Source organism: Thermobia domestica, chromosome 2 (assembly GCF_964235325.1).
Source record: "Thermobia domestica chromosome 2, izTheDome1.hap1.1, whole genome shotgun sequence".
Taxonomy (NCBI): Eukaryota; Metazoa; Arthropoda; class Insecta; order Zygentoma; family Lepismatidae; genus Thermobia; species Thermobia domestica.
Genome location: NC_137455.1, coordinates 330,749,393 through 330,800,708, shown reverse-complemented (window position 1 = coordinate 330,800,708; position 51,316 = coordinate 330,749,393). Strand labels below are relative to the sequence as shown.

At 34.9% G+C, this 51,316-nt stretch overlaps 1 protein-coding gene across 2 annotated transcripts; it reads right to left on the bottom strand.

Moving 5' to 3' along the window:
- Window positions 1-5,498: 5,498 nt before the first annotated feature.
- LOC145678696 (protein lifeguard 2-like) lies at window positions 5,499-29,060 on the bottom strand (the record flags this gene model as incomplete). 2 transcript variants are annotated; one of them, XM_081749106.1, is given in 5 exon segments in its annotated part: window positions 5,499-5,589; window positions 11,293-11,346; window positions 14,520-14,740; window positions 21,709-21,895; window positions 28,852-29,060. In XM_081749106.1, coding segments are annotated over 4 exon segments (546 nt in total), but the record flags the coding sequence as incomplete, so codon positions are not given.
- Between the last annotated feature and the right edge of the window lie 22,256 nt (window positions 29,061-51,316).

The window sequence follows — 51,316 nt, the reverse complement described above, 5'->3', positions numbered from 1 at the left end:
AGAATATTTATTATGACACAGACACTCTGCAAAAAATGTTTTTCATAGTCCGTCTTGTTCAAATACGACTGATCAATAGGGAAATTCAATTATGCTGTGCGACAGAAAATCAAATGATTACTGTTCACGTACATTACAAAAACGACCATAATTTAAGACTGAAAGAATCAAAATTAAACTTCAACATGGGTTTATCATTGCTATCGCTACTAACCTTAAAATAAGCAGTAGAAAGCGTTACGATTCTTTTTATACTTTGAAAGCTCGCACTGGAACCCTTAAAATGCTTGTGTTTACAAGAATGATAGTTTTTTTTTTTTTATTTTTTAGTTTAACGTCCTACAATTATGCACTGAGGCTAAGGATGGTAATGAATTACTGGAATGAAGAAAGTGGGAGGAAACAGAATGAGAAAACTAATGGACACAGAAAGTCCACCGCAAAGTCCACTTGGCGCGAACTGGAGTCGAACCAGGGACCACACAATCAGAGGCGAACGCTCTATCATTGAACTAATCGCGCCTCTTAAGTAATGGAATGTCAGTGTACATAATTATTACCGGTGTTAATTAATTCCTTACCTAAAGCATGATAATACTGTTAGCATAGTCAGCGAAAATTCGATGACTAATTGTTTTTAGAGTAATGTAAGCACCTTCTGAGTTTATTTATAAGACAGCTACTGAAACGCTCGATTGACAATCTCTTTCATCTTCATCTATGTACTTATTTTATGTATTTACTTATTTTGTCTGAATAGTAAAACGCTGTTTTTAAAAGTATTGGTGAGTTTGAGAAATGCCTTCGGGTCTCATCCTAAACGAAGTGGAAACTCCAACATACACCTCCTTGCGGGAGAAAGTGGATAACGTCTTACGCGGCCAACGTAGGTGGGAACCGACTGACTTCCAGGATTAGAAGTCAACCTCTACCAGGTGCCAATGGCCACCTCGGAGGGCAGATGAGCAGGTAGAGTTCAGAGCACCTTCTTGTCCTTAAGAGAGGAAACTGTCCTAAAAGGCAGAAGAACCACAACGTGATCAACGGCATGGAGATGTGGAAAGGAAATGAAAAAAATGAAATGAAATCTTTAAGTTTTACGTCCCACGATTATGCCGGTTAGGCTAAAGGAGACGGTGATGATGAGAGATGAGTGAAATGGTGGAATGAAGGAAGTGGGAGGAAACGGGAGAACCCCGAGAAAACCCACGAGCACGGTGTTTGTCCACCACAAAGTCCACACGGCGCGAGCTGGGATCGAACCAGGGACCCCAAGCACCGGAGGTGAACGCTCTACCACTGAGCCACCGCGCCCCCTGGAAAGGAAATGAGAATACTACCACGTTATTTTTTCCCTAGAAGGGACAAAGGAGAAATAAATACAATGATGGTTCTTCCTGAGATAAAACATCCCGGAGATAAAATAATTCCCTGTTCCGATCTCCGAGTAGGGACTACTCTGGGAAGAATAATCAAAGAAGAAAACAATAATACTTTCATTTCAGCATAGAAATCAAGAATTTACAAAGTTTACAACGTACAGGTAAACTTGAAATTTTAAAAGTGGAAATGGATAAATGTAAAGCAAACACAGAGTGTTTAAGTCAAGTGCAATGGTCAGAAAAAGTGAAACAGTATCGTGAAATTATACAATATTCTATTCGGGTGCGTTAAGGCTGAGATTGGTGTCGCAATGGCAATAAGGAACGAAATAGCAAAAAGCGCAACCAAAATGCAACGCTGCAGTGGCTGCCTGATGTTTGTAAAGTGCAAGTGGATATTGTGATAATACAAATGAAGGATAAGGGAAAAAAAGAAGGAATGTCACAAAACTATTTTCGAGAAAACGGCGTTTTAATATTGAAAACCGCGTATAAAAGAATAGGGTTAGTAAAATCTTTTGTCTTTTTTTACATGGATATTTTTACATCTACGCATGCATACATATAAAGTAAAATAGTACCAAGAGTCATCAACAGATAGGACAAAGTACCCGATAAAGCACACACATGGACATTCCTTGTTTTTTCCCCTTACCCTTCAAGTGTATACGCAACTTGTATGATGATCATGATGACAATGAAGTAGAAGTAATACATATGACGAGATTAGTAACATATTGCATCAGGAGGGGAGAGGTAAGGTCAATGCCATAGTAATGGCGTAGTGTGAGAAAAAGCTGCGAGTAAGGTGGTGAGACTATTTGGATTAGGTAGAAGAAACAAACGGCACCAGATGCTTCCGTAAGTAACATATGATGGAAACAAATACGTGCTTTAAGAAAAGGAAAAGCAAGCTGTACACGTGAAAAAGTCCAGAAGATATAGAAATGCTACCAAGTCGATTACATGGGGCGGACATTGATTCGGAGCACAATCTCCTAGTGGTGGAAGTGCAAATCTGGTTAAAGTCAATAAAGAAAAATCAGAGGAGAAATCGAAAACGTAACTCAAAGCAACTAAGAAGTATGGACAGTAATGTGAAAGAGATTGAAGAAAAATTATGTGCAGTAGGCGATATGGTAGGTAGTATAGAAAATAGCTGGGGAAAAGTTAAGCAGATTCTACTAGACACACTCCGCAACAATATCGCAAAAAAAATCACTGGACATCAAAGAATACAGAAGGCTGAATAATGAATTGCGAAGAGAGACTGACAAAGCCGAAGAGAATTACATGTAATAGATATATGAAGATATAATGGAACTTCAAAAGTGCAGCAGATATGATTTGATGTATCAGAAAGCACAAGAATTAGGATGGAAAGGTGACGAAAGTATATGCACATTCGGAATCGAAGATCAATAAGGTCATGTAATCACTGACTATCAAAGAATCCTTAGAATCTGGGAGTAATATAGAAAGAATCCATGACAAGAAGAACCACCCAAAAGATATTGCGATCGAAGCAGAGGAAGAGGTGGATGATGAAGAAAAAGGACCTAGTATATTGAAAAGTGAAGTAGTACAAGCCATCAAAGACATGCGGATGAAGAAGAGCACTAGAGACGATAACATACCAGCGGATATGCTCAAGGGATTAGGAGACAATACAATGAAAATACTGACTTCAATTATTAATAAGATCTACTGAGTGGAGAATGGCCAAAGGATTTTCTCGATGTTACCATAGTTGCATTACCTTAATAACAACAAAAAGGTAATGATCACAGAACCATTAACCTTACTTTCCACATCGGAAAGACTATAGTGCGCATATCGAACAGGTTGCTGGAACGTAAAATAAAAAATATATTGGAAGAAGATCAATTTGGATTCCGGAAAGGAAACAGCACCAGAGATGCTACTTGTTTGGTGAGAATTGTATCAGAACGAGTTCTTGACGCAAGGGAAGAGTTGTGTTTGTGCATTATCGTCTGGCAAAAAACTTTCGACCTGGTCAATTGGGCCAAACTTCTGAAAATACTTAAAGAAACTGGAATCAACTGGAGAGACCGACAACTCATTTGTAACCTGTATATGGAACAAAAAGTGAAGTTGCGCTTGAATCAAGGAGAAACCAATAATGTGGATATGGAAAGAGGAGTTAAACAAGGATGTAGTATGGTATGTCATCCCAATTATTCAACATTTACAGTAAATATTTAATGGGAGGAAGCATTAATGGGAGCTGGAGATTTCAAGATTAGAGTGCAAATTATTACAAGATCGGGTATGAGGATGACACGGTCGTTACAGCTAGAATAGAAGAGCTACAGGAGATGATGGACAAAATAGCTGATACTGAGAAACGATATGGAATGGAAATCAACGTTAAAAAATATTCCATCAAAGTCATGAGAATATCCCTTGGAAACACGTCCTTATGGGTAATAGTAGAACATCGAGAACTTGAAGAGATCGATAATTTCAAACATCTGGGAAGTATTTTGACGAGACACACTTATTGCACCAAAAAAGGATTAAGTCAAGAATTGCTGTAGCAAAGAAACATTCAACAAAAAAAGAAAGAGCACTCTTAACTAACAGGCTTAATATTAGACTACGGAAGAAATTGGTCAAGTCCTATATATGGAGTATTGAACAGTACGGTTCAGAGACTTGGACATTACGGAAGTTAGATAATATATATTTAGAGAGCTTCGAAATTTGGTGTTGGAGGAAGTTGAAGAAGATAAAATGGACGGAGAGAGTAGCAAACGAAGATGTTTTAAACGAGTAGGAAAGATGCTTTTAGCCAGTATCCTTCGTAGGAAGGCCAATTGAATTGGATACATCTTGCGACGAAACTATCTTCTTCGTACCTCCATATACGGAAAGATCGAAGGAAAGAGGCGCTCACACTACACATAGAATAGCTCATAAGATAGATTCCTAGATAGTTTCCTATCATGTTTGTTATGATTTGATTTGTTACCCACTGCAATTTCAATTCAACGACGCAGACAAGTACATTTCAATAATTTGAAATCCATTTCCCACCAGTTTTGTTATAACGAACTCTAAAAGAGAGACCAAATGAATACTGATTGGCAAAGAGGCACGCTTAAGAATTTTACTGATCACCTCACTTTTGATGGTGATTCTGCAGATTCCTTACCTACTTAGTTTCCCGATCTCTTAGGAAGCCCCACTCGGTGTTTTAAAATGAATATATGCTATACGGACAAACTGTACAAAAGCTTGAACTACAAGCTGAGCAAGTATCGTACATAGTCTTAAGTCTGTGTTTTGGGACATACTTAACCAGTTATGTACGAACATGTCGCCTTGGAATTAAAACCTTGTGGTATAGTTGAGACGTTTTCTACATAAAGTTCTAGAAACTCCCAGGTTTAGTCCCCTTCCACCATAAAGTAGTACTCAAGTTATGTCAACAAACAACCCTCCCACTGGCACAACCTATCCGTTAATGCGTCTCGATGCTGCCTTATGTCCGAAACTTCCCGAAGCAACTGAAACTTATTTCCTAAAAAAGTCACGTAATTTTCAAAAGACCATTTTTAACCGGATGGCAGCATGGCTCTCTTTTATTTTGTTAAATTTCAAATTTTAGAGCTAAGAACAGCCTTCCCTTTCCTTTACTAGTGTTGGAGTCTAGTGTTTAATTTTCAGCCCCTAAAACATGACAATACAGAAAATTGTCTGCCTCATCGCATACCATGCGATCTATTATAAGTATGCCCCTCACTGAGTTTGGTTTCATTCTGTGCCTTTTACAGTGCGACGAAACTGAAGAGTAACTTTATGGAGGATACGGTACAGAGTAAACCAAAGACTACATAAGACAATATCTCGAGCATAATATAACAGTGATCAATACATCGCTCTACATTATCTAATACAAATAAATAATAACAAAATTTTGCCTCTAATAGTAAGGTAACACGTTCTTGAAAGAAACTGAAGCAAAATATTGGAATCAGAACCTACAAACATGAATTACATGAGACATTCCTCTCTAATCAACAAATACTTGCATTTATAAATAGAAAGAAAATAATGTTCGTTAAAGAGCCAAAAATTGATGTTACTTACAAAAATGAAAAGCATAATAAGATTTGTTGGGTATTTTCTTCGTACAGAGGGACAGCAAACAAGTGTTATGTATGTCACCAAAAACAGCACACTGTACAAAGAGACCAAAATGTAATTAGAAACTTCACGTATGTCTTTCAACTGTATGCATTTCTTTATTACTGTAAAAACAAGAGGAAATTGTAACAAGAAATTACACATAAGTGTTACCAATGGCACATATATGTTTACTGCTTTTATTATTATTATTATTATTTATTGAACTTACTAGCAGGATTGGCTAGCTTAAACTAATTATTTTATTTTTCTCAAGAAAATACTCTCAGGGTTTAACATTACATTTAAAAATTTTCTTACATGGGTACCTGAAAAGTTGATAAGGATATAATTTTAAATTTTACGAGTAATTTACCAATTATTCTCCATTGTCTGTAGTGCAAACTGCGCAATACATACTTGAAATAGCCAGAAACTTATTCCGTTCGATTGTGTGTACGTGAGTTATATTTGGAACTGCAGTCGGGAGAAAATATCAAATGACTATAAGAACGACATGTCTAACACGGGATGTACTTGAACCTGAACCCATAAAGTGAGAGTGATGTATATATTTCCTGAAAGCTGGGTCAAGGTAAGATCAAAACTGGTTACCAAAATTGGGGAGGTCTCAAGCATCCCGCTTGAGGGCAGCGCGTTAGTCATTTTTATTAACACCTTTAAGCGTGTTTTGAAGTCCGGCTCAACCTCGAAAACTCTGAAACGGTGGGACAAATATGAAAACAGAAAAACATGTCTGTCATCATTTCAAAAGTATAACGTATCAAAGTAAAATAAATTGTCCCAGGGTCTCCCGCAGGGTCCCAGACGGGGTCCAACTCATTTTTTTTTTTAAATGGAAAGGGGGGTCAACTTGCATATCGTATGAAAGTTGGTGTTAAATAAAATAAGATAAATCAAGTCGCGACTCTCTACGATAAGTCTGTGCAAAATAGCGGTGGGTCAAAATATCAACACAATCTTCATTGCAAAGTCCATGGCCACTCGTATAGATCTGAAACGGTGGAATAGGTGTAGAAACAAAAACGCGGGTATGCCATTATTTCAATTCAAAAGTATAATGATTCAAAGTGAAAACACATGTTCCAGGGTCGCAAACGGGGTCCAAGATGGGGTCCAACTCAAAATGTTGAAATGGAAAGGGGTTCAAATTGAGTATCGTATGAAAGCTTATGTTAGGTGAAAGAAGAGAAAACAAGTCTTGACTCTTGATGAAAAAGTCTATTGCCACTCCTATTAATCTGAAGCGATGAGACAGGTGCAAAAACAAAACAAAACGACAAAATCTAGAATGTATCAAAGGAAATGACTCTTGCCACTTTGCAATGCTTAGTCGAGACTTATCCAGGCAATGCTTATCGATAGTCGAGACTTATCCAATGTCCAATTCTGTATCATTCAACACGAGCTTTCACATGATGTGGTTATTTACCCCTCTTGGCACTTGAAACTTTAAAGTTGGACCCCGTCTGGGATCCTGCAGTTGAAACTGGGATATTTCTTTTTTCCTTTGATACATTCTAGTTTTTGTTTTGTTTTGTTTTTACACCTGTCTCGCCGTTTTAGACTGATAGGAGTGGCAAAAGACATCATTAAGGGTCGAGACTTCTTTCCTCTTCTTTCACTTAACATAAGCTTCCATACGATACTCAATTTGAACCCCTTCCTATTTCAACATTTTGAGTTTGACCCCGTCTAGGACCCTGGATTTTTTTTTTTAACTGAATCATTATAGTTTTGAAATAATGACATATCGGTGTTTTTGTTTCTACACCTATTCCACCGTTTCAGATACACACGAGTGGCCATAGATTTTGCAATGATGATTGTGTTGATATTTTGAATCACCGCTATTTTGCACAGGCTTATCGTAAAAAGTCGCGACTTGATTTATCTTATTTTATTTAACACCAATTTTCATACGATATGCAAGTTGACTTCCCTTTCCATTTAAAAGTTTTGAGTTGGACCCCGTCTGGGACCCTGCGGGGGACCCTGGGACAATTTATTTTACTCTGATACGTTGTACTTTTGAAATGATGGCAGACATGTTTTTCTACTGTCATATCTGTCTCACCGTTTCAGATTTTTCGGGGTTACAGCGGACTTTTAAAACACGCTTAAATGTGCTAATAAAAATGAGTAACGTGCTGCCCTCAAGCGGAATGCTTGAGACCTCCCCAATTTTGGTAACCGGTTTTGATCTTACCTTGACCCAAGCTTTCAGGAAATATATACATCACCTCCACTTTATGGGTTCAGGTTCAAGTACATCCTGTGTAAGATGAACGTAGGCTACTCGACTTCGGTTTCTCGGCGTACGACAGGTGTTGCTTCTGCAAGGTTACGCGTCATTAACTGACAGAATCTGCCTTCACTTGGTTGTTGGAGACAAACCTAACAATTAGGAGCAGTTAACTATATGGGCTATTACGTAAATTTCGTATTCTGCAAGTGTTGTGAAACTGTGAATATTTCATAGAATACTAATTCAGGAAAATGTAATGCGCAATTATATAAAATATAGTATATGCTGCTCATCGTTATTTTGTAAATTTTTAGTTGCCAGTCTTTTGGTTTAATTCAGTATTAAATTCCTTTGAAATACTGTGTCAGGGTGTCTACTAAAATTCCAAAATGAAATTTCGTGACTTTTTCTTTCCCAAACCATAAAATTTAGTCACATTCTCAAGAGCCAATTTGGATGCGAATTAGGCCGAATTTTCATGCATGCGATAGAAGCGTGCTTTGCTTGCTATTTGGTAGCGTCTAAAGCCGACCATAGGCATTTTTGCTGGTGAGTTTCGATGCATTATAGAACAAAATTTTCCAGTCTATACTTATATTTGTACAGATAAAAAAAAATTCGTGACGCAAAAGCTAAATTTCGTGACTTTTTCTTGACTTTCAAGACCGTTTTTTCTGATTCCGTAACTTTTTTTTATGACTTTCGTGGCCGATAGACATCCTTACGTGGTCACAGACTATATTGCTAAAAATAACGAAATAACAGAGAAGAGAGTATACTAGTTACAGTATCACGTTAGCAGCGACACGTTCTGATTAATATAAAAAGGCTTTTTGAGCGGTAATAGATAAGTAAATACTTACAAAATCAATATTTAGTGTCAAGAATAGATGAAACGGGAAATACGTAGTTCCTTTTGTTGGATTTTTAGGTGTGTTTGAACTTATTCTTAATACTATGGGAATAATGTTTTTTCTCTCTCTCCCTTTCCTTCTTAAGATTTTGATTTACCATCAAAAATTAAAACGAGGAATTTTGAGTTTCGTCAGATCATTATGTATTATATGTCGTATTGTTTTATTATTAAAATGTATCCATATCCTGAAAACTAAAAAGATGCAATTAATGTCAAACGTGCCTTACTATTGTGCTGCCAAAATGTCTTGAGCCGTGGCAAAAATGCGAACTAAAGCTCACACCCTCACACACCCACGCGTTGAGCCAATAAGGGTTCAGCTGTTGCTAAGCGAGAGAAAGCGAGTGAAATTCCTTCAGCCGATAGCAGCGCTTGCAACGGAAGACTAGGGATCAAGTCAATGTGGCATTAGTATAGTTATGCATTATGTGGGCATTTCATATATACCCGCTACAATATGGATGGGGTGTATATGGTTCTATCGAAAAGGAAAGAAACCTTTGGGTAGTCGAAGAACGTGAATGGGTACATACAGAACAGGGAAAATGTGTAAGAACAATCCTGAATGAATTGGCTTTACACAGGATAGAACCTAATGGTATGGCTCTGTTTCTGCAGCAATGGATCTGTGTTTCTTAACCTAAGAGTTAAATAGTTACTTGACACTGAGGATTATGATAGTGAAAAAATTCTTTAAGACGTCAGACAGTCGTCACTTTTAGGCCAAAGGACATATGAGTAACGAAAGTAATTTATTATAAAATAATTGGTGGAATGAAGATGTGAGAGAACACTTAAGAACACCGAGAAAACCCATGGACACAATACTGTCCAATACAATTTCACTTGACTTCACGTGGGATCGAGCAAGGGACCTCTCGTACTAGAAGCGACTGCTATACTACTCAAAAACCATACCCTCACAGTCTCGAAGTTACTCGTGATTCAGTTTATGTGGAACATGTACTTTCTGTGCAAATGACCTTTGCTTCCTCAATACAAGAAAATTTGAGTTTGTATCTCATATACTAACTCTTGTTTCCATTTCATAACCCTTGGTACCTCACAGATGTTAATTCCAACCAAACAAATCACTTGATGTGACAATATAATTCAAAACAATAGTAACTGGAAATTAGAAATAATTCTCTTTTTTAATTTATGAAATAAGTATAACACACTACTAAATCATCCACAGCGTTTCTATAAATGGAACCTGCGCGACGCATTAACTGAAATTTTCAACGCAACGGATTTAATATCATAAATTTTCTGTATTTCTGAAACGCATTTTTAATATCTGAAATACGGTTGTCATCAAAAGGGGGGTTCACTAACACAATATCTTTCCTCGAAATTCAGAAATCGAGACAGTTCTTTTGAGAACATATTTCTATGAAATAAAAAATAATGTCTTTTATTTCATATTACAGTAAGCTGCGATCAAATGGGCTCACAAACTTCAAAGTTTTTATGTAAATGAATACTCATTTTTACTGGCGATTATACAAATGAACGAAATAATTACGCCAAAATACCAGACCGTTAGGCTCGAATTCCGATCCTATCCTTGCCTTACACTTTGACCAAGAAAGGATGATTGAAATCATAGTATAATTTTCTCAATTAACGAAAAAATTATTTAAAACCTAAATTTTAACAAAATAACCCGTAGTCTAAAGCAGAAAATATACTTTTTGTGTTTCCCCAATTCTGTTTATCTAGAACAAGAGCATTCCTAGGTATATAAGTAAGAGTTTTCTTCAATTCGTTGAATAAAAGCGGTACCAAATAGTGATGTCAACCGATTCGGCTTGAGCCCTGAGCCACCGACTCAGTTCCCAGTTCGGCTCAGGTGAGCCACCTCCAGCTCGGTTCGACTTTTCAGGTGAGTCACTGGCTCGAGACGGCTGGTTCGGCTCAGCTCAGGTGAGCCATCAGCTCGAACCGGCTCCATTGGGGTGAGCCATCGGCTCCGCTCGGTTCGGCCCAGCTGAGCTGAGAGCTCGAGCCGGCTCGGCAGGGTGAGCTGTTGATTCTTCTCACTTCTCGGCTCGGTTCGATGGTGACTGAGCCGTTTCTTATCTGTATTTATATATATATATATATATATATATATATATATATATATATATATATATATATATATATATATATATATATATATATATGTGTGTGTGTGTGTGTGTGTGTGTGTGTGTTTCAGCATGAGTCTGAAACACTTGGAGAAATTTTAACCAAATGTCCTACACATATTACTTACAGTCTGGAAAAGAGTACTGTTGGAAAAAGTCCCCCTAGCTAGTGATGTCAAAAGCTCGGCTCGACTGGAATGAGCCGTTGGCTTGGTTCGGCTCGGCTCAGGTCAGCCATCAGCTCGAGCCGGCTCGGTTGGGGTGAAGTGTTGGCTCGGCTCACTTCTCGGTTTGGCTCGGTGGTGACTGAGCCGTGAGCCGAGCCGTTGACAATACTAGTACGAACTGTGTTTCATTTACTACCAGATACATGATACATAATAGCTGATACATTAAATAAATGCCAACTGATCCTTTATTTGTAAAACTAATACTTACTATGCTGAAACATAAAACTCTACTCGTTGCTGCACAAATCTTTTTATGTCCTTTCTGAAATAAAATCGAGAAAAGACACGACATTAGTCACAGAAGCTTCAATATTAATCATCTTCAATTTTCTCGATATATACAATCCTAATTTAATAATTTTTAACTTAAATTTACACATATTTAGAAGAATGCTTATTAACTATAAATTTGGTTAATGAACTTTTATTTTAAGGAAAGGTTCAGAATTTAACGACATTCAAAACCTCATTTTTTCTCATGAACACACGAGACTGACTGAATGTGGGAAGGCAATTTACCCTCAAATCTTTACGACTAAGTTTGAACCATACATTGAAATACTCGCATCGTACGAAATTTTCAGTTTAATGTTTTGTTGGCCAACTGGTGTATACCACAGTCCAATAGGGATGTCGCGAAAGTTTATGCCATCAGAAATTCTCAAGTCTACGTTTCATACGACACATTTTATTTTCACCACGTAATCGTTTATTCTTTTAAAATCAAGGATTTCTAACGGAAATTGTAGACTTTCACTCAGGAGGCCCCTGCATGTACTCTAACTACTTTAAATTCATGATTAGTTTATTATGTATTTATTTATTTATTTATTTAAAGAGTGGATCAAGTTTCGAATAATACAACACACATTCCTCACGAATAAAAAAAATCGGGATTGTTTTACAAAAATTTCTAAAGACCCTAAGATACCTGTAAAAAAAAGCCGTACGCAAGAAACCTTTTGAGTTATCAAAATACAGGTAAGAAGATAAAAGAATATTTTCGAACCATATACGTAGTGCGCACCAAAATTACCATTTGGCATAGTTCAAAAAGTAACAAGGTTAGATTAATGTAATTTACATATGAATTAAGTTTAGGCTTTTTAAGGCTTTAGTGTGGAAAAATTCAAGCTTCTATGTTCGTTTTCAACAAATTGAAGGAAAGCCTCTTTGGTACTGATCTGAAATTATGCATTTCATCGTAGAGTTGTGTAAAAAGTATCGATAATCATCGCCAGTTGAATGATGTTTGTGGGGACATTGTCCTTTATGTCTGTACTGTGCGGAAGTGGTGCCTGGATTTACCAAGAGGGGATCAACTGAAGATCTGCCAAGGTCCAAAAGACCAATTTGTGTAACCACCGCATAAAATATTGCTATATTCCTCCTGTTGAGGCCTTGGTCATGGAGAACAGGACATTAACTGTTAAGGACATCTGTAACTTTACAAGATTCTCTCATTGCATCGTGGAAAAAAATTGACAAGACTACCTGAAGTCCAAGGTCGGTTTACGTTAGGTCTTTCGACAGCTGGATGAAGAGAAGAACGGCTACAGGGTAAAACGAAGGTATTTTACAAGCTTAAAAACATCGCAGTGGTCCCTCATCCATTTTACTCTCAAGAACTATAAATGAAAGATTCATTGCGAGGCAGACATTTGAGTTGAGTCCAGAAGTCATTTTCGAATGTCGCCAACATATCCTTCATAAAGACTTCTCGAACGTTTTTGGTAGTAAGTTACCACGACTGCAATGGTGTGTAGATGTGACGGGAACTGTGTTGGAAAGTGAGAAAAATATAAATTCATAAACTGAAAACTGTGGGAGTTACGGGGCAACAGTAATTAATTTCACTATGAATCTCGTGTATAGTGCAAAAATGGTCAAAAAACAAACCTTAGGAAACTCTTCGTCGTATTTTAATCATCTTAGATTCATGGTTTGAAAGCTGTTATCTTCGGAATAAATCAGGCTTTCAAATGACACCGTGTATATATATATATATATATATATATATATATATATATATATATATATATATATATACACACACACACACACACACACACACACACACACACACACACACACACACACACACATATATATATATATATATATATATATATATATATATATATATATATATATATACACGTCATGAATCCATAAATTCGGAAGTCTATTTTTACATTTGGGTACTTCTATGGGGTCCGCAGTTTTTGGCGTATGTACAAAAGGCACCTCGGAAAATACTACGTGTCATATTTGCTAAGGGACGCTATACGATACATATTTGTAAATAAAAATAGTACTAACCTTGTAGTACAGAAAGTAAATTTTCATTAAACAGTCTCCGTAGTCTCTGCTACTTTCATAAGTAACTTCTTGAATTCCTACGCTAAATCCATTGTAGATCCTCCAATCTAAAAACCATCGCCAAAAACGTCGATATATCGCGTGCGTTCAGTAAAGGTATCGTTAGTCAAAGAAATACATAAATAATAACACTAAGATCGAGAAGCACTTATTCAGACATTATCAATGACAATGAGTCTGTTGAAGTCAAGAATTAGTTGACGAAACTGTTACATATCAATATTTTAATATACACATTGTGCTTTTCTCAGAGGCTGTGAGTTATGTCTATCTTGAATTACTAAAGCAAAGGTAACATGAACCAGCATAAAGGTGAAATAATAACAAAACATGGATATATTGCCATCCACAAGTTAGCATGACTTAGGATTGAACCTGTAACCGTTTGTAATTGAGGTGGGCGCTTTATCAATGAGCTACCGTAGTCCCTCCCTAAACACAAGTCTTCCTCTCTCTCTCTCTCTCATTTTTTCCATCATAGTATCAGTTCTATGATGTAAAATATAATTTCTTAGAAGTTTCAACTTGTGTATTTTGACGAATTCCACAAAATACTATCTTTAATATTTTGACTGTAAAAACCGATATTTTCTCTGAGCTGCTTTCTCAGGCTATAGGAACTGTTGTAAAGAAAATTCATGTGAGGGAACCTTCCCGTTTCTTTCTGTCATCTATATGTAAGAAATCTTTACTTATTACTTTCAATTAATATTATCTAAGATTTCGGCCGTACGTTTGTATTCAACATCAGCGGCTATGAACGACAGGACCAACGATTAAAGTAAATCTGGACCACTATTCAGCTTTTTATCCAAATACTGCACTACCAGCAGGAATTAAATCTATGCAACGAACATACAATTAATACTTTTATCATCCACAGAAGTAATACATGCAAATGTGCTCCTGCATAGTTGTATTACTTAAAACGGTAAGGTAATTTAAATACTGCATGGTACCTTGCTCAAGACTACAAATTCAATCCTAAATTACTAATACTGCTTAAAAATAATAATACAATTAAAATGTACCTGAACCTTTATGAATACTTACTGGAAAAGAAACAATGCGATGAATCCAATCGTGATTAAGAGCTGTGACAACAAGATCAAATATACCTTCCTCACAAAAGCAGCTCTAATTTTCTTGTCACTAAATGACGAACCAAACATATCGCAGGATTCCTTATCATTGTCTACTTGACTGTCATTATTGGAATTAACGGAATACGTCATTGGAGGAAACCCACTGGTCACATCTCTCACAGGAGCAATCTATGAAGAAAGGAAACGAAATGAATCAGCCGTGGAAACATGGCTACACTGATGCGCAGACAAATTGCACAATAAGCTACATCGACAAAAGAATTTGTTATATATTTTTTAAAATACTTTGAATGAATAAGAGAATCTGACTAAAGCATTAACTATACATTACAAGCAGTACGATTGTCACTGTTAAGAGTTAGGTGCATTACTATTACGACAAATCAAAGAAAGTAGCTACAATCTGCTACATAACAGGGTGTATTTTCATAAACAGTAATAAATAAATAATATATTCTAGTAGAATAAAAACTATCACCTGCATCAGATTGGGAACCAGTGTCACATTTTTTCGACCCCACAAAAAATATTTTTCTCGAAAACTACGGATCGGACTTCACCCTCAAGCATGTCATTTCATTCAGCTCGATGTGATCCATCGATTTGTAATGTACCATTACAGTCAAGGTAATGAAATTTTTGTTTGGGGGGACCCAATACTTTTTTTTAACGTACCGCGTACTGTAAAATTTTCAACACATAATTTTCGGTCTATGTATTAAATTCATTTGTTCTTTACTCAAACGAAAATTAATGTGGGAGCTTCGGCATAATCTAGGAAGAATTATATTTCGGGGAATAATTTCTTTATTTATATATTATTTCATTATAAACTCTGTATATGGGCATTTCAAATGGATGATTATTGAAATTATACATTTTAATGCGATACAAAAACATAGGTCAGCAATTGGACAGAAATTTTTTAGATTGTCCACCAATCTGATATTTGTTAGAATAATTTAAACCCTCTTCGTCCCTCTGAGATGACCATATCCTCCCAAAATCCGGTTTCATCCAGTTTTTACTATTTTTCATTCGCTTTGTATTTTCCGCCACCAAAATCCCTTTGCTCTGATTGGAACTATATTTTCAGCCTTAGTATTAAGGCGCGCCTTCACATTATTCTACTTGGAACGAGCTTGAAGCCAGACCACGCTAATTCCACTTTCAAAAATTTTGGATTTTGGACGGAAAAAGCATTATTGTCAAGGTAAAATTAGTTCCGATTAAGAAATAAATAGTGAGGGAGCTTGTGAGTGTCTCAATTCAGTGGAATTTCATCTGAAAACAGTCAGAAAAACGGTCAGAAAATATATATTGTACGTAGTTTATGATTTTTTTTTTTAACATGGTAGTATTTGAGTTAAATTTCATTATGTCAGTGTAAGTTGGCATAGGGACTTTAATTTATTCCTAAATTAATCACAGCTTCCAACGCATCATGTGTTAAAAAAAAAATAAATAAATAAAATAAAATAAAAAGGGTTCTTTTCCCCTCAGGAAAGGGACCTATCTTTCTTTTCCTTAATAGTTTCAATATGTCCCTCCCGGGCCATTAATATAAGTCTGCAATTGGAAAAAATGAATTAGTTTGATAGAAGGGCCATTCGGCTCTGACTATTCTTTCTTTTCAGTTCCCGAGTCGGTTTAGAATGGGGTAATGTTAGTGATTTGTTTGATTTACATATAGTTAATCTGTGTGATAATATGGATTAATATGTCTAGTGATATGCGTTGGCATGTGTAACCCTTTTTTTTTAGTTGATGTTTGATATAGCATATATATGTGTGATTTAGTATGGTAGCAGTGATGCGTGTGTGTGTGTGCATGTAAAATTAATTTATTTAAGGACAGTGTACTGTTGTTGGATTATTCATCTCTTTTGGTCGGTTCAAATAAGTAAATTAGACCGTAATGCAAATTTATAGTAATTCTGTACCGTTATTCCATAGCATACTACTAGTTAACCGATAATAGAGTACAAAGCGTGTTTAGTAGTGCAAAGTTTGTTTTCATACCACCAAGGCCATCTCCTGTCGGGCGAAGAACTACTCGCCGCTAGTGTTTTGTTCCTCCGAAACTTAAGAATCTAGTCAACTCGAAAATTACCCTTTTTTTTAAATAAAACTGAAGAGGGGTCGTGACTGGAAGTTGTCGCTATATATACGGTTATTAGATTCGTTTGTTGTTTCTCTCCGGAAGTCCCATATTAATTAACCAATAACGAAATATACATATAACCAACATAAAATTTCGAAATTCATTTATCTTATTTATAATCTCCTAAATTATCCGACTGGAGATTGAGTTTTAAAGTTGGATTGACTCCCACTTGCTACAATTTTATTTACAGATTGATATGTCTCATCTTCTAATTTTAAACTTTAACAAAAATTAAAAGAGTTAATCATGTTTTGGGGGGGAGGAATTAAAATATATATATAAAAAAATTAACATAAATGAAAGTGAATGATTGTGAAATTTATTTCCTTACGCTCTCCCACCAGAAATCGAACTGTAACCACGTCCTAGGCCATCCAGGAGGGCTATCATGATTTTGGACTATATCTCATTAACCATACCGTGTCTTGTCATCTTTCTAGTGTCATAATAGATGGCGCGGTTATAGTACAGGATTAATTTTTAGGTTTACAAAACGCTGGTTTCTCTCGAAAACTACGCACGAACATTTACGATCACCGATATTATTGGTTCTATCGATTAGTATGTGCCTCATCTTTGGACATTTTTTAAAATATATTATTATTATTATTATTATTACTTTACTGTTCAAACTAGTTGGCGTAACAACCCATGTTATGGGCCTAAGCCTATTCCAGCGCCATCTGTTAGTGTCCAGCTGAATTACGTCCAGCCTAGCGGCGAGCACGTGGTCATCGCGCTGCGACACCCTGTACCCAACAGGCGCATCAGGAGCTTTCTACACCTAGTGGCACGTGATTCCCCAGTTTGCTTCACGACGATGGTGGACGCCGAAAATTGGGAAGTACTGGCCGGGAATCGAATCCGGAGCCACACGGAGGTGATTCCTACGCTTTAACCATTAGGCTGCGGTGTCCCCATTTTTTTACTTTTAAAAACTAATAGTATTTGGAGAAATAATGGCGTAATGTTATAGTTTCAGCAATTTGTAATTGACTTAACCAGAAACACTGTAAGGTACATATGTATAATGAATGTTTTGGTTATATTTTATTATTCTCAACTACAATTATATCAAAGGTAATATGACAGCATACATAACTTATTATATTTGTAAGTCACCGTATTTACCGAAAACTTCACCCTTTCGTAAAACATACTCCCTGCCGCATTAGGGACCAACAAAAAATGAAATCTTTCAGTTTTACGTCCCACGGTTATACCAGCTACTCTAAAGGAGACGGTGATAATGAGAAATGAATGAAATGGTGGAATGAAGAATGCGGGAGGAAGCGGAAGAACCCAGAGAAAACACACGCATACTGTCCACCACAAAGATCTTTTGGCGGGAGCTGGTATCGAACCAGAGACCCTATGCACCAGAGGTGAACGCTCTACTACTGAGCCATCGCTGCCCATAGCGGAAAGAAGTTTCAAATCTATTTTTAAAGTCATTTTATTCACCTTTGCACTATTCTTACAAGCACTATTGTGTCACTGACTGTTTGTGGAAACATGAGGAAGCAGACCTTTGGTGGACATGGTCCCAGGTTCGATTCCAGTGGGAGCGCATTACCGTGGTTCGGATTCCACCTTAAAGTGTAGGTCCATGTCTCATATAGTCCGGGTGCTGAAAATGGACACTAAACTTCAATAAACAAACGGTGAACACCAGAGAATTCAATCACTAGAATAGAAAAATAGAAAATCTACCACCAGTGAACAGAAAATTATTGTAAATTACGACAATGATGTTATCTCCGCATACAAATTCATCTTCATATATAAGCTTGAACATATATATATGCCACTTCCACCACTAATTACTGCTGCCATCTGTTATACAAGAATGCAATTAACTCTTACGTAGATCAGTAGTCTGCAACTTGCTTAATTCTTATGCCGTTCCGTTCATGATTAAAACTCACCTGGGCCTTTTTCTAAGGAGTATGTGTATATTAGGGGAGGGGGGTCAATTATCTTTAGTTTCTTTGGAGTAAAATTGTTAAAATGTTTATTTTTACTAAAAAAACATAGGTTTTTTTTTGTTTTTTTTTTTTAAATCATGAACAGAACACCATAAGAATTAAGCAACCGACAGACTACTGATCTACGTAAGAGTTAATTGCATTATTGTGCAACAGATGGCAGCAGTAAGTAGTGGTGGAATTGGTATATATGTGTTCAAGCTTACAATACGTGGTTGGATTTTACCTCATTTTTACCCCATTACTCTTGTTGGATTGTAACCCTAAACAACAGTGTTATTTCAACACGTTGAAGAAAGGCATAAGTATCATTAAAATCGAATAAGTTTTGTAGAACAGACTTACAGACAGTTATGGTAGAACAGACGGACAGATAAATGTGATCGAGTAAAATGGTGGAAAACATGTTACGTTTGTTTCAATAATCTTTATCAATAATAATATTACTAGTTACCAACAGTATTCGTCACAAAAGCAAGGAACCAAACATGCTAAAATAACACCAAAATAGAAATAACACCACGCAGATACCAAGAAATACACAAATCAGTACTTATAATACACAAATTATTTATTAAAACAATTTTATTTTTAATTTAACGTTCCATGTTCCAGGATTTTGCTTCGAAGATGAGAAAGAACAGAAATAGTGGAACTGGAAAACTGACAGACCCAAGAAAGTCAATGCACAGTGTTTGTCCACTAACGTGGGTTTTCTCGGGATCCTTCAGTTTCCTCCCACCAATTCACAGCAGAATAGTCATACAGTATATTACATACGGTAAGACGGAGTTACTTTGCACATTAGGGGTTACTTTGCACAAAATATGAAAATTTCACAGTCCTCTATCGGCAAAACCATGAACACAAAAGGAAGTTTCTACTGGCACTGTAAGATAGAACATCTAACTGTATCTTGGCTATAATGTTGGCGGTTAACATCAGTTCTAATTACCGAGAGGGCTCATTGTTGTAGAGGTATGGAAAGCAGTCACTGTAAAGGCCGCCAAAATTTGAAAGATATCACATACGAGATTTTCCGTCAAAGTTAAGTCAGTTTCGTAGAATACTACTGTGTATAATGGAACTTCGATGCAATAGTTGAAATTGAAATGTGAAACATTTTAAAGTCATAAAAAAGTAAAACTGGGAGAAGGCAGTTTCAGTCTCTACTCGGGGTTAGTTTGCACCAGTCCAAAATACCGCTTAGATAGGAAATATTTACTACTGGAATCTCCTGCATTCTAAATTTAGGTAAATTTTCTATTTAGGAAGATGCTGGAATGAATTTCTTGTTGAAAAATAAATTATGAACAGTGACGGATCCAGAAAAGTAGTTTGAGTGAGCTTTCTTCGTTTTTTTCTTTTTTTAGAAATGACTATTTTTTTTGGGGGGGGGGAAGGGGGACTTCAGCTTATACGCATAGGAATGACTAACATTAGATTTTTTAAAAAAGAAATCATGCAAATTGGGTGGGTTTCAGTCTGAAAGTCCCAAATCCCGTAAATCTCCCACTAAGTACGGTCAAGATGATATTCTTGGACATAAGGAACAACCAAGGCAAATCAGTTCACGGGGATTTTTTCTGTTCCTGAGTTGGCATTTTTGTGGGACATATGCTATACTATTAGAATGCGGTTCTTGTGCCGGTAGCAGAGAATACATAATTTTCTTTACAAATATCGATAATTCAAACTAAGTACTAATACCAGTAGCATCATTCTAATATCAATATTTGTAGACTGCATGCAGTTTTGTGTTGAAAGTAAAATGTATAAATACTGAAGGGAAAACATTGCACAGAAACGTTATGTTCGTATGTCGAACATACTTTTCTGTATGAACTTGCACTAATGTTTTCCTTATATATCTAGCTATTATATGTTTAAAATACAGTGTTCTAAATCATTACGTTTGTAAGTTACATGCGATTTTCTTTAAAATGGCTTAAATCTTGTGCAAAGTAACCCCGTCTTACGGTAATACTCATACAGCCAAAGATAGTACAAAGCAAGAAGCAGTTAAGTGTTTGAAATTAGAAGCAAAGAAATTAATGGAACTGATGTAAATATTAAAGTGCGAGGTATCTGATGGGCTACCGCAAATTGCTGTGTGGTCATTGCTATTGTGTTTACTTGGCACTGTTATTCGAAGGCGCTGATGCAAGAGCAGGCACGGATAACGTTCTGTTATGCACGGTTGCCAGAAAATTAAAGCAGTGCGTTAGGAGATAATCCCTTTCGTTTGTTTCACTATTGTATACGATTTTGTGACTCGACGAGGAGAACGGAAATTATTTAGATAAGAAAAAAAGAGTACTCATATTGTGATAAATAAATATCATCTCATAATGTGGATAGATAGAAGTGCAAGTACAATCTGGGCAAAAGACTTCTAGGTTTCCAGAAAAGGATATTCTTACGATAGTTGTGGAGAGTGTCTTTTAAAGTATTATGAAGTAATACGTAAGAAAAATCCCCACATGAAAAATTATCAGGTTCTCGTACAAATTTAATAACGTTCAGTTAACCCATTTTTATTTTTCTTGAGAAGTTTATGTGCATACAAGAAATCTTACGTAAAATCAGTACTTCTGGCAACACTACAATATGGCTAACCTACTTCCCAGTGGGATCACAATTCTGCGATCTGTACAAAAATAACGAAATACACTGACGAATTCAGTTCTGTATTGCAACATATAGAAGAAGCAATTGGATATTGAAGAAAAGGTGAAGTAACATCAAACCATACACAAAGTCAAGTTATTTTAGTATCTAACCATACACAAAGTCAAGTTATTTAAGTATCTAACCATACGCAGTCAAGTTATTTAAGTATCTAATATCTATAGTTCATAACAGCAAGTCTCACCAAAATCCAATTATCCTCAGATTCAGAAGAAATTGCAGGATCTGTAAGTGAAGTGAACCAGTAAATTAAATCAAATTCTTAGTATTTCCAAAGCTAAAAGACTTACTCCTGCTGGGCTTCCATATCCAAACCCAGGTGCGCCTGGCTGCCGAATCCCAACTACCGGTTGAGGCGAGTTACCAACTGTATCATACGCGGGTGGAGGGATGGCGAATCCATAATGCTGAGGACTAGATCCCGAAGTAGGCTCCTCTTCGTGCTTTGCGTAAGCTATTGATGACGACATTGTGGTTCTGTAACAGGTATAATAAATATAATTCAATGAAAGGAGTTCTTAAATGAATAAAACTTATTTACACATAAAATACTCAATTTTACAAAGCTACTTCCTCTACTGAAGATCGTGAAAAGTGGAAGAAACATTTCCAGGCCCAAATCTAAAAACTGAAAAAACTCATTAGTCCCAGGACCTGCCAAAAGGAAAATACTTAATAACAATAACACTTTCTCTATTATATAACTAACGACTATCTAAAATATGATATTAAGTTCGTTTCGTTAGCTTCATGAACTATAATTAATACGTATGGGCTACAGTTCTATCATACTGATATCACAAACTTATAATTGTATTACATATCGAAAATTCATCACATTTGTATTTCTCAACTGTATGTAATGTCAAGAGTTAAGTTGAAATGAGATATTTTGCCAATCATATGCTTTGAAACTCAGTAATTTAATTTCATTGGTATAATTCCGCAACGGTCTCCTGTAGAGAGGATACATATACCAAGCAGTTTATGTAGTTATAATAAAACATTAAACTTATTTCAAATCGCTTATAAAACTGTCACCAATATTTTACCAGCTTGCTTACACGATGGGATTTATTTTGTCACCGCAAGAGTTACAAATGAAATGAAATCTTTGAGTTCTACGATTATGCCGGTTAGGCTAAAGGAGACTGTGATGATGAGTGATGAACGAAATGGTGGAATGAAGAAAGTAGGAGGAAACGGAAGAACCCCGAGAAAAACCCACGTACACGTTGTTTGTCCACCACAAAGTTCACTTGGGGGGGGCTGGCATCGAACCCGGGACCCCAAGCACCAGAGGTGAACGCTCTACCACTGAGCCACCGCGGCCCCCACGCAAGAGTTAGAGTCAGCAGTTGAGTAAAACTGAGAATTGTAGCACTAAGACGCGTGCTTTTTACAGCCAATTTTAATTAGCAATATCATACCCTAATTAACTTATCGACCTCATGTGTATTTTCTGTAAGGTAGTGTTCTAGAATAGTGGCCTGCATTTCCATTGACCTTTGATGAAGAAATGAACCAACCTGGCTATTAATCCGCTTTCACTCGCTATCGCTTACTCGCCACTATTATATGAGTTGAGCATGAAGCTTTGATAAAAAGAACCGAACTGGCTACTAACCCACCTTCCCTTATGTATGCGGGCCAACATCCTAGAATCTTTCCTTCATGTAGTTACAAAACAAACCTTTTCCCATGTCGAAAATTTAATTTCACAGCACCATGCTGAAGTATCTCTTACTTACAAATTATGAGAGATCCCCCCCCCCCTCCTGTAATTATGAGGGTCTTTTTGATAAAGAAAGAGATTACATCTGGGCATAAAACTTCAAAACCAATTAGATTCAGGAGAGTCAATTTTGATTTATACAAATTCATATACGTGTTAAAAAATATCTTAAGACTTCACGTTTGTGTAATGCTCTCTCTCTCTCTCTGCACTGAAATACCAGTTGTCGATTGCAGTTTTCGGATCAAAGTCGTTAAGTGAAGGGTCATTGATGGAAATTATCAGTAAATCATCCAGTGTGTCGGGGGCGCGGTGGCTCAGTGGTAGAGCGTTCACCTCCGGTGCTTGGAGTACCTGATCTAATGTTGATCTAATTTTTGTAGTATATAAGAAAGCTAGGAAATGAAGGAATCAGATGAACTGTTAAAAATTTTCTTAATGTTAAAACATATTGATTTAATTTTTTATTTTTTTTTTTTAAAAAGTTAATAATTACATACTTATGAATATTAAAATTTGTTTTCTCTCGTATTACTTTTGCCAAACTCTTCTCTTCCTTAAGTCCAATAAAGAACTACCAATAAAAGATTTCCGCGCACTCGAGTTGAGGGAAGTGGCCGTAGCGTAGTAGCTAACGCTCTCGCCTTCGGTGCGAGCCGTCCCGGGTTCGATTCCCGGTGGGGGCACTCGGTCGGAAAAGTGTAACACGCTTTTTCAGGCCAGCCACCCTGAATGAGGTTTTCCTGGGTTTTCCTCATTCACACCAGGCAAATGCCGGGGTGGTACCTAACTTATAGGTCCCAGGCCGCTTCCTTCCTTCTTCTTCCCCGGATAGTGTGCTCTCTCAAACGTGACGGGCCAAATGGCCTTAGAGCCCAAAAATCTAAAAATCCTAAATCCTAATAGAGTTGAGGGAAAGATGTTAATACAGGGTGTCTAAGACATTGAGTTTAGGAACTGCAGTATGCCGTATTTCTAGTATCACTTTTTTTTAAATTAACATTCCAATATAAAAATCAAAACTTACAACACTTTTTTTTTCGCCCCATTGTAAGCATTTAATCTGCATTATAGAAAGTGGCGAAAGGAAAAAAAAAAAAAAAAAAAAGAACGGTTTCAAAGTGAAAAATAAGGGGGAAAAAAGAACGATTTCAAAGTGAAAAATAAGGGGGAAAAAAGAACGATTTCAAAGTGAAAAATTATAGTTAAGTGTACATATGTTGGTCATTTATCCACTAGAAATGTGTTTGACATTCACACTTATTGCATAACTACAGTAGAAGGCCTGCTTTAAGTTTTTTTTTTAATGGAATAGGCTCACTATGTATGTAATACAGTCAATAAAACTAATCTGGTCTACTTACCTTTGGCTTGAAAAGTTATCAAATAAAAAGCACACTTAACTTTGGTTGAAACTTAAATTTACAAAATTTAATTGTTAATTCAGTTTTTAGAATTCTGAAATTCCAATATTTCTAGTATGTAAAACGAAATCCAGTATAATTCAATGACTTCCACTACAGTAGACACCTTGTGATATCTTGATTCGAACTTAGTACTCAGCGCCTAACATAATGACTTTTTAATTTAACTTGCGCCCAAACGTCACGTACCGGATATTTATGCCTCTGAAAATGGACAGATTGCGCCGATGAATTTTTTAACTTACGTAATACTTAAACATAACCCGCGCCTCATCCAGAAAGGTAAGCAGGTGTTTGTGATGTATCGCCGGACTACACAAAAATCGAAAAAGAAAATAACAAAATGTAGTGCATTTGGTTAAATTAGGTTACATTATGTTAGTTTGATTTATAAGACAGTCATCTTCAAAACATAGATGTGTACCCTTTTACAACTTAAAGTAGAAAAATTATCGGGTTAAGTTCCAAAATTGGGCGTCCGTTTCCAGCAAAATTTTTAAAATTTACAGGAAAGATATTGATAATTTGATCGTTTGTGTGCGTGATAATATATAAGGGTCTCTAAAAATCTGTTTAATTTTTTATGTACGAGGTTTGTCCGGAAAATACGTATAAAAGGTGAATAAGAACTTTATTTTACAATTATTCAGGTATTACAATATGGTCTCCTTCAAAGCACTCTCCCTTAGACAAGATACACTTCTGCCAACGCCGTTTCCACTGTTGATAACATTGCTGAAAGTCTTCAGTTGGGATGATGTTCAGTTGACGTCGTTTCTGCTTTGATGGCTTCCACATCTCCCAAGTGCCGCCCCCGAAGCACCATTTTGCATTTTGGGAGCAGGAAGAAGTCACAAGGGGCTAAATCGGGTGAGTTGATTTTTAGTTTAGCGTCGCTTTCAGCAGCGAGGCTATATGAGACGTGAACCTACTGATTAACGTGGAATCCGAACCACATGAGCTCCCGCCGGGAATCGAACTAAATCGGGTGAATAAGGCGGGTGGTCTGTCACGGTGATTGAGCTTCGGGCCAAAAACTCACGCACAACGAGCGACGTGTGAGCTGGTGCATTGTCGTGATGAAGGATCCACCTGCCCCCTTGTGCCAAATCCGGTCGAACTCGGGTCACACGAGCTCTGAGACGTCTCAAAACTTCCACGTAAAACTGTCCGTTCACACACTGTCCGGGAGGGACAAATTCCTTGTGAACAATGCCCCTAGAATCAAAGAAAACAATCAACATTGTCTTCACATTGGATCTTGCTTTTCGCGACTTTTTTGTTCTCGGTTCTCCTGGTAGCTTCCATTCCTTGCTTTGAGATTTGAGCTCCACATCGAATACGTAAAACCAGTCTCGTCTCCAGTGATGACTCGGTTGAGAAAGTCCTCTCTTTCCTCTGCTTCCAACCAATCCTCACAGCACTCAACCCTCTTTGCTTTCTGTTCTGGAGTCAAGAGCTTTGGTACGATATTCTAACACAATTTCTTCGTTTCAAGTTTTTGTGTCAGAATTTCGTGAACGATTGTTTTGGGAATTGACAGCTCGTCAGCAATCATTCTGACTGTCAATCTACGGTCTTTAAGAACACAAGTCCGAATTCGTTCAACATTTCCATCAGAACTCGATGCAGACGGGCGTCCTGGACGAGGGTCTCCTTTCATGTCTTCTCGGCCTTCCCGAAACCTTTCTAACCACTTGTTCACGGTTGGTTCCTTCAGAGAATTGTTGGTACACTTGTTTCAAACACTCAAAAATCTCACGGACATTCTTACCTAGCTTTGCAAGAAACTTGATGTTGATGCGCTCTTCCTCAATCAGAGAGAGCTCCATGCCGACGGCAGGTGAAACAGGGTAACTTTCAACAAGCAGCCATACACTCCTACCGAAACGCAGAGCGCTCTGACTCGAACTGAGCGTTGATGGGATTGGCTACAGCAGTAGTGCCACCTGGCGGTGACTGCAACCTGTAAAATAAAGTTCTTATCCAACTTTTATAGTATTTTACGGACAAACCTCGTATAAGAGGTTATGAACATGGGACTATACGCCGAGCGGAGGGAACTACTTGACGCAAGGTACCCAAACTGTTGCATTGTGGGTGAGTAACGAGCATTTATGTTATCAACATGACGAATGTACAAGGACAATGAACTAACAGTTTTAACATTTGTGAAGCAATACGTTTATAACGAGCAAAATCTTTTAAAAGTCAGTGAACAGCACGGATTAATGAACCTAATAACAAATTGCAGAAAATGTGGAAAGGATATAACTGCGAAAAAACGTGGCGAAAGCGGAGGCCCAACTTCGGAATAAATGCCAAATTATTATTTGCGTATAAATACGGTGTTCGGATGTATAACATGAAAGTTATAGTGCAGAAAACATGAACGAACCTGTGCTAGGTGGCCTCTGAAAAGCACGAATGCTATCTAACCGAGTCAGGGCAGGGCGCAGCCGGTGAGAAACAGGGCGTGTCCAAAATAAGCAGGCGCTTCGGCAATGGTGGGAATACGCGTAAGTGAAGGTAGAAACAACAGGTGGGTTTGGCAATGATACGAGTTTCAATAGCATTTACCATGGCTTCACACTAGTAAGGCTATACTTGTAAACATAAAATACAGTTTCTGCACACGGTGAAGAAATACACCGCCGTAGTCGCCATCTAGCAGATTAGGTTATACATTCCTTATTTTTATATTACTCTACAATTCTAATGTTACAACCTAGATATAAACGCGCCATTTTCCGTTACTAAATCGTAAGAAGTGTACCTCTCCGTCAAATCTCTCTTTCGCATTGCATTTCTTTATAGCAGGGCATATGCACTACATGAGGAGCTCCATTATTTCTTGCATATTTACTTCAGGAGAGTTCAGTATAAACACAGTGTGGACGTATGGCATAAAAACTACTGCATAAAAGACGAACCAACTTGTGCAAGATGACTAATAAAAAGCCCGAACTATCCAACCGAGTTAGAAGAAGAGCCTAATAGTGGGTCCCGAGCGGCAGTGAGAGGTAGCGTTCTTTGCGAGCAGGCGCGTCAGCGATGGGGTATGCACATAAACGAGGATGGTGGAAGAGCACACTTACACATACAATACCTTCACTAACGCTTAAAATTCATTTCAATATGCTGTGCACTGGCAGTAATTAGGCCTACTTATATTCACACTCTCATTCCTTCACGAAAAATGTTTCACATCGTACTTTTACCCACAAAGTTTCTATTTGGTAGAGCAGTCTGTTCGAGTGAACCCTCAAAACAACTTTCTTAACTTTGACTACTCCTCTCACCTGAATTTCACTCACTTCGTCAGAAACCAAAATAAATTCTACAATTCACTCGGAAATTTTCTAAAATTGGTCCGGCGATACATCACTTAACCCGCGCTGCAATCATATTCTAAGAATTGAGAGTATGGCCATTGTTACAGACTAGTAAACACGTCATCACTGAACTTACATTTTTCTGAATTAGCAATAAATAAAATAAATAAATTTTACGTCTCATGGTTATGCCGGCTAGGCTAAAGGAGACGGTAATGGTAAGAAATAAACGAAATGGTGAAAAAAAGAAGGTAAATGCTTAAAGTAATGGAGGGACAACACTAACGGAGACAGAAAATAAAGCGGGCTACGGGCCTTTAACCCGCCTTCACTCGCTCAGCAATACTATCTGAATTAAATGTTATTAACCTAACCTAACCGGATATCGCAAAAAAAAAAAAAAAGTGTTAAAAACCTGGCCGCCCAAAGCTAAACAATAGCCTAGTGAGAGGGAGGAAACGAGAAATTCCCGAGAAAACTCACGCACACGTTGTTTGTTATTCATTAGAAAAAAGTGGTTACTTGTACCTTCCGAAATTATACACTCAAATGTATAAGTAACTGTGGCTATAATTCTTCGTAACTTCTTTAAGTGTCATATAACATAAACCAAACCAAACTATATCCTCCTGATGCAGCATATATACAGTTGTATATAAATAATATCTTCAAATGCATATATTCCATGTAACATTCCATGTTAGTATGGATATTCTATTCCAAGTATTGGAAAACCTTTGCTTTACCTTTTCTACTATTTAATTCACTGTATTTCGACCTCACTTTTCCTGCAATTGATTAAACAGGAATTTCCTTATACCTCTTCCTCCAAAGAGTGGACTATGGACATTAGATAATATTAGCAACACCGTCTGATCGTCATCCAAGATTGTTTATACAGCCTCAGCTGTTTCAAAAAGTCCTTCACACAATACTTACGTGAGGACAAGAAAATAATGAACGAGAAATCTATTCAACGAGGGAAACACCTGGGTCAATCCAAACTAGAGATTCAAAATTCTGCGTACTGAACTTAAAGCAAAAACTGGATTCAGTTTTTCTATATGGATCCAGAGTTTGTACAAGGCCGAAAAAATTTATGGGAGTTTTTAATTTGCTCATTTTATGACGAGAACAGAACCCAAGGAACCCCTGCGGGCAGAGGTGAAAGTGAATGTGTAAAGGTAGAGGAACGCATGACGTCATGCCATCCCCCGTGCATATCCATGCCCATTGTAATTTTTTAGAAACTGTGGGGCGCCACAGATATTTTTTTTTTTTTTTGGAAGTGAGGGGACGACATTCTTCGCATTCTCCTGCCTGTGGGGCTTCTAACCCGTTTCTACTCCTACTGCTACCATATCTTCTGCCCCTCCTTCAACTGCTACTTTTACTGGATCTCAGGGGCGGATCCAAGGGGGGTTTAGGGACGATCGCCCTTGCCCCAAAAGAGCAAGCTTTCTTATTTTATATATATATATATATATATATATATATATATATATATATATATATATATATATATATATATATATATATATATATATATATATATATATATATATATATATATATATATATATATATATAAAATCCATCCCAAAGTTTGGAGCCCTTAAAAGTAGCAGTAAAATAACCCACCGCCCCCCTCCAGAAGTCGGACCTGGATCCGTCCCATGCTGGATCTGTGAAGTAAAACTGCACGAAAATATGCACTAAATCGACAATATTGACTTTCGAATGTGAACGTTAGATTATGAAATGAAAACTAGGGCATATTCCGTAAGATTTACGTCAATGATGTGCAAAATCTGTTTTAACTTGCAGCAATAGATGTAAAACCCTACTATTATAATCCAGCTTTTCAAAATTTATTTATGCTGTTAGATTAGATTAGATTTATTGATCATTCTCTGGACCATGTTACATGTACGTTTGTACAAAATGATATAGAACTCGTCAGTACATACTGTAATTTCGATACAATATTTAAAAGAAACACAATGCTCTTGTGTTCAACAACTTCTGAAAATAGGTATACAGAGAGAAAGAGAGAGAGAGAGAGAGAGAGAAAGTGCCCCAAATGTGGAATACCATTTTGTTTTTAACTATATTGTACATGTGATGCTCGTTATTACTTTTATATATACTATACATAAGTACTATATATATATATATAAGTAGTTTGGGACATTGATCTATGCAGGATATCCGGTGTGATAACACTGATTTATCAATGTATTTCCGCTGTTGTTATACACTATGTTATAGACGCCCTATGTTTTTGATATCAATGTTTTCCGGATGTTGATAATGATAAACGTTAATTGGATATAGTGGAAGGGGGTGAGTATTATGATGTTAATAAGTAGAAAATTATAAATGGGAACAGGATGTAGTAGAAAAGGAGCGAATATCATATAAATGATAATAAGTTTTATAGAAGATAGATGCCGGAAAACGCGACGCGGCGCGGGGGGTGTGGGCACAGGGGCGCGAACGGAAAATATCCGCGAGCGAGGGTGCAAGCGCGTGACGTCATTGAAAATTTTTCTTTAAATATTACTGTTAAAATTTGAGTGTATAGTTTTGTCAGCCATGGACAAGCATCAGTTGGTTGAAGAACTTGTTGAGAAGCGAAAGTCTGACGATGAGAATGATACATCTTGTAAAAAGAAAGCAAAGATAGAAGACCATCCAGATTCTCCCGATTCATCATTTAATGAAACGTTGTTAGAATGATATGCAAATAATGTAGAAGTTTCTCCATGCTTATCATCAGATAGTGAAGAAACAAATGATTTATCCGATGACAATGTGTACGAGTTTTCGGAGAATCAATTGGATTCTGAAGCGGAATCACACGAAGCCGTGGTATCAAATGTGGATACGTCGGCACCATCAACTGCTGCATCGGAATTAGCTTTGAATTGTGAATGTAGTGATAACCAGGTGGATGTAAACTGTATTAGGGATTGTATTGTGAAATGGATTCCCGATGGTTATGTGATATGTTACGCATGTTATTGGAATGAAACATTTCACTGGACTCACGAATGTTTTTATTATGAGGATGACATTTTAGGTATACGTGCATGGTCTGTGTTGATGACTCCTCGTGTACAAGATGAATTGTTTTATATTTACGGATTAACTCATGCTATTGGTCCATTAACAAGATACTATTTTAATATATCATATGGTGAACTGACGGTTGATATGAATGCACGAGAAGATCTCGATTCATATTACTTGAAAAGACAGATTTAATACTGACAGTGAATGTGATTGAACTGTGTTAAGAAAATGTCTTGTGAAAATAGTATATGTGTATTTTGTAGTGATGATCAAATTAGCGAACAATGCGTTTTGAAAACTATAAACGTATACTTACTCTTTAATCCAATTGTAGTGAATCCTGAGAACGTTGGTGATTTTGCAGTACAGTATTTATCCAATGAAATAACTCTTATTGATTTGTTTGAAGTGTTTGAAGAAAGACATAATGAAATCTCAAGTATAAACTTTATACGAAAAACGCGTGAATGTTTAAAGAACACTGAATTTGTTGGAAAAATTATTCCATTTTTATTGCAACGTAAGCATGAAATTTCACCATGTGCTAATGAATACATTATTGACATACAAGGTTTTAAGATTTCAAATCATGAATTTATTATTCGTGACTTGTTTAACTGCATGCGATGATACAGTAAATTTGCATTGCTTAATAAAATCGCGAGTAGAATATAATTTGCTACCGTTAGGTTGTCAAAAACAAATTGATTGGTTAACATTACACTTACATGGACTAAGTTGGAATGATAAATGCGGTTATACTGTATCACACATACGTAACCTTGTATATCAGCTTTGTAAACAAGATACAACCTTTTATTGCAAAGGTGCAGAAAAATCAGTTTGGATTAAAAAGATTTTTGCATTAGATAATGATATTGATTTAGAAAGTAAACAATGCCCATCATTAAACACATTGCATGCGAACGTATTTAATGATTTGTGTTCATTTCATGAACAAAATATTAAACTTGAGAAAAATCACGATATGCATTTCGTAATGCACAACAATTGCTTTTGGTGGAAACATGTAAGATCAACGTCATTAACTAATGCATTTGCAAGAATGTATTTTTTTGTTGTAAATAAAAACACAAGATTTAAAATTGTAAATAAAACATTTTATTAATCTAATCTACTTGTTTTTCTTTTTAATATTTTGGTTACATGGTTAAATACAATTTTATCATTTTGTTTAAGATTATTTTTATTGAATAAATTTAAACATGCTTCAAAACTTTTCTTGCGTACAATATGATGAAGAAAGTATAAAGCAAAATATCCACACAAGATTGAATTTCCATCTTGATATGCGGAATTGTTTGTAAAATATATTTTGCAATTTTTATTGAAAAACGTTTTTATTTCTTTTGGAATTGGTATTGCCAGGCTATCAAAGTAATAGCCTCTTTGATTTTCATCAATGAATACACACACCGAATGTGAACCAGTAGAAGCAGAACTGTCCAAGTTTATGATAAGTCCACCTGGTGGTTGTACATTATTAGGTATTCTATCAATTCCAAAAATAAACACTTGCACCAGTGAGTTTATCACGAAGTAACACTTATTATATCGTCCGTGTACATGACTTTTTGGAACACATCACATTTTATGCACACGTGCGTATATGTTGGAAGACTTAGTGACGTATATGAAATACTCATAAATTCAATTAACATGTTGAAAATATTATTGACGGATAATGCTTGGGATCCCGGATTCGATCCCAGTCCCCGCCAAGTGATCTTTGTGGTGGACAAACACCGTGTGCGTGGGTTTTCTCGGGATTCTCCCGTTTCCTCTCACTTTCTATATACCTTTTAAGAGCTTTCATAAAAGCGATAGTTCAAAAACCTCACCGTCTCCTTTCGGCTCACTGGCATAGCTGAAGACGTGAAACTTAAAATTTCATTTCATTTTAAATTTCGTCAAACAATAAAAATGTGTTTCTCTAAATATTTTCCTTCTCCTCCCACATTTTCATTCCACCCATCACTATTTTAATCATACGTCTATCGTTAAACTAAAAACTCGCATTTCGCAAATGTACAATATAGTATAACCGCGGCTAATGCGCCATTAGTAATCTCTTTTATTCCCTATTCTGTTCGTAAATATTTACATTAAGCAATCTCATTTACAACTAGTGTATTTATACAGCATATATTCATTCAAAAGCAAAAAATCTTTATTTTCAAAGAAACAAAATGATAGAAAACCACCAATATTGCCAATAAGTTTCCAATGGCTACCCAACTTAACAAGTAATCACCGCTCTGCTCATCCTGTCACTTCATTTTAAACAAAATGTCAACCTTTTTTCTCTACTTGAAGTCAGTTACTCCAACCATTCTGTCAATTTTCAAGACCCCTACCAGATAGCAATGTCTTCAGCCCCGCCTTCTGTCAATTTTCAAGACCCTGCAAGATACCACTGTTTTCAACCTCGCCTTTGTCAATTTTCAAGACCCCTGCAAGATTACAATGTCTTCAACTCCGCCTCCTGTCATTCAACAGCTTCTAATAGTTAACAAGACTCCTTCAGCCATTTTAAAAACCAGGCAAAGTTCGTTCATTACTTTTGTAATTCTGTTTTTAAAAAAAACAAGAAAATAAAATTCGTTCCTTTTCTTTTCAAATAATACATCCTAGTTTAAAGCGTTTGCCTTCAAAAACCCAGCACGAAACTAAACATCCGTCGTGGCTAAGCGGTTAGCGTACGCGTCTTTCACGTGGTAAGCCCGGATTCGATTCCCGACGGGGGCTTATGTCTTTCAAATTGTTAATATAATCATTACAAGCAAAATCTTATAACCATATACAACAATATAGCCTTGCTGCCAATGAGAGACGCTATTCTACAATTATATATCTAATAACAGGGCATTTATCTCATCTTATATTTTTAATATTCAATTCATATAAATAAAATTCCTTACCTTCAACAATAAATCCAGCGGTTCTAATCAAATTACACCGCTTACAAACAACTAAGCAGTTAAGAACACAAAATTAAATTATGTCCTGTATATATAAATCAGTTTTGCTTCTTATCCACAAAAGGCGGAGAAATTTATCTTCCATTCCAAACCCACGTATTTCATTCCACGTTCATATTATTCATGCAAACGAAATCAATACCTCTGCTTATTATCCAAAACTTCCCTTTTTCCCACGCAAAAGGTGGGAAAAAAGAGATCATTTGATCATACTACAATTCCCACTAACAAGCTCGATATACATATCATTATTTCCTGTGTTTGATATTCTAATCAAACTCACAAGTTACGTGACTCAAAGCATATATTGCTTTCCCTAATTATCAAATCATACGTGACTTGATCCATATGTTCTTATTATCTTATATTCAGTTTCCGCTAAAAAGGGGGAGAAAACACATCATTTTCAATATCATATCACAGCCTCTTCCACTCTAATTAAAATGATCATAAAAGATTCAAAGTATCAAACTTTCTTCTGCTCCAATTAAAAATCATCGACTCACAAAATTAATCACTCTTGATAATTTTTATCACTTCCGTTCTAATCTCCCCCAATAGTTGGAAATAACAGTGATAATTTACCATGTATACCATTAGTTAAATATCGAAATTATAGTCTTATCAAACAGGATTTCCTCGATAGATCAATGTCCCAAACTACTTATCTACTTATATATATATATATATATATATATATATATATATATATATATATATATATATATATATATATTTTACCAATTTAGTTAGTTATCTTCGTGACAGCGTCATATTAGCTTTGTACATGAATAGTTAAAACACTTCATTAAAATAATGTAGATAAGTAGGACATGTCTTTAAAATTAGTTTAAGAAAATAATTTGAAAATCTGACATAATTCAGGTCTATCTTCGCAAGTGTCAAATGTGACAATCCTCATCTTTTCTTTTCGCTTATCATTCGAAGTGCTGATAAACCGGATGCTCATTTACGTCCCTTGTAGAAACCAACATACTATATTTGCAAGATTTCTCTTTGCGAGACGCCACGAAGCTAACAAAAAACATCCTGAGCATGGCTCTCTCTTTGTGTATATTTGAAAAAAGAACTGCCAATGCATTGTTTTTCTGAGTCTAATTGTTCAATTTGTCGCTATGGTAAAACTCATTTCGCTAACCGTGACAAATTATATAATAACATAATACTTATCCAACAATGAGTGCGGATTGCAGAGAAAAGCAGTAAACTCTAAAGTACGCTATACTTTCCCCGAAATTAAATGCATAGATCTATTATTTCCAATTAGAAATAATTTTCGCTTCTAGGTTACTAGTGACGGAATTATTCTTTGTATATTTGTAATCGAGATAATAATAATAATAATAATAGTAATAATAATAATAATAATAATAGTAATAATAATAATAATAATAATAGTAATATTAATATTAATAATAATAATAAATTCATAGAAGAAATCCAATAAATACGAAAATAATTCACAATTTCCTACAATGTGAATGTAATTGTCAAGTACTTTCATATTTATTGAACTTCCGTTATGAATGTATAATTACTCATTTATGGTGCATAAAATGCCCTAAAAAATTCACAAATTGCGATAAAAATTGAAATTTGTGTCGCAATTTGCTGCCAGTACGTAAAATGTAAATTATTAAAAAAACTCATATATGTATATATGTACGAGGATATACAAACGTGGTACGTAAGCACAAAAAAGTAATATAATACTGTTGAAGCAAGCTACAGCAATGTCCAGTGCATAATATACGCAGAACCAATTTTATTACATTTTTCAAGTGTTTCAGTGTATTTGGCAAAATTTTAAGAGTTCGGAATAGTCGGGAGGCAGAATCTGACAGGCCTTCAAAATAAAGAGTTGGATCAACCCGAGAGAGTAAAAGCAATCGGTCGTCCTAAATCATCAAGTCCACTAGCCTGATCATTTCTAGACTCCCGGTGCTTGATACGAGCGGAAGTTTCCCCCGTACACACTCTGCTCCTCTACTGAAGCTAGAAAATGAGCGTTTCTAATAAAAAGCTATATCTCCAAAGGGAATGAAGATATTGATGAATTTCTTTTTCCTATTTTATCTCTAAGGTGTGCTTTACGATTTTGTCTATTCATGCTTTGGATAGACTCAACGGTTTTTATGGAATATTTAACATAAACACTAAAAACTAACGTATTTTGACCTTAATATTTTCTTTTTTGCTCTGTATCTTCCCAATGAGTTGAGATATGGAAAGAACATTCCGAATTAAATTTGTAGAGCATTAAATTATCTTTCCAACTTACCAATATTGTTAGGTTTTCTTCCAAAAATAGCCCTACAGCGAGGTAAGTTTGAAGGAAAGTGCACTTTGATTCGAATGCTGATGCTTCGAATGGCACCAATCATTTTCAACTCACGTCAGTCAATGAAGGTTTTTTTTCCGAGATAAAAGCTGATACTTTTCCAATATTTGAAGAACAGTTCTCATCCTTCTCCCTTGAGCTCTCCTGCCTTGAGAAATAAAGATGTCTATTATAGTATTAAAATCCATTTACAGTTTGATATTCAGGATAATTCCGATTTCTCAACTCTATTTGTGTGCGACATTTCCACCGTTCGTTGAAAATAATTCTATTTATTTAACTAAAATATTTATCTTAGCCTAATGAAAAAGCAGGGCCTATTTTCTCTCAATGGCCACATTAAAAATGTTTTTGCAGAAGCCTCAATAGCTATACTTGTATGTAATTTATGAGAATATTATATCGAACTTGATTAAATACTTACTAATTACTGGAAACAACCACAACTATAATAATATTCCATATTATATCAAATCTGCGCAAAATATTTGCAAAATTACATATTTCTTTAGGTTTTTGAATCCGCATTAGATGAATCATTTTCTGGTACATAGGTGTTTGTAAGTGTATTATAACACTTGTTCCCATTACAGCTACAGTTTTTCATGCTGTACAGCTACTGAAGCCCACACACACTTGCATTTGTTTGTGTAGCACATAAGTTTACATGTACAAGATTTTAACTCTGGTCAACTTTTAGGCATAGATTCCTGAGAGGGCACCAATTTTCCATTCGCAGTTTGCCAACCAAAAAGTTCGGGTTGATGGAAGTAATTATTCGAGTTGCTGACGAGTAGCATAGTGTCGAATCTTCGCCTCGCCTTTTTTATCCTTGGGATAGGTATACAGGTATATACGGGCATACGATAGTTTTATATGGTTAGAGGTACTTTTTTACCTGTTTGTGGACTGATAATGACGTAATTTTACCCATAATTCACCTGATTTTTTCATTAAACAAACACAATTCATTTTTTATTTTCCCTGTTTATTTTTTATTAAGCATCAGAAACCCCTATTTATTTTTTATTAATCCACAGAAAGCCCTGTTCATTTTTATTAGGCATTAGAAATCCCTATTCATTTTTTATCAGCCCACAAAAGCCCTGTTCATTTTTTATCAGTCCGCAGAAAGCCCTGTTCATTTTTTAACAGTGCTCAGAAGCATTGTTTGTTTTTATTTACCTTATGACGCGTGTAAGATGTTTCCGCTGGCGCCCGTACTGTCTGGTTATGTTTTGACTTCCCTTTATACTTTTCCCGCCCGTCCACTTTGTATATTACCGACTGCCCGGCAGCCGCACTGTACCGAACGTTAGCTGGCGCTATTACCGTCGCGAGTTTTCAGCCCCGCCCGCTTTGTATTTTGCCGCTCGGTAGCCGTGGACGCTAATGGTATTTTCCTTTTATAGATATCGGCATACTGTGTATGTTTATTTAATATTTTAACTTAAATAAGAAGAGAAAGTTTACTTACCTTTGATAATATTCCGCCACTGCCTATTTCCTGGTTGTTGTTACTGCTTTATTGATGATGGTAATCTTTTTATGACGTAGAAGAAGTTGTTGAGTGAACAAACAAATATTGCGATACCGCATTTTGTAATTTCATGTTTTAGGATATATTTATAACCTCGGTTGACTTTTTGATTCAGATTATTATTAAACTTAATAAAATAATAATTCATTGAGTGAATATATGAATTTGATATTGTAATTTTATGAAAAGTATAAATATTGTGCCTTTATTAATATTCTATTTTAATACATATGAAGCATATGTATTTTTCCTTTATCTTATACAGAATACACATACTTTACTATAATGTACATAAATAAGTTTATATAATAGTATATGAAGCATATGTATTCTTCCTTTATCTTATACAGAATACACATACTTCTGCATTAAGTACCTTTTTAATTTTATAGGGTGTAAAAATTAAAGGCATGAATATAATTTTAAAAAATTATTGTAAAAAATAATGACAAAATATTATATATAATAAAAAATAAAAAATTGTAAATATAATAAAATGAAAATGTAAAATATGTAATAAAAATTAAAATGTACATATATAATAAAAATAAAAAATGAATGTATATAATAAAAATAAAAATGTCGATATATAATAAAAATAAAAATTGTAAATATATAACAACTGTTTAATATAATGATATATACAATGTTCTATTGATTGTTTGTACTTGATTAACAAAACTAATTTAATATTTGAAAAATGGTATTTACTATATGAAAAAAATATTTATAATATATAAAAACTATTTACAATATGAAAAATCTATTTCCAATATATAAAACTATTTACAATATGAAAAAAATGTATTTACAAATTTACTATATGAAAAAAATTATTTGCAACATGAAAAATTCATAATATATAAAAACTATTTACAATAATATACACATTGTGTCTTAAATACAATAAACATAATTTAAAATATTATTTACAATATGAAAATATTATTTACAATATAAATTATTTAGGGCGTGAGAGGCTGTAAAATATTTAAAGAATTTGATAATATAGCACACCCGGGAATAACATGTTAGAGTGTATAATTCTTACGTGTTTCCTTTTTATTCATTCATACCACTATTTATATTTTTACCATTTATTCATTTATTTACAGTTTGTTCAATTTTATTAACAAAATATATACAAATATTTACATCAAATTCATGCACTCACACATTTACACATTTGCCAACCATTATGCGCGGTACCTAAAGGGTAATGTCCTGTAGTCGGTCGTACTGTCAGGATTTAATCGTCGTCGTTTGTTGGATACCTTTTGATGGGTCTTTGTTTCAGGTCTTGATACGATGACAAATCCCCGCTTACGGGTAATCCTACCTGGGATGTTTATTGTTTTCTTTTCAATTTTTCCACGAACCAGATTGTAAAAATGCTCAAAATTAATTTCTTCACGCGTTCTATAATCCATAGTGATACCCCGAATTTTATATACATAATCAAATTTTCCCGTCCCAATTTCTTTCATACGGTAACTATAATTTTTTGGCCCCAAACCTATAAATTTGTCTATTTCCCACCCCTCTTTTACTTCGTCGGTTAGTTCACCCAACTAGGGCCCTAATGTAAGTGGAGATTTTTCATCACGGCGTTGTATGAACATGATGCTATCAGTATTACAATACAACACCTTATCGCGACCTACACTTGTCAAGTCATACAGTTTTAACCGCGCCCATGACGTAATGAACGCTGCAAGAACAACGTTTGAGAATTTCCATGGTTTGTTCTTATAATCCGTATTGTGATACGTAAGAATAAGATGTTTATCTCCAATCGGTAATACGCTTTGTACTTCGTATTGTGGTGCCCATAGGTAGCGCAAAAATTTTTCCGGTTTGTCAACAATTACAGATTGCGACAAGTCCGTTCTTTGTCCCCATTTACCATAAAGTGAATTGAGGAATATCTTGGAAATATACCTCAGACCAGGGTTCAATTCAATATTATCTTCCATTAAATCTATGCCTTCGTGGGCATAATAATCTGCTATGTATTTTTGTTTGTTTCCTTTGGTTTTGCACCAAGCAGGAAAACCAGAGGCTTCCTGCTTTAATTTTAGGAAGGAGCCCACACAGTTTTTAAAGACTATCCGAGTTTTTCTCCTCACAACCGAGTAGTTCGAATTCCCATACTTCAATAATTTGCAGAATTTTATATCCGCCCTTTAACGCTTTATGAAGTTCTGGGGTACAATACGTGTCTGTTAAGGCACGCTCGGCGTCGCAATGCGTGCAATTATTGATACCTTTTTCCATACACGTGCGACATAGGCCAAACATAAGTCGCCCGTTACACGTATATGGGAGCACCGGAAAATACAAATCTTTTGGGGGCAAAATGGTGCATTTTACTAACCCATTGATACTTCCCACATCTGGGAAGTCCGGCCCCTTGTATATTTTTGGTTTACCTACGGGCATTGGTTTACGTGCCATTACCCAAGGATACAATGATGTTACATCATAATATGCAATGAACTCATCGGAAGTACATTCGTACAAAGCATTGAAACACTCGGTTCGACCACCATGAAAACCGTCCTTGGGTACAAGGTGATTAACAAGATCATTACACTGAGTTTTAATAAACTCTTGCAAACTCTTTTAATTTTTCACCATGTGATCCCAATCACATTCCCACATTTCAACGAGATTAACACCTCGTTTCTTGAGATAATTAGCTTTTATGATGGTCTTTTCGTAGCGATCTTGTAGGGATGTACTATCCTTAGAGGCAGAATCGAGACTGACGTGGCGCAATGCTGTAAAACAACGCTTACACCCGTGAAAAAAACATCCATGAAATTCATAAACTGTATTTGTTTTGCTATCATAACCATCAACTTTATATTTACCAATACGTCTTTCCAATCCATTCCCTGAATGTTCAATTTTATTACCTTTGGTACGTTCCAAATACCGTAACCAATACAAAGCTTTTAGACTTTGCCGATCACGGTGATCGAACCCATAAGGCGGAATAATTGGAATGACCTCATTTGGTAAATATAAGGACCGATAGGTTAGAATTGCCAAACTTGGAATTGTAGGGGAGGATATAAAACACTGGATACCATTCGTTTTCTCCTCGATTAAGTTCGAAAACTTAATCACAGCCTCTGTAAAAATCTTAACGTCATTCCTACAGTATTCCATCATCTCGTATTGGAGATCATACTCCTCGCCGCTTAAAGCACGCCGCTCTGGTGCCAGGCGATTAATTGTTCCCGTTCTTTGGGCTGAGACTGTCTGCATCAAAATACTCTAAAGACGGAATTTTGCCTACATAATTTTTATTTTCGGATGTGCTAAATAAATAGGAGAAATATCCCTTTCGCAAATTGCCAGATAAACCAAACGCTTCTGAGAGCCGGGACAATTTGACTCCCATATACAAATATGTGTCACGGAAATAGATGTTATTTCCAAGTCTCATTTCTACAATTTTTTGGCCCGTCATTATTACATCTGGTACGAGATCATGTTTTTCTATTAAGGTTCTTGCACAGAACTGCATGTCATAGTTACTTCCATTATGAGAAAGTGCTATGATCTTGAACATTGCCCGACTTATTAGCACGTGACTAATAAATCCGTCAATATCCTGGAAATCAAACTTACGGGATCCATTTTTATCTCCACACACAAAACATGGATCGTCCAACTTTGTCTCTTTGGATTTATGGCAAATATTAATACAATTTACAAAATTCACGCAATGTTCTCTTTCTCCCGGTTCATTCTTGGGTAATAACATCGTCTCCACGTCAAAGACGATGTACAAAAAGGTATCGACATGCTCAACTTTGGCAGCCTGAACAAAACAAATATGGTCACCATCCACATGCATGTAGCATGCTTTGCAGAAATGTTCACCACATTTGTGTTCAGACTTCCTGTTTTGCATATTGAACATATCACCACAATCGGGACAAACTTTCTTTAATTCACACATTGCCTTGCCACGTGCAATTACATTTTTATGATTGGCAAAACACTCATGCGAAGGAAACAGTCGTAAACAATCATTACACTCGAGTTTAATATCGTCATTACAAGGCTCATGATATTTTTCACACATAGGGCACTTATATTCACACCTATGATATTGTACATTATTATATCCTTGCAGACAATAGTGACAATAATTGTACTTGTCCAAAAGTGTAGTAATATTGGTAATCAGCACATAATGTCCTTCTGTGTACAATATTAAGATTTGCTTGGTTGCATGAATTCCCGGATATATTATATTATACTCACGAGTCATTTTGTTCTTCTCATAAATGACAATTTGATACTCGGGGGTTAGTTTGTTTTGGAATTTTTTTGCATCAGTAATAGTGCACCCATTTTGATGCTCAATGGTAACATCAGCATCATCGCACAAATCCTTGGCCTGCTTCAACAATCGCTCAGGATTGTTTTTTTAACTTATATACCTGTTTGGGACGATGGTCGGCCTTACCCTTCCCGAGGATGTTAGCGTTAGGAAGACAATAGACATTTCTTTCCATAGGGATGGTACACTTTTCGAAAAGAGTTGTATATTCCTCATACTTGGCCGATCCACGGGTTCGACCCCTTCCCTTGCGTGGATTAACAATGTGGATCTTAAAATCCACATTTTTCCCAAAAAATGTCCATTACTATTTAAAATATTTTCAACAATATATCGGGGTTCAATTCCTTTTTAGGACGCCATGTCATGTACACCGGTTTGTTTAATTTTGACGCAGAACTTTCAATAGTAATACCAATGTACATATCATCATCGACGTCATTTAGCGTATGCTCTTGTACAAATTCAAATAATGAGCTAATATATGTTTGCGGGTCTTCGATTCCAGTAGTGCGCATACGCTCAACGGTAACTTCCTTTCCACGCAGACCAAAGTAAGGATACTGCTTAGTTCTACTATTAACAATGCGAAAGTAATCCCGTTTGCCTGCACCATACAATGTAGGTTCCAATGTAGAACATGTACTATGTTCTGGTGCAGAACTCGTACTAGCCCCCGGAAAAACTCCCAATAACTCGTCGGAATCATCAGCAGTTAAGCCCGTAGTCTTCCCTGCAGACACCAATTCCCTAAATATTTTACGCGCTAAATCCCACATGTTATTTTGACGGAAGAAGCCCACACGATATAAATCAACAATATCCTTTGCGGACTTACAACTTGTCAAAATAACAAGTGGGTCATGCCCAAAATGTTCCAATAATGCACGTATTAAACGCGCATACTGTTCGTTATATATACGCGTTCCTAGTGCATGACATTGTGTCACCACCTCCCACGTAAAGAAAATTTCTCCTGCATCGTTGTATCCACGAGATTCCAACATCTGCAACATAGTTATAATTGTGTTGGTGCCATCGTACGATCTAACAGATGCCATTGTTGAATCTAATTTAAACAAACAATTAATTAGTTATTTCACCTTATTATCAAATATAGTATACACTAATTTATATTACTCGGATATTTTAATTTACTTTTATGTGTAAACTTTAATTGACGTAATTTCCTAAATACGATATTTACACCTTGGAGTACAAAAAACAAACTGAACTATGTTTCCACGTAAGATCAAATTTGTATATTTTCCAACCACTATTACGGCCAAAAGCTCACTTACACAAGTCCGCACAGTAAAATTGCTTCATGTAGAATGACCAATTAACAATTCTGAGCTCGTATACACGCAGATATGGACTATTCCCAAAATTTTATGCGAACTTTTGCCAATAACTGACTTATAATTTACCAAGTAATTTCCTCGAAGATACTGTTTAATTTTATCAGCTAACGACACTTTCCGATAACTAATTACACCCCGTAGTATAAACGAGGAACGTCTTCACAATTTCAATAATTCTTCACTACTGACTGACCGCTCAATTTTAACTGTCTTATATACACGAAAATATTGTAAATTCCACACGGTTTTCCGAACATTAACGAAATTTCCGAAGTTTGCCGAAGATTGCCGAAAAATACCAATCCTATATTAACACTGTTTATTGAAAATATAATTAAATGTTTATCGATAAATCCTGATAACTATAACTTCGTAAGTTTTTTCACTTTACAGAATCGGCAAATCCACTCACAGTTTCCAATAACACTGAATGACAAAATCCTGTAATATTTATCTAACTGTTTTGCAATTGGAGCACACAACGTACAAATAGGAACGTCTTCTATACTGATTCGCTGCGGCTTGCTGCGCCGTATTTATACTTTCGGAAATGTAATCTCGTACCCAAATGCATTTAGTTTGTAATCTTGTACACAGATACACTTACTTTAGTCTCGTACCCAAGCGTGTTCAATTTTTAATCTCGTACCCAGATAATTTAGTTTGTAATCTCGTACCCAGACGTATTAAATCACGAAAATATTTTCTAAAGTAATAATGCTATTTTACAAACATGTATTATTTAAAGTCATGTGACATTTTCGAAGATTTCCGAACTTAACCGAATGTTTCCGAATATTTAATTTTCATCGATTGTATTTTCACATTTGAAAAAATGAACATATCTGATGTGAACATTCCAAAGAATAAAAATCATTTCAAAATAACATTGGCAATAAAAAATCTAAGTAGTAATAAACAGAAACACAATTTAATAAAAATAACAGTAAACAAAACATATCAAAGAAATAGATTAGCAAAAAATCAATTAAGATAAAAATAAAAGGTTAGAAAAAGGTTTAGAACAGTTTATGACCGAAAGTATCTGAACTTTATCAGACAAACAATATAGCAGAGATTTAAAGAATATAGATAATTAATCCACATAGGTTAGGAAAACCATATTTAATTAAGCCAATTATTAAACAAACGATAGCATAGAAATAGCAGATTTTAAAGATAATTAGTTAATACAGTTCTATTCAACAAACATTAGCAAAAGAGAGCATTAAGATAGTTAATTGTTACAAATCGAAGTTAAAAGCAAAATAGCATCCAACAAAACATAACACAACAACAAAGAAATTAATAAAATAGCAATAGTATAGAAAAATAGCAGAGAATAAACAAACTTGAAACCATATAAGAAAAAAGAATGGTTAGGAAAAAAGCACATTTACTTTAAACAAATTATTTAGCAGTTCACAAGTTTTAACAAGTTTCGAAACATTTAACAACTATTTTTAAACGTTCACACAAATAATTAACACTGAGTTTATTTTAGTACACTCACATATCGTTCGAACATGTTACACATGTGAACGAATAAAATAATCACAATCATAGATTGTTCAGTTTCAGTTCATAGGAAGCGTACGAATTAAAATTGTAAAGTAGCATAAAATGTATAAGTAAACAAAAGTAACACACATTAAATATTTTTCTTATAATGTAGTTTTTATAATACAATTTTTAAATTCTGTTTTAATGTATTTTGTAACGCATGATTTATTTATTACTAAAAATATTATTCACTTGTAATGTAAGTTTTCATTAAGTAAGTGTTAATAATATTTGTATCTTCTAATTCAATAGCCATTTATAATTGAACTGATAAAATTAAGAATGTCTTCTTTAGTAAAACTTTTTATATTTCTAATTTACTTGTGGCGATACTTTGAAATTGTTATACGTATAAAAAATGTATTTACATTATACAAAACTAAAAAATACAAGTTTAAAATCGAACATGTAACTTTCAAAATTAAAATTCAATTTACGAAAATGAAAATACAATTTTCAAATTAAAAATACAAGTTTTAAAAAAACAAAGATGCAATTTTAAAATTAAAAAATGCAAATTGTAAACAAAAAGTGTAACTTTGAAAAATAAAAAATGTTTTGAAAAATTTTTTCTGTACACGATTATGAAAGTGTTAATTGTAATATTCAATTTTTCATAATTATGTTATTTCTTGTGTAATTAATCTTCTTATATACTCTTTATATTGGATTTTTCATTAGATTAAAATATTGTACTTTATTAGTTCATTTATATAAGTAACAAAATATTTTATTTCTATTTATTAACAAGTTTTAATGTTTAACAAAAATGTATATGAACACTTACCGCCGCTGGAAAGACAGGAAATCCTTATTTAAATGTTCTTAGATGCCGAATAAAATATGAGAAGCGGTAAATTCACAGTTGAGGGTGAAACACTTGAATGCTGTAATAATAAAGAAAGACAACATTATTTTACATGAAATTATATTTCAGTATAAAAAAATTGAAAATGTGTATTACTAAACTGTAGAAATTAATTTGCAGAAATATAACTATGTTGCGTGCTACAAAAAATTTTAAGCGGTGTTAACAAAACTGCATGCTGAAAAAACTTACATGTATATTTTGAACAAAAGAAAAATAAATTCAAAGAAAAAATGTATGCAAGAAAAAATTTAACATTTGTTAACAAAAAACGTTACGCAAAACAAATGCATGTTCTCAAAAAATAAGTAATGCAAAATAGTTCTTTCATAAAGTAATCTGCATGTTACAATCTGTTACAAAATAATGCACGCTTTCAAAGAATAACTGATGTAAAATAATTCTTTCATAAAGTAATCTGCATGCTACACAAGCTCAGAGCAGCTACGCTGTGAACTTGTAAATAAATCGTTTGCTGAGCAAACTCGTTGTTAACTTTATTTTGATCGCTTGCTAAGCAAGCTCAGAACACTTACAATGTGAACTTACAAAAAAATTCTTAAGCACAAAGTATTATGTAAGTTACCAATGATACTTACTTTACTTCTGTGAACTTTGATACTTTGGAATTCTGAATTCCGCTGCAACTTTTACTCCAATTAGTTGCCCTGAAACAAAGAAACATTACTAAGTAACACTTGTAATTTATTTCCTAATCATTTTTATGATTCACTTCTTATTTATTGGATCGTATGCCAGAGCATACTCGTAAGAGCAGCTACGCTGTCAACTTGTAAATAATTCGCTTCTTGCAGAAGCTCAGAGGAAATACATTCCGAAATATTAAAAAGCTCCTAATAAATTAGTCGGAACAACTATACTGTGAATATTAGAATGTTTAATCAAACTAACTCAACATAACAAGCTAACCTTTCTTATATATTTGACTATTTCTACATGGTCTTTTAATGTTTTTTTCTTAACTTTGACGGATCGTTTTCTGTGAAAACTTCTTATTTTTTATTGGTTCGTATCTTTTTCATTATTTCGCTTGGTACACAAACTCAGAGCAGCTACGCTGCGAACTATTAAAGTATTCATTCTCTCCTAATAAATTAGTCGAACAGTTCGTGTGAGCATACCAATTATTTATACTCTCCTAATAAATTAGTCAGAACAACTTATTTCGCTATTTCGTATTATTTTCAATAATATTCTTACAGCAACATAATTGCTCTATTTAAGTAATTTATTACAAAGGAATAAAAAATACCTTTGGTAGCAGAAAATATCTTGCTCCTCTGGTACTTTTGGTTGGTACTTCTCGATACTTTTTAGTACAACACCAGTAATAATGGTATTGCCACAAAAGGGTAACCTAACATATAACATAACATGTGTTAGAACATATGCTGTAGTATAAAACCTTATACCTAACTATATATATATCTATATTTACATTAGAGATATATCTATATCTATAACTATATCTATATCTATCTATAACTATATCTATATCTATATCTATAACTATATATCTATCTATAACTATATATATATATATATATATATATACATATATAACTATATCTGTCGATATAAATTTATATTTACATTAGAGATATATCTATATCTATCTTATATGTTAGTATACTATATGGTATGCCTAATATAAGATAGAAGAACATGATATTCAGTGTATCTAAAGATATATATTTCTGAAATATGTATAAATCATTTGGTTCTGTTAGAATTAAATTTTCAAATATCAGTACTAAGACACTAGGAAGAGGTGGCAAGAAAAGGTATACAGGAGATGTTAATGGAGTTTTGATAAGTTACGAGAAAACTAAAGGAAACATTTATAAAAAACATCTACGAAAACAGAGTACAAAAAACAATAGAAAGAAAAAAACAAAGGCAGGCATAAGAAGAAAACATGCATAAAGACAAATGACAAAACAGCAAATTTAAATTATACACAAACAGAAAGCTTCTATATATAACGAAAGATAAAAGACATATGATGTCAAATAGTTTCTGGTTAGGTTAAAGAAGATATAATAGAATAACAGACAAACATCTTGAAAAAATACAAGTAGTAATGCCAATAATAGTAAATAGCAGTAGAAGCCAAACAAGAAAAAATACTAAACACAATAGAATAGTACTCAAGCAGGTTAAGAAATTCTATTAGTAGTGCTAATAATATCAAATAGCAGAAAAACCAAGCAAGGAAAATACTAAACACAATAGAATAGCAAGCAACCATTTTAAGAAATATATAATGCTAGCACAATAAGGAACACATACACCAGTGTTAAAAACATCTACAAAGAGGAGCACAATTGGAAATTCTAAGAGACATCTAATAATAGAATTGATAACAGACATATAATAACAAACAGGGAGGCAAAAAACTTTTCAAATAGCTTAAGCTTAGTTCAGGATAGGAAAAAACTTGAGTATGCATTAGTTAAAAGCATCATACTGGTTTAGCATTAATTAAGAACTAACGAACTAATTAGTTAGCAAGTAAAAGCAGTACATGAGCTTAAGTTTAGAGTTTAGGAAACATTTAAAGCTTAGTTTTGTTTTGTATGGCTGCAAAACACTGTCACTTACTCTGAGGGAAGAACATAAACTAAAAAGTATTTGAAACCAAGATCCTAAAACGAATATTCAGTCCTAAGAGAAACGGAAATGGAAAATGGCGGAAACTTCATAACGAGGAACTACATAATTTATATGGTTTACCCAACATTGTTAGGATCGTCAAGTCTAGGTGGCTTAGGTGGGCAAATCATGTAGCTAAAATGGAAGAACGCTTTCAAACTCTTGACTGGAAGACCAGTCGGAAAACAACCATTAGGAAAACCTAGGCGCAAATGGGAGGAGAATGTTAAGATGGATCTCCCAGAGATTGGAATACAAAGTAAAAAATGATGCAAGAATAAAAGTCAGTAGAGAGCTTCTGTGAACCTCCGGGTTTCATAGACCATAGAGTTAGTTAAAGCTTAGCTGCAGACAAGATCTTAAAAGTTTAAAATAATTCAAAACAAATTATTCAGATCATGACCGTAATATCGTATTGGCGTTTATTAAGTATTGTAGGTCATTGGCAATTGACGAATGAGGCAAAGCACAAATACAATAGATTAAATTTAATTCACATTAGAAAGTACAATAACAGCAGGAATAAAAGTAGCGGCAGCAAAGTAAAAGAGGAAATCATGTAGTACAACAAACAGAAAGAAAATATTTAGCGATTCATACCATGGAGTCAATGAAGGACAGATATATTACATAACAAGTAAAGGTGAGTGGATTAATCAAACAAAAGCAAGAATGTTAGCTAAAGCATAGTTGAAAAGATACCAAAGAAAGAGCGAATCAGGACGTAACTTATGTAAAATTTAATTGGAAGGTCATCAAAATTAGGGTAGCACACAATAAATTGGAATAGCTTAGGTTAGGGCATGTTACATAAAAACTCGTCAGACTCAAGCAAGAGAAGATACTAAACTGTAAGAGATGGTTTGTTAAAGGAACTTTACTTTGTTTTTTATCTACTTCATCATATTATTCTATAAAAAGAGATAGACATACATGAGAAAAAACAGAAATATTCAATAGAGATAAACCAACAAAAGAAACGGGGAATTTAGAAGCCGATCAAAGAAAGAGTAAAATAGATATAAATAAATGAGTGCAGATAGTACAAAAGGCGAAATAGAAATCTAATAGCATTCCGCATAGAGCAAATAGGTAAAAAATAGTTAGAGAAAAACACAAAGAAAAGAAACTTTGATTAGAAAAAAGGGGATACAGGCAAAGAAAGAAAAAAAGAGGCATACATGCAAAAGTTTACATGGTAATAAAAGAAAGAAGGTTAGATTACAAGCGGAACAAAGAAATAACCACAAAGCAACAAGCAGTAGCCGATATTCGATAGTTCACATGCAATCAATAGTAGTAGTAGTAATAGTAGTACTAGTACTAGCGGAAGTAGCAATAATACTAGTAGTAGCAGCAGTAGTAGTAGCAATGGTAGTACTAATAGAGTATTAGTAGCGGTAGTGGCTAACAGTGGTAATACTAGTAGTCGATAGTAGTAGTAGCGGTAGCGGTAGTACTAATAGTAGTAGTAGTGGTAGTACTGATAAAAATCTAGTAGTACTAGTAGTAGGGGTAGTAGTAGTAGTAGTAGTAGCAGTGGTAGTGCTGATAGAATACTAATAGCAGTAGTGATGATGGAAGTTGTAATATTAATAGTAGTAGTAGTAGAGGTGGTAGTAGTAGTGGGAGTAGCAATAGTAGTAGTACTAGTAGTAGGGATAGTAGTAGTAGTAGCTTTAGTAGTACTGGTAGAATACTAGTAGCACTAGTGGCGGTGACAGTGGTAATACTAGTAGTTGGTAGTAGTAGTAGTGATAGCAGTAGTACTAATAGTAGTAGTAGTAGTGATAGTAATAGTAGTAGTGGGAGTAGCAATAGTTGTAGTAATAATAGGCGTTCATGCAGTTTCAACGATCATGTGTTTTTACATATATAAAGTATCTGTAATTCAAAACTTAGTTACTTAAGAACTGTTACGACACCCTCTCTTGCCACCTCTCTTGTTTCCTTGTTAGCCAATAGTAGATAGGAACTACATATGGCAAACTTCATCCGAAGAAGTACTAGGTTTATTTAGACCGCATTATGCATCGCACAAGGAAACTAATTTGGGGAAGAGAGGATCGTAAACTTTAATTAGTTCAAATAGTCTGAAAAAGATGAATTACTTAGGGGGAAATGTAGGACATCATATACCAATGGTGGACTAATTTTGATAGTGACCACTTATTATTCTTCACCATCTTCGTCAGTGAGCGAATTAAGTGTAATTAAATCTTGATATACCTACATATTTTTATTTATTTATTTTTATATCTTTTAGTTTACCCTCAGGAAGTGGACGAACTACTTTTGGAAGGAATTTCCCTTAAGCAAATATCCGCACTAAATAACTCCATTATATGTCATGATTCATATTAATAAGTCAAACATATATATATTAACACATTGGTATGTCACAGTTCTTCAAATTAAAATAAACATCTAACTAGGATCGATAAATTGAATTTAAATGGTTCATTTGGTTATTCATTCCCAGAACATTAATCATTGGAACTAAATAACAGAAACAAAAGCAATACGAAAGAAATGAAAATTAAAAAAATTAAGACTTACCATATATATATTAATGAAGAAGTATAAAA